Genomic DNA, 72089 nt, shown 5'->3' with positions numbered 1-72089 from the left:
CCTTCTCACCAAAAGCTTCAGTATTATTTTTTCTTTGTCAAAGCTGGCGTTTTCTTAGAAGAACAGACTGGGGCAAAGTGTGAGGGGAAACAAAGAAGGAAAGGGGTTATTCAATGTGGAAGAGCTGTCTTCTTTCCTTCCCACATTATTATTAACAAAATCTTCAGTGTCTGCAAGTGCATCTGCTTGCACATGAAAAAAACAGCACATGCATTAGTTCAGTAGTGCTCTTGCTAATTAATGTGAACACTTACACATGTAAATCACATTAACTATCAGTTTGTGCATGCAATTACTTGATTTATGCATGCAAATGTCCATTTGAGGCCAGATCTTAACCTATAGTAAACTGACAGAGCTCCACTGACTTCAGTCAAACTATTCTGATTTATATTTGCTACAGAATTATTCCACAGTATTTTTGCAGCCAATTTTCATTCTTGCTGTATTCTAGATGCAGTTACAGACCTGTTTTATAAAGTTGACCTTTTGCATTGTTACTAAAGGTGTTATCTGACTCTAGTGATGGCCTAGATTTTGCATTTCCTTCAAGTTCTATACACTGAACCTCCTCTTTCTCCCTATGAGCTCTGCCTCGTCTATAAATCTTATTATGACCTACAACCTGCAGCCTGAAAGGAAAGGACATCAGCAATTAACCTTTTCAAAATGATGGCATGTTAATGTAAGGGCTTTGGGTGGTCCTATATATCAGACTGACTTTTAGTTACTGATCAATTGAAGATCAATTGTGGGATACAATGAGAAACTAGATAGCCTGCTGGTCTGTTAGTAGGTGGGTAAGGCTGATTCCAAGGCTGGAGTTGAGGGAAGATAACTGCAAAATGAAGATCTGGAAAAGGCTTCATTGTTCAAATATTTCTTCAACTTAAACTTCACTATAACAGTGAGCAGGCTACTTTGATGCAGCTGTTGATTCCAACTGAGAATACTTTAATTTTGTCGATACAGTCCATACTACACTTGTTCAAGGAATGCTGTGGCCCAAATGACTTCAACATGATCTGAAAAAGAAGGTTTTAGATACAACTCTAATGCCTTCTAAGAGTTTAAAGAAATAATTTCAAAACATTTACTAAAAACTTTTCAGAGCTCATGAAACTTGGAATCTCTGTTTTCTTGATGTTAGAAAAGATTGGTCTGACCCAAAAGAATATAGAGATTCTCCATTACCTCCACTGGATGGAGGAACAGACCTCTTAAACAGAAATTGGTCATAAACTAACCATAATGTGATTTAAGCTCTTCTTCCAGAACCAGCTCTAGAAATTAATCTGGTTATGGCAGATACTGCTGGACAGTAGATACACAGGAATACTTCTCCAACTTCAACCATTCATCGTTCTGTGTTTGCAGCCTACATTGCTGCCCTGGCCACGTTTGTAAGCACAGTCATTCCCACCCAAGGAAGTGCATGCCACCGGTGTGCTATGAACACCTTGTAAATGGCTTTCAGTAAAGTGTCCCTAAAATAATCTGCTGTACCTCGCACTGAGAATGGCCAGAACTGAGCTCACAGAATAACCATGAGTGCTGAGATACAAGATGAGGAGGCATATGGATGATTGTGGAAGAAAATTGTTGCTGTCAGCCAGGTTTCCTTGACTGGTCTTAGCTGATGGACCAGACAGAATTAAGGATGCAAGGAGTAACATGGAAAGCAGGCAGTGACAGGAGTCTCAGAGAGATGTGGACGACAAAGTTCAGGACATGGAGCCAGCAAGGTGTGGAAACACCTGCTTTCTCAAACAAGAGAGAGACTTGTGGCTGTGATATTGGGGAATCCTGAGAAAAAATAGGAATCTATGCATGTTGCAGTGAGAATTTTCAGGAGCAACATGCAGACAAGGCCTGTGGAATAATCATCTTGACCTTCTAAAAGATCTGATGGGGAGGCAATTTTAACATCCAAAGGTGACTAAATATATCTTTCTGCTCCCTGGCAAAAGAAACAGCTATTTTGTCCATGAGCTCTGCTTCTTAAAATTACTACTTGATTTACAGCTGTTAAGTCATTTTAAGGACCTGATTAATCATTTGCTCTTGGCAGGAAGAGTTATGACTGCTGAAAATAAGAAACAATGTCTTGTGTCCTAATCAGTGAAATGGGGATGGTAGCTAAAGAAGAGAGGTTCTTGCAAACTTTCTGTGCGCATATATGCATGGTGTGTGTTGGAGATAAACTTATGAATAATTACTACAACATGTTTGGTTAGTCGAGCCAATTATTAAAACAAAGCTGAATTCTGTTCCCACTGCATTTTAGTGCCATGATTGGTCAGGGAAATTGTGTGAGAAGATCCTGTTTAGTTGTGGATATACTTAGCAAGCTCTCCTCAAAGACTGATAAATGTACCAGGAGACAGGCAATTAGAAAATGCTTCAAGTATTAATTCTTTGTAGGTTGTTCCTGTAGAAGCTGAAACAATAAAATTGAACTGGACAAGAGTAAAATGTGAATCAATCTATTTCCTATTTTTTTAATAAAGTTTTGTGTTCATTAATGTGCCTAACAACAACCCATCTAAGTAAGGCTTTAAATACTACAGGCCTGAACATTATTTGTAGAATTTATTCCACTTTTCTATAATTAAATCCTTGCAAGAAAATAAGTGTGTACATACATCTGTAGGAACTCTGCTGTTTTTGCATGCTGTATATATATTGTTGCAGTAGCCTATAAGAATAAAGTATTACATGTAAATAGTAAAGTGATTGGATCAAGACAGTTGCACAGTCAAATGCTTCCTCACCTCTCATGCCATGATCTCTTGGCTGTGAATGTTAAGTGAACAGAAACTATAGAAACTGTTTCTTTGACAAGCTGTTCTGTTCAACCTAGGAATTACCTGCAAGATTTAGGTGATTAGTGATGTATCACCAATGTAATGGAAAAGACAGTGGGTTCATTCTGAGTCCCCTAATTATAATTTTTTATTGAAAAAATAAAATAAAAAATAAAAAAGAATAGTGATTTAGTAACTCACTAAAGAGTACTATAGTTGGTGAATTTTATACAGTTCTTAGCCACAGTCCTGAAGATGGAATAGAGAAAGGAGAAAAACACTATATAAACAAATATCTCCAGACTGACAATGAAGACTCAGTATAAAATTTTCCAAAGCAGTTATGTTTTAAGCTCTGTAGAAATCATTGGGATTTAATGTGCATTTTGAAAGAACACCATCATTGTAGCAATATGGACTTTGTTAGTTCCCACTGCAACCGTGGAAATAAATTTGTGTTGAAGACGCAGTCTAACCTCACTATAACAAATCACCACTGTACTAGGATAAATATTTATGAAATCAAACTGTTCACTGTAATAGGGTTTGGCTGTTTGCTGTATTAGAAAAATGGAGAAACTTGCAATTTGAATTAAACATTTATATATAGTACTTTTATGGAAATTGTTTTCCACAGATCAATATTTAAATGAAATCTTAAAAAGGAAGCACAAACTAAATTAAAATGGAAGTGAAAAGGACTTTTCCAGACAACATGTATTGGGGATGGTTTTAGGTTTATATTAACTCGACTTTTTTTTCTAACAGACTGATCAATAAATTAAATTAACTCTTGCTGATAGGAGTTTTAAGGTAGGATGTTCTGATGAAGTTAGGATATACATTTTGGAAACAGATTATATTCACATAGAGTATTTCCACAGAAAAAAATATTGAAATAAGAAATCATATGTAGCATTGTTTAAAATACATGGTCATTATAGGTTTGCTTAGATCTGACAGAAAGTTTTCCACTATATATTAATATATCTAAGTCTGACTTGTGGTTATCTACCCTGAATACATGTATTTAAAATACACATAGGTTTACATATAGGTGCCTATTTCAGCCACACAGAGAAAAACTGTTTATGCACTTTCTTTTCCTTTTTTTAATATACTTGTATGATTTATTGACTTTGTCTTTAGTTGTCCAATGCAAGCCCCTCTTACTGATGGTTTTCAAATTCTGGCTACTGCTCACCAGTCTTCCTTATTGTATAAGTGCTATTCTATAAGTACCTGGCTATTCTGGTGGACAACATGGTGGACATGATGTGTGGTATGCCCTTGCAACAAAGAAGGGCAAGAGAACAGGGGTCTGTTGGTGAAGGAGTACAGGCAGCAGGTGGAAGAAGGAGATTATTCTCCTCTATTCAGAAACTGAGACCACTGTGTCTAATTCTGCGCTTTGTGCTACAGTAAAGACACTGACATACTGAAGTGAATCCAGCAGAAGTCTATGAAGATAAAGAAGGCTTTGGAGCACACTGTGTTTGAGAAACTACTGAGATACTGAGAGAATGGGTTTGTTCAGTTTGGAGAAAAGAACTATAACAACTGATGTCTGCAATTAGGTAACAGGAAGATACAGAGAAGATGGAACCAGGTTCTTCTCAGAGGTGCACAGCAAAAGAATGAGGAACAAAATACATTAGCTATAGAAAGGAAATTATGGCCAAATATTAGGAGTATATTCTTTACAGTGGGGTGGCCAAGCATTAGCACAGGCTGCCCAGAGAGTCTGTGGGTTTGCCATCCCTGGGGCTATTCAGGACTTACCTGTACAAGACCCTGGGCAACCTGACCTAGCTTCACAGTTAGCTCTGCTTTGAGAAGGTTTTGGATCAGAATCACAGAACAGATAAGGCTGGGGCTATGAGTTTATTTCTGTCCATAAACACTTCAATTTGAATTAGGGGCTGATAGAAAAAGACATAACAAAGTAAACACAAGAATTGAGAGTCAGAGGCTTGACAGATTCACCTGTAGGAGTACATGAAATAAGCAAAAGCCTCATAGGCTCCTGAAACATAACAAAATGTACTCCTGGGAAAATTTATTCACAATTAAATGCACTGTGAATGCTCAATTAATAATTCTATATGCTTTGTAAATTCCTAGCTTTGCAAAGTGTTAGGGATCACTATACCATGGAGAAACTATGTCAAGAACAACTGTTTTGAGTAGTGGGCCTCAGTCATTCTTTCTGCAAATCGAGTACAACCACATTCAGGACCACTTGAGAAACCAAAATCATCACAGTTTTAAATTGGGGCATTAAAGATCAGAGAAGTGAAAGCAATAACATTTAATAAAAGATTAGTTTAAGAAACAGTACTAGCTGATTTTTCCCTGTGGTGTGGATAATCAAAGACTGACAAAACTACTGCCCAGGTTACTTAAATGAATTACTTTTTGTAATTAAATTCTGGGGAGAAAAATAACTTCTTTGCTTATTATTACAGTTTCAGTAAGCATGAGGGACCAAGCACCCTTCAAACTGTGGCCAGTGCTCACAGCCCAATAAACGACCATACATATGTGTTTAGTTTCATTATCTTCAGGCAATACATTTGAGAAACAGAAATAAGAAGATAAAACAATTGAAATTGCAATTGTTTCATATTTTTTTTTTTTAAGGAAAACTGATCTGAATTATGTCTTCAGCACACATAAGAAGAATCAAATAGAAGAATCCTGAAACAACAGAGAACAAGGTAGTTGGCAAGAGTTAGGAAACAGTTCTGAACCATTCTGTAGTACTCCCCCAGGACCACAGATAATAACAAAAGCCACCTTAATAACTGTGCTGAATCAATGACACAAATTTTAGAAAAAGGAAACCATCCTCCTGACCGCTACAGAAATAGTCTTTGATGAATTCTGCAGAAGAAGTGATGTCACTATGAAAGGGGAAGAGATGTGCAGGAGCTATCATTAACTTTCACAGATTCACAGAACCTCATCGGTTGGAAGGGATCTCCGGAGGTCATCCAGTTCAACCTGTGTTCAGAGCTGGCAACTCAGGGCCCCACTGCTTGCATCTTCCACTGACTGCAAGGATGACGATTCCACAGCTCCACTGTTTGACAGATGTTTATCTTCTTAATGCTAGGTATTTTACAATCCAGTGAGACCCCTGCACCTATTTAAAACAATGAAAATAATTAGCTTTTGAAGGGTTGGTTCTTCTTCATCTTATTATTACGGAGCATGGTTTTCCATTTGCTCTATTGGGTTTCAAGCTGTTGACGCTAAATGCATCCTTAGGATCTTCTGTGGTCATTATTTCCTCTAGTATCACCCATTCAAACAAATTCAAAGAACACAAGATAAGAAAATAATTCAATCACAAATGTATTGTGCTGGTCACGGTGGCTATGAAAAAGAGTAGATTCTGGTTGTAGTTTCACATAAGTAATCTGGTATTCTGTTTTAGATTTATTCATCTGACCAAATTAGCTACATTTCTCAAATCTGTTTCTATGTAAGGTTGTAAACATTTCCTCTAGTCATTAGGAAATCTACAGACAAGTCTACTGTATGAAAAAAGGATGAAAATTTTATTTCAAGTCCAATGAAAACTGTACTTGTTTTCCCTCAGACACGTTAATTCTGTGCATTTTTGAAAGGTTCCTGCAACCATCCGTTGACTACAATGATGGATGTAATTAGTCAGCATCTCTTCAAATGGCAAAGTTTGCAAGCAAACAATAGATTCCTACAAACACTGACAACTTTCAATTCAATTTCTTCGAATGCTTTGGCAAATTCTTGAGGAAACATGTTTGGTGGTTGTAATTTGTGGGTATAGCTTTGTCAGTGTCTACAATTCAACAAAGTTAAAGTCAAATAGGCCAAGATTTCACCTTTAAGATTTTTCAGTCATTTCCTTGTGAGTGTTTCTAGTTCCAGCTACCTCCTCCCAACACAAATAGCTAAATTTGATAAATCTAGATTATACGCCTGAAAGACATGTATATCTTTTTAAGACATTTTCCAGAACATAACTTTTAAACTGTGCTTTAGTAACCCTGGAAATCCAGTCCCACTACTTTTACTATCCATTTCAACTTGGTTGTGCTAAGCAGGAGTGTCTCAAGGAATACTGTTACAAATGGTATGTGCACTGAAATATGATAGGTCCATACTTTGTCTCTCTTATGGTGCTGTCAGCACTTTTCTACCTGTCAGTGTTGACAATTGCTTACTCCTGGTTAGATGTCATGGTGAAGAACCTGCCCATACCTGGCATCTCTCTGCCTTTCCAGTGCTTTCATTTGTAGTTTTCATTTTGCTGATGGAGGTAGACCAGCATGGGAAGAATGGTCCAAGCTCTTGATATATCTGTACAAAAAAGGTGCTGGCTGGCATTGTTGGGGATTTTTCTGTTGTCCTATTGTTTGTTGTTTTTTTCTTTTTTTTCGGTTAGTTTGGCTCCAACAGCACAGGTAAGCCCCAGAGTTACAGCCTAAACTACTACTTTTTCATTTAAATCTCACTCTGAACTGTGGAAACCTTCACCCACATTTCTACCTGAGAATACAGGCACACTTACTGCCAGGAGATTGTAGAAGAGCAATAGAGAAAGCTGTATCCTTATTCAGAGGTGAGTTGATTTTAGAGATGTCTTGGTGCTTGGCAGCACTGTCAGCACAGCAGCAAAGGGTTTTCCCACCAGAGGCCACAGTCTGGCTCTTAGGTCACTTGGAGCTTCTGCATCTATACTTAAATGTCACTTTAAAGCATATGCTAGATTATGCGTGAGTCACGAAGTACACTGTCTTTTACAGATCATCTGAGACATTCACGAATAAGCAAACTCCTACGATGCATAAAAGATATCAGCATTTGTAAAATTGTTGATTAACAAATACATCTACGCATGGTCATATTTCCATCTCTCACAACTAAAACTACCCGCAGTGGGGATTTGATCTGTGAGATATCATCCTGCATACTGTGATTATACAAATAATAATAGCAGTAAAAATAAAAAGTACCTGTGAGGTTAGAAGTGAATAATGTGGCTCCTTCTTCTCTGTCAGCTCTGTGTGTGTTCCCATTTCAACCACTGTGCCATCCACAATGCCCACTATTACATCTGCAGTCAGAGTGGTAGAAAACTGACAAGCAATAATAATAGTAGTTTGACCTTGCCTGGCCTGTAAACAAAATACCAAACTGTAATTCATGTCCCCTGTTGTGTGGTGGTTTAGAGTAATTCCTCTAATTTGTCATATTGATACTGCTGTTATATCCCATTGATCTCATTTGCTGAACATCCATATAATCTGTGATTCTCTCACAAGTGACTTAACTACAACCTGTTCCTTTCTCTGGCGGGCTGGAGTCGTAACCTACTTTCTGGTTTGGCTTGTGTTGTTTTGCTGCTTCTGCTTTTCTTGGAGTTGTTTTTGTTTTTTTTTTTTTTTCTTTTTTTTTTTTTTTTTAGAAAAAATGCTATTGAAAAGCTCAGCCATGAAGAACAAATCTGCGAGCATTTCCATAGAGAATGGCTCACTGGTCGAGGACAAGTTTCAGTTTAGCTCCAAGGGTCCCTAAAATTCTAACAGCATGACACCAGTTATTTGCCACTGGTAAACATTTCTCAGCATTATCTGGCTGAAAGCAATGCGTTTGCCTTAAATAGGAAGCTTTGGGCCTCCATTGCCACACAAGAAACATACAGTTTATTATTTGGTAATTTATGGAGGAATGCTACTCACATCACCTAAGTGCAGATGCCAATTTTCCAGCAATAAGCAAACATACCTGCAGCCTGCCCATATAACCAAAGAAGAGAGACAGAAGCTTCTTCCAAAGAGCCTCTGACTCAGCTTCCTTCTGAGTGAACTGTTGCTAGTTAAACACTCAGAGCAGTTTAGGTGTCTGGAGTGCCACAGTGAGGGCTCATCCACTCAGGTGGCCATTGCGTGGTGCCAGCCCCTAGCTAGGTGAGCCAAGTGGAAATCATGTTTCAGTGGTGGTGAGGCAGAAGATAGGAGAACATTGCCACAGAAAAACAGTGGCCATATTTTTGCTATGAATGGGGAAACAATCCTCCTCATTACAAATCTATAATGGAAAAAGATAGCTGTCACCTGTGTCTTCTCCCTGAATTTAAATTAAATGCATGATTTGAGAAGGGAGAAAGGGTTATGTCAATGACAAAGCACTTACTTTCCCTAATCTAATGTGAACTAGCATCTCACTTTCTTTGTCTAGAGCATCTAGTGTTATCTAGTAAAAGAATTAGAAGACTGCACCCTAAAGCTCAGTCAACTACCATTTCAGGTTTCTGACTCCTGATTTCTGTGGATTTCCCCTTTCAACCACAATGGTAGCACTTCTCAAAGAGAAGAGTGCAAGATCTGTCATTTTTTGCACTGTGAAAAAATACTTTTTAATAGAACCTGACTGCGCATAGAAATAAATTGAAACTTCCCCTTTGATTTCTGTAGAGTTCAAACTGCAGAGAAATAGGATCTAAAAGTAATGTGTTCTTGCTACATGACATTTCCTCCTAGAAACTGAGTACCAGTTCAAATCCATCCTAATTCAGAGTATTTGCCCACTGGCAGAACTCGATACACGTGAGCAGGAGCCTGGCAACAGCGGAGACATTTATGAGCCTCAAGTTGTACTTGCGTGAATCATCTTGCTGAAACGGTGCTGTGCTTACAAGAACACCGGTTTTGAAAGCTGCAATTTCCATTTTCGACACAAGGTGGCTGCAGAAAATCAGTATTTGGTTTAAGTTGCGCTCCCTCCCCCTCTGTTTCCCCTCCCCCATCCCTGTGCTTTGCTGGTTTTGCAGAGGGGCAGTTGTGACCCACTGAGGACTGGCATATAAAGCCCCCCACATGCCCCACTCCAACGTCAGTCTAACCTTTCAACTGCATTTACTTTGACTCAGATGCCTTGTATAATAGCTTTAGTTTTTGTTCTTTGTACTCATTACCCTGTTGATCCCTATTTCTCTATTTTCCATGTGTTTCTTCATCCCTTGGTTTTCATTTCAGTGAATTTAGAGATAAATTTTAGACATACACTGTTTTACAGATAAGTACAAAAAAAATATACACCACATACATTAAAAAAAACCAGTTTCTCATAGAATCACAGAATTGATGTCCTGAGTTGGAAGGGACCCACAAGGATCATCAAGTTCAACCTGTTCCTGTATATGACTACCCCACAGTTCACACCATGTGTCTCAGGGCGTTGACCAGTCTCTTCTTGAACACAGTCAGGCTTTGGGCCGTGACTCATCTCTGGGCCGCCCGGTCCAGTGCTCCACTACCTTCCAGGTGGAGATCTGCAGAAAACATCACACCCCCTATCAGAGTGCAAAATTGCATTTTATGGCCTGTCATCTCTGAATCAGACTGACATATAGGGTAATCTGACATCAACTTAATGAATCATAAGGTAATGGTTTGTCTGCTTTAGGTGGATGTGCAAACATGCCTGCAAACATGCCATGCCTGGGTAACAACTAGAAAGTAATTAAATACATACATATACATACATGCGTGTGTCAAGTGGTCACAGAGCTGAACAACTGTCTCATGCATTTTTCATGGAAGAGTGCGTGGCACTGGAGTTTAGGCTTGACTGCATTTTGTCATGTTACAGATTGATCTGTAGAGAATATGCATGACTTAATGTCTTCATATCTATTAATGGCTTCAACTCTATTAACTCTTTTTATACTTAATCCCACCTACATAAGAATTACCTTAAATGGCAACATTTTCCATTCTTGCATTTAGCCCTTCTGAAGGCATCTTTATCTTCCCTGCACTGATTTACAAAGGGAGCTTAGAGGATTAGCTTAGGCTATACATCAAACATCTAGATGTTTAAAACAATGTAAACAAGGTAAATAATAACAATGTAAACAAGGTAAAAAAATGACAGCATGAAATATAAAGATGATTAAATTTTAAACTTAGAATGCTTTAGAGGCTGAAGTGTTAGAAACTGATGAATAGATTGTTTTCAGTGTTACTAATCTTCTGTGGAGAATCAATGTTAATTACAAAAAGACAACAACAAGGTATTTCGGCTTAACATGAGTAATTATTATTGCATCAAGTTTTATAGAAAACTTGCCGTGTCCTGTAGCCTGCACAGAGATAATTTTTTAGCTGGCCACATTGCAAACATCACTATTTCGTCTATAATCTTGTGAGAATTGCAAATCAAGCTTCAATTATCTCTGTGTATTTAAAATGCTCAACTCTACCCAGCAGAATGCTGTCAGAGGAAAGGCAACCTGAGCTTTGGTTAGGCTTTAGTAATGATGTGATGTTTACATGAGTCAGTATTTTGTGACAAATACTCTGAGAGCACTCTCCTCTTCTGCTATTGGGATGTCCCTATAGAGCTTATGAAGTTCTTTGTTTAGGTATTTGAAACCAGAAATTAAATTTTCCATGAAGTCACATGTTGCATATGTTCCCCAGTGAAATAAATATCTCACAAGTCATATTTTTGGCTTTAACGGATCTAGAAAGTGAATTTTACTGTCACTTCTCACACACGTTTCAAGCCATTTCAGTTCTGCTAACACCATATTTATACCAGACAGGAAAAGATACGTTTTGATATGGCTAAGATTGCTTTTCTTTTCTGTCATACTTCAATTCTGCCTGACACATGACTGAAGTAAGGACAGTTAAAGGTAGAGTGTGAGTGGTGCTGATGGGGCCCTTCCGTAAGCTCATTTAAACTGGGGAGTGAATAATTGGAATGGAATAAATCTAGCTACAACTTCAGGAAAGAGAACACTAATACCATTAGCTGGTCTCAGTATCAACTCTGAAGATTTATTCTGAAAATGTTAGTCAGTGCTTTTCAGATAGCTGAGATACTGAAGAAAACAAGTCACTCAGAACAAGATAATAAACCTACTTACCACCAACATCCATATTATCCTTGAAAATTTGTGTGTTACTGTTGTTGTTCTTCTGCCCCATCATCATGCCTATAGACTGTTTATCCTGCAAAAATATAGTAATGCTGAGATTATTATTTACTGGAAAATCTTATGATTAGTAAAAAAAATGTTTTCTGTTGGTGTGGCAGCTATAAGAAATCATTAAAAATTACAACTTTACATATAATATCATATGAGCTCTTGTATTATACCAGTTTTGACATCCTTGTTGCTTGTAGTGTCCCTACTCCCAGCTACGCTTGGATTAAAAGGAATGATTGTTGAAGACCAATGGATGGGGAAATCTGTCACAGAAACAGATGAAAAATAGGTTTAGAATATTTCACCCGGGAGAGACTGGAAAGGGTATGATTTCTATATAGGGTACACAGACGAGATTGGAAAAGCCTTCATATGTCTCTGTGAAAGAGTAATATCATAATTTCACTATCTAGGAACAAAATAACTGTCCTTCTGGAATGCAAGAAGAATGTATAATCTATTTCCCAAAATTGTTACAAACCTTATGACCAATATACTTACCTACACTGTACAGAACTGCACATGTCCTTTTACCTCTGTTTATCTATTTAAAACATCAAAGACAGAAGAATTCACAAAACTGGGTGCAAGTTCCCTGTTTTGGGATTCACTTCCTTTATTGTCTGCTCAGAAAGGAGAAATACTATGAATGAGTCATCTGACACGAAAGACACTTTCTACAGCACTCCTACAAAGACAAACATTTCTTCTGTACCAAAAAACTACAAGCATGATCCTCTCCATATACAGGCAGTGGAACACGCAGCTTCAGAGGATTTTCCAAAGGCGTCCGGAATTGCCTGAGGGTGTGCAGAAGCTGCACAGCAAATAGCAGCTACGGATAATTTCTAGAGAAATATTAGTTCAACTGTAACCAATTTCCTGCCCTTTGCTGTGGGAGACTATTTTGCATGACCCTATTTTTAACTTGGGTTATTATTCCTTTACCACATTGTGATAGCTACTGGAGTACTGTTTTCAGTTTATTACAGCAAACATTAACTTGGAAAAATTGACTTATTCAGACAGTACATTAAGGCAGAAATAATACTTCTGCCCTTTATTTTAGAAGTAAGAATCATACCAAAAGATATATAGAAAGTTCTGGTTCAAAACATTATGAAATTAAGGTCTCTGGGACCTGTAAGAGAAACAAAGAACAAGACCATCTGCCTGCCAGCTTCTGTGGAAGACGTAGCCTGTTGTGCTAATCGGTTCAGGAACTCCCAGCCTAAAGTCATCCAGCCAAGCTGCTGACTTTGTGCATGGTGGACAAGGGGGCAGTTGTCATAATTACATTCTGCCCTGAGTCTTCACTGATCGCAGTTGTCAAGAGTCCCATGAGCGCCACTGAAGCCCTCCTGTGACATTGTAAGTTTGAGAGTTGAAGTATCCTCTGAAACCAACCTCTTGAGACCTCTCACACCTTCAGATCTGCAGTTTCTTACCTCTGTGTTTTGCCTCTGGAAGAAAGTAAAACCACGACACAACTATACAACATTGTTTTAAAAAGAAAATTTATCCAAACCAGGCTAAAAGGTGGGGTGATACCCCAGGCAATACATCTATATGAATGCCAGTAGCAACCATAGCTTTCACAAACAGCTTCCCCGACTGGTGACAAGAACAACCAGAAGTAGGAGAGAGAGAATGAGCAGCAGCATGAAACAGCAGCAAGCAATATAGAGTAAGAAAAACTGGTACACCTATTTGCTTTCAATTATAATTCAGGGAAGTGGGAATGGAATGAAATCTCTAAGGAAGCAATTGAAAAGTGGTTGAAGATGATACTTCTAAAAATGTGTGAGCGTAACTAATCCATTAATTTAACTGTTTAAATACTGCAGAACCATAACAACAGACCAAAGATTTTAGTTTTGAAAAACTTGACTGAACCAATTTTAGAATGATTGACAACACATAGTTAGCAATAGATGGCATATGTTTTTAAAATGGCAAGACAAACAAAACCCTTTGCCAGCCATCACAGTCCATTCTTCCACTGAGTTCACTACTCATCATGTTAACTGAAGAAGTTTAATATGAATTTTATTCAGTTGGATTGAATAAATAGTGAAGTCAGTTGAGATGTATTGCTCAGGGACTGAATATGGAGGAAACCTGAAAAGTTCTTCTATAGAGGAGTAAAAGCTACCAGGAATTAAACAGCCTTAGGGCAAATACTGATCTCTAAAAAGATTTTATAAGTGAGCATAGAACCTGTGAGATGGGAAAAATACTTTTATCACCAAATTTAGTGGTATTTTAGATGTCAGGATCATAAGGATGAAGTGAGAACAACCTCAAATCAAGTAAAATGAGATGCTGCAAAAAATTAAGGCTAATATCAAGTAGTTCTCAAGACACATGGATAGAAAATGAAAGAAGTAGCAGGGCCATAGTACATAATTGCTTCCACCATTACTGCATAATGTAAGCACGACCTAAACTACTAAGTCAATACCTTGTCTCAGCTTTGCAGGAAGCTGATGATGTCATGTATGCGGGAAAGGCAGAATGACAAAGGGAGCAGACAGCATGGAAATGGAAATGACCACAGTCAGGGAGCTCGTGGGCTCAGCTCAAATAATCCTTGTTCCGGAAAGGAAATGGCATCTGCAGCTCTGCCCGGAGACAGCCAGTCTGAGACATTCTGGATGCATCAGAGGCATGTCGCATGCTTTACTTGGCAGAAAACAGATATTATGAATAAATTTGGATGTGAAGAAACTGATTAGAAATGACTCTGTCATCTTCTATACTTGTGTGAACAGTTTAGGAGATCTTAAATTTATTTTATTGAATCAACAGAACATAAGGAGGAATCACAGAAATGTGTAATTTGTATTCAACTTTATAATTTGTAATTTAATTTAATAAACTCTTCCCACATCAGCAAAAACTGAATTTTAAATCACCAAGTTAAATATAAATAACTTTTCAATACATAACTGAGGACTTGTTAAAAGTTTCTGGTGCAGATTTTCCCTATTACCCCAGGGATGAATATGACCGGCAAATCCAGAAAATAATTTATTAAATGGTGCAATACAAGGTAACAGGTTCCTCCCCACTAGCATATTTACAAGACTTCTCGGGATCAAATCTGTAACTCTTTTAATTCAGATAGTGTATTATAGCATATGAAGTTTGTGCTGGTGATTCATACCACTACTGTTGCATAAAAGCCAGAAGCTCAGACCAGAAATTATTATTTCATTGGTGCTTTTACATTGTATTAGAGCACTTCTAGGACTGTTAATTTTTAAATTGCACACATATAAATACATCATTGTAACTGACACAACACACATGAGGTGCAGAGCACACAATCTGATTTGCAAAGATTGAGCCCTGGTTACATTAACAGTCTTCTGAAAAATGCTTCTATTTGACAGATATCTTTCCCTTCACTTTCCTTTCTATTTACTTATACTCAGCAGATTTGGTATAACGTATAGGTTTTATGAATACTATCTAAGGTTAATAAGTTTTGTATGACTTTCTTTAGGTTCTTCCAGCTAAGAGAGTTTCTGTCTCCTCTTGTTTTAAGTGGCAGTGATGAGAGCTGGCTTTGTGCAAAATGCTGCTTTCTGTATTCACAGAGGAAGCATATAGATGTCTGAGGTGCAAATACCAGCTGTAACGGCCCTGCAACCTGCAACCTTGTTCCATTCAAAGCAGTAGAAGACAGCTTTCATCTGAATTTTCTGATTAATTTCTTTTGCAACTGAATCTTTATCCTCTGCTGCGGGAGAAGCTGCCAGCAAAAAAAGATATACAAGAGACAAGAAAACTGAGAGAAAAAGAAAAACTCCGCTTTTCCCCAAATACACTAATTATAGGCAACTCAAGACTGATGTCTACCAATTTTATGGGGATTAATGATACCTTACACAGAGCAAAGTCTTCCAGAGAGGGCAAAATTCTGTAAATTAATAAAAAAATGTTTTGAAGTGATGGACCTACTTACACACTTCTGTATATTTCCAATAAAGTAAATACTACAACACATTTATAAAATATTTATATAACATATATTTATAGAACATTTAATACGTTAAATGTATTAAATGCATCAATGAATATGAAATATACTTACACACTGTGTATGTATTATAAAATCAATATTTTCTTCATATTATATATATATATATATATGTCTTCCTTCAGAAAGAATAGAGAAATTTTGGTTGGCAGATGGTATTTTCTTCATGCATTAGTAAATTCCTTGCTTTTAGACTGGAACTTCTTTATAAAGAGAACTGAGATAATTTTTTCCATGTTGTGTAATTGCATGCTTATAGATGCACTTTAGGCTTATGAACATTATTTTCTTTTAGTATTTTCCTTTAACACACCAACAAACTATATTTCTTTTCTGAATGTATTCAACCCAGATCCTTCCTTTCCTGAAGATTAATACTCTTGACTCAAACAGCATTTGAAAATTCTGGCAACTCTCCAATCAATATGTTGAAAGGATTTTCTTATTAACATCTGATCTGTGTTTCTTGGCAAGATGTTTGGCCCTGAGCATATAATCAATAATTTCCCAAAATATAAGTTCAGTGGGATAACTTCTCAATTTTATACAGAAGCTTTTCTGGATTCACGTTTCTTTCCCCCACGTCTGAGTGAATTTACAAGAAAATACTGATGTAAACAAACATTCCCTTACTGCTAAGAGCAAATTTAAGCCATAAAAATTAGCTTCCTACTTCAACAAAAAATTTTAGATGATGGGGAAAATGTGTTTGAGGACAGCATGGAGCTTGGAGCAGGAAGATGTTTTTTCTGAAACAATACAATAATTTATTATTAAATGACAGGCTTTTTCTCTCCAGAACTATGAAAGTTGCTGTATTTGGATTGTGGAAAGATCTGCTGTATTTTGAAATAGTCTTTTTATTTAGTACATTTCTTCTGCAATTTAGTTTGATCTTCGCAAAACACATGGGTGAGCATTGCTAGAGGGGGAGCTTGTGTTTCAGTCCTATCAAAGCACATTCTTTGCAGAACATATTGGAAGAAGTTAAGGAACTAAAAAACCCAACCGGAACCAAATCTGAAAAGCAAACAACTGGATGTCTGCCTCTCCTTGCAATAATGTTGTCCATCTTCAAGCCATGACTGTACATGCCAGCTCCCCAAATTCAGCAGGTGTGTCAGTATCTGTCCAGACTTCATTTTAGCAACATAACCACAGATACGGACTTCTTCCCAAGTCCAAGGTCAAACTAGATTTGTTACCTCAGGAAAAGACACCAAGCTAAGTTTGAAGCAAAGTAGAAAACCTGTTGAATTACCCTTTTATTGTGGCAGTTTGATTTGATTTTTCTTCCTCCCACCCATTTGTTTCCATGTTAATATTACTTTAACAATTCTCTCACTGGCTGGTACCTCTAATCTGCATGCAGGTGACCAGATGCTTTGATTGATGGCTTTCCATGTACTACTGTGCTGGCCCGCTTTATCAAGAAAGGACATAGGTATAACAAAGAAGTCAGGGAGGAGACACAGAGTGTTTTTCTGAACCTCAGCAAACTGTCTCTGCAGCCAGAGAGTTGCAGAGACTTAAAAAAAACACCCAAGATTATCTGCAGAATCAATGAAGAAAATATTGCAATTTGATGGGCATTTTATACAGAAATACAAGTCATCTGTAATGTATCCTTCTTACTCTGGCTTCTTGCCTTTATGATGTTTGATCATATAAGTATCATTCTAGCTTCTAAAACAGTGTCTCAGTTTATAATCAGGATCAAGTACCTCCAGTTTGGAGATACTTTTCAAACCTGAATGTCTGGATTCACAAATACAACCAATATATGAGATTTGTAGAAAACAGAAAAAAGTAATATTATAGTTTTAAAAATTTAAAATAAAAAAAAAAAGAAAAAAAAAGAGGAGGGAATGAAGCTTTGTCAAAACATCTGTGAATGTGCTTTCCCTTGTCTTCAGCTTCGGCTTCAGGGACTCCTTAGTGAGAATGACACGTAGCAGGATGATTACTCATGGAAAGAGGGACAATCCTGTAACCCTGGGAGTATTATCATGTGCTGCATACGTAAGACTGTTCACCCAGGATAGTTCTGATGACACAGTTTTACTGACCCAACCACTCACTGGGGATTTTCTTACATTGCTCTGTAAGAAAGCTACTTTCTGATACTGGAGGCAGCATTTGTCTCTGCTTGTGCTCTATTTTCTTCGTCATTAGCAGTGAATCAGCTACCACTTCTCCCTGGGCAACAGCAATGACTGTGACAGTGACGGAAATCCAGTCTCCTCACAGTCCCTTCCTTTGCTTTTGTTACACAAGATTTCATAATGTTCATGATGTGTGATCTCACTCAGCTTAGGTTACTCCTGTGGTGTAAGTTTTGTCACATTGGAATGGGGTGGGTTTGGCAAATCAAGTGATCTGAAAACACTAACCCAGTACTTCCAAATCTGAAGCTTGAAGATCACTGTAGTTCCCTAGGGCTGGACGCACAGCCACAAGGACTTTAGAGACAAAAAGAAGAAACAGGTTTACTTGCAGTCTTGCTTCGAACTGTCTGTGCCTTGGAGAACCACTGGGTTCCCAAGAGAGAATACATTTTTGTAGTGAAGTCTTTGCCTTCTCTTCCTGCAACCCAATATGTCACAAGACAACGTTTTTGCTACACATGAAGGTTTACAAAAGCAGACTTTCTTAAAACTCAAAAACACACCAAAAAAAGGGAATCTACTGTGAGTGTGATTTGCAGAAGCATGAACTATCTGCAGTTTATACTGTGCAAAGAGAATAGGCTGTTCATAGTTGAGACTAAATTTATATGTGTTGTAATGGCAAGTTATCCAAGAAGCTCTTTACCGAGCAGCCCCATCAGCTTGCAGGGCCTGTGCCTGTAAGCAGCAAAGTGCTCTTGCAACAGTGTGCGATGCACACTGAAGGCATTGCTAATGCAGCTAAAAATATTGCAGGAGAATAAACAAGCAGGGATCTGCACGACTTTTATGAGTCAATAGATGTCACTGTTGCATGTCTTATGCAGCTTTATAGTTTCAGCAAATGCTGTCTGACCTAGCTGTGGTGGGAAAGTCTGTGTATGTGTCCTATTTAGTCTCACAGACTCTTGTCTACGTTTTTTTATATATATGCCTGTCTGTATGACAAAGAACAAGTAAACTGGGGCATCCATTGGCTAGTGTTTCATCAGTGAGATTGTTAAAAATAAGTTTTATCTGTCACATAACAACAAAGTAGACCTTTACCATTGATTCGTTTGAATTTGCAGGTCTGGCAATTAGCAATATCATCTGCAATACAGTTGATAATCAGACTTCACAGAGATAACAGAGGTGAAAACGAGGAGCTGCAGAGCCACACAGAGCAGTCCACAGCAGTTCCAATGCTTCAGTTGGCGCTGAGATAATATCTGCTCACGTGCTGTGTTGTTGTGGGCACATGTAACAGAGAGCAGGACTTGGCACAGCTTTTTGGCAGCCCCTGTGTCTGACTCATGCTCCAAGAGAAATGCCAGAATACTCCTCTGCTAGAGCACCGGGAAAAGGGACCCCTTCTGTGCCGAACACATCAGCTGGAGACTCCGTTCCACAGGGAGAAGAATATTTCAGGGGGTTTTCTTCTCTCACAAGGGGTTTCCTTCCCCTTACTTGCCACATCATCCTGGCCATCTCCTTTCATGCTGCAGCCTCCTCTCATGCTCTTGCATCTCTGGTAATGTAGCAGGAGAATCACAGAAATTGTTACTATAATTAATGTGCCAGTGCAGATTTCTGCCTGCCTGTGCTCTCATTCTTGGCTAATGACTCAGCCACTCTTTTATTGCCCCTTATGGCAATCAACGTGCATCAGTGCCTTTACCCCAAATGGTAATGTTTTTATTAAGCACATTGAGTATAACCCTTGCTTGGTGATGCCAGGTAGAACACAAGAGGTTTTGATCCTGCCAGTGTAACCAGAAAATCCAAAGAGGTTTTTTGGACTACTGAATTTCCTGCATCTCATTAGACTGTCCAGCGCACATCTGTAACAGCTCACAACCAGGTCTGTCAGCACATGGCTCATTAAAAAGCCATGGCTGCCAGCTTCTTTTGGCCTAAATCCTTCCCTTCACAGCATAATACAAATACTGGTCTGTGTACTGAATACCTTTGTGGGAGCTTGTGGGGAACAAAAGCAATCTCTTATCAGACGGTTCAGTTCTCTGTGGGTGTCAGTGTGTGCTGATGTGCCTCCGCTCTCCTCAAGAGTGGGGGAAGTGGAAAATCCTTACAGATGAGACTGTGACCTGAGGAATTTGCCTTGTGAACTACGCAGAAGGGCCCAACTGATGAGAAGGTTTTGGTTCGTCCTCCTGCATTTTTTTTTCTTTTCCTCTCATTCCCCAATTATGTCATATCATATGCAACTTGCAAAGTGTATGCTAAAAAAAAAGGGGATATAATATATGAGAATTTAAGTAAGGGATATTATTTCCAATTCCCCTTTACTTTGTCCTAATTAAAAAACCATTTCTGGTAAATTATTAGAATTTAGTTTGTGGAGCATGTGAGCTGCTACACTTAGGTCAAAAGCCAGAATATCTCAAGCTGTCCTGAAACCTTTGTAGTCCCAAGAACAAAAGCTGGAGATACAGGCTGAGTATCATCACCTTGCCCCACTAATACGACTCTTCCTCAAGAATCTCAGATATTTCCTGAATTGGGGATCCAGAGAATTTCTCACGAAAACATTGCTCAAGACCTATTTTGGCTAAAAACATATTGATTTATAGTGACTTAAAAATATTTCACTGTCTGTTGAAGCACTAAAAGGCACTGAGAGTTTTGTGGGCATATGGGAAGGAGAAAGAGTGGCTTTTTATTTAGTAGTAGGAAGTTTGTGTGTGGGTTGCTGGTTTTTTTTTTTTTTTTTAACAGTAAAAATGTTAAGATCAGTTAACCAAAACAAATACGGATGAAAACAGGTGACACCTCTACTTTCTTCTCCAGACCAAATTTGTGCCATGAGTGAGAATGTCAGCAGGGTCAGACTTGCTCAAAAGGCCCAAAGAGGGCACTGACAGCAGCCCTGAACCCCAGCTTTGTCCCTTGGGAGAAGGTGGTGGAAGGGGTATCCCACCTGTGACGCATGCTTCAGAGGAGTCCCCTGGGGTGGTGCAGGTGCAGGTGCAGGTGCAGGGGGTCACAGCCATCCTTATCACGCTGAAATCCTCATCACACCAAAATGAGTGTTTGTGGAGTGAGCTCTGGGAGAGACATCGCGAGGATGTGCAGCAGTTGTCAGCTTCCATGGCCAGAGGCTGGGGTAGCCCTGGGAAAAGCATAGGGGAGCAGAAGCTGTGGCTTCCTGTCATTGTCCTACCTTTCCTCTTCCACACATCTGGCTCCATCAATTTTCCATAAATCTTTCTTTCCAGTCCTCTCTCAGCAGCCTGGTGAGTGTAGGCGGGGTAACCATCAGGGTGCCAGGCGCTCTGCAGCTCAGCTGGATGAGAAGGGCTCTGCAAGGTGCACAAGCTCTTCTTGCTGCCAACTTCAGATGCTGTGGATCCAGCCCAGCCTCCCCAGTGCAAAAGGGGCTTTTCAAGCCTTTCCTCCCCAGCCCAGGTTATCAAATCAAATCAATTTTCCCAGCTGAGGCAGGCACAGCTAGGGACAGAGCAGTCTCATTCGGGGTGTCAGAAGGGCTATGTGATGTGCTGCAGAGCACAACCAGAACATGAACAACTCAAGTTTTTCAATTAATCTGGTTTCCTCTCCTCAGACTCCCTTCCCCATCAGGTTCCCCTTGTCACAGGAGTTACCTTACAGAGTTGCATCTCTAGTTTGTTAGAAACAGGACTGGGTAATCAGCTTTGGATATATATTTTATTTAGCAAAAAGCACAGCAGAGGTTAGCTAAAACTATTCACAGATAATGATGGAAAATGGTTTTAGCCATAAGAAGTTTCTGAGAGAATTGAAGCTCTTCATCTCAGCATTTCCAGAACAAAAACCCAAAAATCCTGTGGAAATTGTTTCTAATCAAGATTTTTTTTAAAAAGAAACAAAACTTACAGTTTCTGCTTGAACAAAATGTTCAGAATATTTGACTTAGCTGAAATAATTTTTTAGTGAATGCATTTTCTCACTGCCTTCCCCCAGAACAATTTGGGGGAGAATGTCTTTGCAATAGCTTTGCAATTGCAATTTTCTAGAGAACTTGCTATGGCAGAATTAACGGTGTCAGGTAAGACCCTGAACCAGTTTTGGAAACCTTCTGATACACATGCCAGCACTGATCGTGGCATATCTAGCAAAGTAACTGGTCCTGTAGACATAGCTCACCACCCTGTTGTCTTCTCAAGGCTCTCCTGATATGGTCTCGGGGGGCTGTGACAGACCCTCATGCTTCGAATCCTGAGACTGGGTGGACAGATTACTTATCTCAGCTGTCACTGGATGGAGAAAATCCCCTGTCTTGTGATCTGAGCATAATGAGGCTTCTTAGAAAAATATGACCTTTTGAAATCTCTACTACTAATCACCCGGAGAACAACCATATGGGACAGAAATCCTCTGTCTGTTGTTAGTTTCCTGTAGCATCATTACTCACCACTTCTGGAGTCTGACCCTTTTCATGTGTAGGACTTCTTTGTTTAAGACACTTGATTATTGTGTTTCATGTGCTTGAAAGAATTCAGGCAGGACTGAAGCTGAATGGTGCTGGTCATTTCATAAACAACTTGGGGAAATACCTCCCCCTCACTTGACAGATTTGCCATTTAATCTGAAGCAAGATAGGACAAGTGAATGTGATCAGATGAAAAAGGGAAGGACACATGAAAGATGTATGGTTAATGTCCTTGTAGAACATAATTTACTGCTTGAACTTCATGAAATATTTCAAGAAAACACACATATCTGACTACCATTCAATTCAACCTTAAATAATTTCCAAGTTTTTTTGAAGGTTAAAATAGTGCAGAGTCCTGAGGAGAGATTTGGAGACGTTTCTGCTTGTGTGTATTCATCTAACCATGCATATCAAGTGTTTAAGATTTGGGTTTTTTTTTCCTGTTTTATTTTTTCCTAGACAGCTCTCATTTGGGGACAGGATTCACTCTGCCTTGTCAGACAGAAAGTGGTACATTTTAGAGGTAATTGTCTAAACTGTAAATATGGTAACAAGTATAGCAAAGCCCTTTCTGACTTTGATTTGTCATCAAACTGGGGTTACATGCATTACCTGCATCTCAGTACATAAGTCCTCAAATATTTCCATTCTAACAGTTCATCTGACCATCCATATTTCCCTTTCCAGTAAATGAAGCCTTTTTTTTTGCACCTCCTTTTCCAGGGAAATGCTGTCTCCAGAAGTACAGTCTCACCAAGTGGGCCCTTGCTAGTCTTAGTGAAGGACAGAGCTACCAGGGTGGTTTAGTTTCAACTCTGTGGCAGCGGTTGCAGCTGAGACATTGAATAATATATGGGGCAATCTGAGAAGAAATGAGGGAGGGTGAAGGAAATTCCATCAGACTTTGAAGAAAACAAATAGAACTACTAATGTAAAAAAAGTATATATATTATGCAGTAGTTTTTAACAATATGCTGCTAGTCACAAATCACACATAATCAAATAACACGACCTGTTATATGCAACACCAAGAAACATTTATCATTGCCTGTTTTCCCATGCTTGTGCTTTTTCTTTTTTTTTTTTATTTATTAAAAAAAAACCTGAGACTCATCTTAAATATGACTTGTGTTAGCACAAGTTTATTATAAACACATGTGAATGTTTATGTGAATTTGCCAGTCCTGGTGCCATCATGATTGAGTGTACTTAACAGGAAAGAGGATAAAATACATTTTTAGATGTACTATACTCCCCATAACGATGAAAACAAGCTGAAGAAGTCATGGCAAGTGCTGAACTTTAATGAGATGCATTTTAAGTGTCACGCACATCATATCGTTCTTTACCGGTACTTAGCAGTAACTATGTAATGGAGACTAGGATAGGATGTTTCTCCTATTGGTTTGATGTAGTTTTTAAGGATACTCAGTGAGGGTGTGTTGGCCCAAGGTGGGTGGCACTTCTGGGGTCTTTCTGTGCTGAGCATTTTCTGAGCATTGACTGGGGTTCAGAGAAGCAGCAGGGCACTACTGTCCCTGTGTTTTTCTGAGACGATGTGCAACTGTGGGATGGCTGGGGGAAGAATGAAAATAGGAAGCCTTCACAGGAAAGCTATGTTTTCTAGAAGAAAGCAAGCCTCTGGCAAAGCATGAAGATGAGGAGGGGTTTAATTTTGCTGTTAAGAAATGTTTTCAGATAAATTGGTTTAGGTTGTGTAGCTTTTCATAATACCATCTCCCGTGGAAGTCAGGGGGCAGCTTCTGGGGTCTGGACAGAGCTGCTGCTGCTTTCAAAGCCTGAGCTGTCTGGGCTTTTCAAGTGCTAGGAGTTTAATTACTTTCCCAGGCGGTATGGCTAAAAGGCCTAAACATAAAAGCTAACAAAGGTTTATCTATTGCAAATGGAATAAATATGCGTGAGTAACTAACATCATGTGGGCAAGTGCAGTATGTGAGTCAAGAGTGATGGCTTAAGTGTCTGACTAAGCTGAAAAGACAGATTGCATCATCAAACTTGATGACTGTCAGAAGAAAAAGCTGTTTTTTACTCTGCAAGATTGAACAAAAATGCTGAAAGCAAATGGAATTTTCCCATGATTCATTTCAATTTTTGCCTGGATTCTTTCCAAACTTATCACCATGAAGAAATCTCTGATGTATTTAAATGTATACAAATATGTATTTTATAAATACAAAACTATATATCCATTTAAGTATACTCATATGTATCGCGAAGTTCATGCTTTTCTCTTTTCTGTAAATGGGGCAGATTAGCCATTTTAGCTCAGAAAAAGCACATACACAACTCTTTATTTGTGAGAAACAATTAAGTGATAGATGCAAAGATTATTTAACGATAGTGGATGCAGACAACTTAATCAGAATCAATATACATTATCACACTGTGCAATTACATGTATAAGTGTAAAATAATTACAGCAAGGTGTTAAGATATACTACAAAAAAAAAAAAAAAGAGAGAGAGAAAGAAAACATTAAAACATAACAATGGAAAAGTTTCAAAAGGATTAGCATGAATTAATGGAAAAAGTTGCTCTAGGTCTCCAAGTACTTGTGAAATAAGAAATTGAAGAAAATAGTCATGTGAGTTTTTATTGGGATCTGTATTTATTGCAACTAGAACTACATTACTGAATATTGAAAAATGAATTGCATTACAGATGACTTTTCACATTGCTCTAGCATCATAAAAGCGGTCCATTAAAATTTCATTTTCATATTCACTGTTGCTGATACGCACCTCATTTACTGTAGACAAAACACATACTGGATTTTTAACCAAGACCATTAGTGCTGTATGAAGTGATAGTTGCTTGGTTGAGTTCCCTCTGAAGCAACACACACACTACATTGCCAGGTGTATGTTCATACAAATAGCAGATGTGAAAATGGGAACTCCACTGACCATTTTTAGTGTGGTTTCATAAAAACCAGGCTATGTAAGGATTGTTAGAGACACCATTTATTTTGATCCCTGAAAATGTTCAATTTTTTTAAAAAATTCCCCTCACACCATCCAAGAGGGAAAAAAAAATCCAGATTCTGCTAATTCACTCATTATTACGAGGCATTTTGGATGCTTCTCCAATCTGTAAATTTCCATCTTACATATTCAGGAGAAATAATTCCTGTTTCCTGAACCTTTGGTCTTCACGCCAACCTTCTGGAACTGTTAAAACCTAGATGAAGAAACTTCACCTTCCTATGCTGCAGAGGCCCTTCCTCTTCCTCAAAGAAGTCTGCAAGTGTGCTCCCTAGTGCTGTTCTGGTCAGGACCTCCAACATTATTTGCAGAACTGATAAGATAACATAGCAATTTCTTGAAGAAAGACCAGATATTAAGAGGGGACCTCCCTTCACCTAATGCAAATGTATAATCTGAATGAAAACTGAGACTCATTCAGATTTATAGTAAGAAATAGGCACTTCCCTGGTGTAGTTCACTGTATGCTCAGACATTTGGAAACAGATGACTCATATCTTAAAGTGGTTTAAAGTGCTTTAGGACTGATTGCTTCAGCCCTAAATCTCTGTAGTAAAGTAGTAAGTGTTGCATGGTTGTGCCCATTTGCCCCTTGGTTCCCTCTTGGTAGAATACCATGTGTGTTCTCTGGTAATGCTGTCCGTGGTGGATTGAATACTGAGGGTGTCCTTTAGCAATCAGGGGTGAACCTGACTGATTATTTCCACAAAAACAGGCAATTCAAGTCATTCTTTCAGATCTCAAGGACCATACCGAAAGAATCTAGTCTAGTGGTGATTAACTGCGAGATGGTTTTCCTTTGGACTACATAGGAGGTGGGAGTAGTCACAGACAACATTCATGATGATTTTTAAAAAAATGAGGGTGTTACTCCTATGGAAACAGCAGAGCAAGAAAATACATAATGGTCAATTCAAACAAGTCCACAAAATCTATTTGTCGAGCTAACACACCTTTCTGTGAAAGCATTCAATAAAATAAAGAATGGCATCTTCAGGAGAGTTACAGGAAGGCTTAGCAAGTTTGCTTTGGAGCATGTGATACTGATGTTGTTGGACAGGCTGGGAATAACTCGAGCAGATGTGCGAGCTTCCCTAAGGGCACAGCAAATTATTATTTCCAGATGAAAAGACATGCCTCAAAAATAGTTTCTGGTCATAACTGCTGATGAGCCAGGTAGGAAATAAATGCTAAAATGAGAAGATGACTGCTAGGGTCTCAGGTAGATAAGAGCTGCCTGCGGTCTAGATGACAAAGCACAGCACAGAGACAGATGGAAGCAATCCAGTGTAAATGATTCACTTACTGAGAGCAATGACCAGTCTTCTGCTGAGAAATTTTTGTTAATTTTAGAAAGTAATCCTTTTGCATCACTATTGCTTTTGGCACTTCCCCACTCATCTCTGTCTGTCTTTATGCATTAGATCACATGGTGCAGCATCTGCTGTGTGTGCTGGGGAAGGTGCTTGAGGAAGAAACACAGCCCAGACAACTGGAAGAGAACAGCCAGAGAGAGCTATAACCCTGGAAAACGTCAGGGTGATGGGCAATCTGTGGTAAGGCTTATCTGTAGGTCAGCTGGAGGCTGATAAAGAATAGCGAGACAACTGTATTCTTCCACCTTTGTATGGAAAATTATCAGTCCTTTACAAGCATCCAAGGATCAGGGCTTTAAAAATAAACCCCTCAAGGATATTTTACAAGAAGAAACTACATATGTTCTGGTTATGGCCTTGTTGCCTATATTTTAGAAACACCGTAGTGTCTCAGACATGCAGAAGATGTGTTTTATGGAAGTTTGTCCTATATGCAGCAGTATGGATACATGAGAAGAGGTCAAGTAATATACTGACTCAGCCGCTGTCTCGGCCAGTTCATGTGCAGTTTGGATATAGCTTTAGTGACTGCCAAACCATGTTTCTCCAGTATAATCCAAGTCCATTTGCAAACAGAAGAGCTTGGAAATACCTTTGAAAAGCTGTCACTTTATTTCCTTCTTCAGCAAAACACAACCACGGCTCCAGAAAAAAATGTGTGAACTCTTCTGCTTTTGGTTGTTCCTCCTTAGAAAAATGAGTTCTTTGGGTAGACTGCCTCTGGTAGCAGGTAGCAAGTGAGCCTTAAATGCAGACAGAGCTGGAGTATTTCTGTACCAAAATGCTTCTTCATGGAAGAGGAAGCACAAAACTCATCCAAAGAAGATATTAAACCCTTGAAATCCCAATTCCATCGGCACTAGGTTATCAACTGTCCTACTGGTATCTATTTTGTAGGATCTCAGATCTAGCAGATCAATATCATCAATATCTGTTCCCCCCCCCCCCCCCCCCGCCCCGTGCCCTCTTTATTTATTTCTTTTTTAACGGTGTTACAGGGGCAGCTGTTTTCCTACAGCAGAAACAGTCCAGGAGAGCAGTTTCACTTCAAACCCTCCAGCAATGTCAGGTGAACGGACCTTAACGATCCTGCATGTTTTCTTAACAATTCCCTTCCTAATTAGCTGAAAAAAAAGGACCATTAACATTTAAATAGGCCCGCTCCCAAGTCTGACAGGAATTTTCCCAAAGCTCAGTATGACAAGAGCCCTTCGAGCTCCCTCAGCCAGACACATTCCCACTTCCAAACACATAAGTGAAAAGTCAGTGGTGCAATGTGTGTTGATGGCAGCCAGGAAAGGACAGGTCGGTTATTGCCTGCCACAGATTGTTTAGCAGAATTTTGCAAACTCTCCAAATTTTAATTAAACTTCTAAATCTAATCCAGGTTAAAAAAAAAAAAAAAAGACACATTGATTTAGTATTTCAGCTGACGCTAAATTGTTCTTTTCTTCCCACTTCTCAAAAAAATCCAGATCATTTCTAAAAGTACAAGGGTGGTGAACTTAAATTTTAAGGAAAGTTTTCCTTCTTGCCACACAACCAGCATTATTAAATACCTTCTTCATGAGCACACATACTTTACAGGTTTTAGATGAATATAAATTGAAATTGTATAAGCTGCAGAGGAAAGTAGACATCTGGGAAAAAACATGTGATGATAAACATTATATTCATTTAATGTAGTACAGACAGCATTATTCCCAAATTGCTGTCAGGTATTTCAGACTGAAATAACACATCCAGGAATGGGAAACATCCACACCCACTGGGACTGGTACACTCCAATGATCACACAAACAAAAGGACAATGAACAATTTGGGCTCATAAGGATAATCAGGTCCTGTGCCCTCTAGTTCACATGTCAACTACTTATCTCATCTCTGGGGCTTCAGTCTGCATTAGTATTAACATTTTAACTAGACTAATGATTACAAAGTTGTAATCAGTTTTAACAGCTGCATGTGATACTACAGTGGGCTCAAGTCGTTAAGACACTCTCAGTTCTTTCTCCAAACTGCCTTTATGAATGCTTTCACTGAAGTCTTCACTCAGTTTTTTTGGGACATCATACCTTAATAATTCCCTTGGAGGCTTAGATTGGTGCTGGCACAAAGCAAGTGTATGGGCTAAGTGCTTCTCATCTAGTCATGAAAAAGCCCTTTGGTGTTCCATGACAAACATGGGCTGATGCATTTCCTTCACCACTGTCTTCTTGGCATTCATCTTAGGGGTGAGGTCCCCAGTGACATTAGCAGTGACTCACAATGTTGTGGCATGTTTGGAGAACACAAGCTCCTCTTGGGCAGGGATAAGGGAAGTCTTTTAGCTCTGGCACTCAGGGTAGATGGCAGCACAGGACAGAGAAAAATGGGGCTGATGAATCCTCTGCTCTTAAGATGTGTCTTCATAGGCTTTTCTGTCAGGACTAATTCTTTTGATCTCTATATCAGTCTAGGGTCTGGTGCTGAAAAGATGCTTCTAAGATGCATTTGTCTCTGAATTTAGATCTGCTTTTAATCAGAGCCAGCCTGCAAGCTGCATGGGCACGTCCAGCTGGGAAGGTGACTTGGATGGTCCGAAATAAATCACCAGAGTTTGTTATTAGTGCCTACAAGCTGAGCGTATTAATCTATTTATAGCTCATGGAGTCAGTAAAGTCATCCTGCTCAGTCTGTCTTTTAGCAGGCATGCAGTAGTGTGTTTTTTTGTCATTCTCACAGGTGGCTGGCATTTTGCTTTATTTCCTTGCTCATCATCTCTTTTGTGTTGGGTAGGACTTTTTTTTGCCCAGTGTTTTTCTTATATCTGTAGCTGATCTTTTAAACAAGGCTGTGAGATGTGTGGCTTTTAGTATGTTTGTAGTGAGATAAATCAGTAAAGTATGTTCTTATGTTACATAACATCTCACTTGTGAACTTGAATAAAACAATGCTATTTACTTCAATCGTGGCTTTTATTTCCCGTTTATAATCCTGTGAGAACAGAGCGTGTCCTGAGGCACATCTGTCTGGTACTGCTCTTTCCCCATTTAGCTGCTAGACCTCAGAGCAGTGCACACACAATCCCTCCATCACGACATCGGCACCTGCTTTTTCTGGCTCCAGCCAAAATCCACACCTACCTTTCCACAGGGAACAATCCTTGACGTACATAGCTGGAACTGAGCCTGTCCAGCTATTGCAGCATGACAATGCTCTATGTAAACAAGGGTGAGGAACATGCCAAAAGGGATGCAAGTGTAGTCACTTTTCTTGTCACAGAGCAACCCACAGGTCAATTTTAGGGACCACAAGGTCCAAAACCAACTTTTATTAGACCAGCAAGGCACAGGGTTTTAGCACTCCGAATGTGACTTAAATACAGGTTCGGATATCAGTGGAGGAAATTATTGAGAGGGGCAGCCACTAATACAACAGGAGGTCCACAGAGTGCATGCACGTGGCTTCACCAAAACAGTGCCCGAGCCGTCCCCGAGTCCCGGAGGAGTACACACTAGCCTAAGCACGGTGTGGGATTATTTTTATAGAGATACACGTACTCGCAGTGAGTACGGAAAGTGTGCACTCGCGATGTCGCGAGAGTAAATTTATAATACGCTCGCAGTCCTGCGAGAGTTATTTTACACGTGCAAATGTGCACGGAATCCTACACGTGCTTATGTGGAAGCACGGGAGGAAAATATACTCGCGATTGTGCGAGGGGCTCTCGGCGGCCACTCGCGATTGTGCGAGGAAATAAAGTACTTGTGCAAGTGTGCACGGAAAGAAAATATACTCGCAATCCTGCGAGAAGTTTTACTTACACCGTGGCGGCGAGGCAAGTGGAGTCTCCATCCCGGGGAGGGGGACTCTCGTGGCGGCAGTGGCTAAGCTCGTGCTCCAAGAGACCCGCGGCAATGGGCGGAGTCTCGACGAGAGTCCCGTTTTGTTATCTGATCAGACCTGACTGTAGGCATTGTATAAGCTTCTCTGCACCCCCCACACTGAGTGTGGGTGCCCCTGAAGCCCTCAAACATCCCCCACACTGGGCGCGGCCCAGTGTGCCTTGGCACTCCCTTCTTCTAATGTCCCAGGAGCCAGGGTGCTCTGGGCCAGACAAAAGAAGCTGTTAGCCTCAAATAGCAGAGGAAGAGAGAGAAGTGCCGTGCTGCAAAGGAGGGGGATTGCCATCTGCCACACCATGGTAGGTAATGTTAACCTCTGAAAGAGCAAATGAGGGGAAACACAAGTCATAGAACTTATTTTTCTAGGCTGACCATGCTACAGCTCTTTCAGCACCTTCCAGGTCAAATGGTGCATATTTCCTCACCCCTTTTGCCCCTGTGCTAGTAAATAATTCCAAGCTGTTGGGAAGGATGCACATTTTGGATTCATCTTCATTATCTTCATGGATGTGAATACAGTGTTTTCCACAGATGCTCCATTAACCAGCCCCAGATGTTAGGTGATTCATTATGTTACAGAGCCTTAGCTTAGCAACCATCTCTATTTAAATCAATTTCCCATTTTTACTTTGTCTTAATTGTTACTTCAATAGATTGTAATGAATTGTAATATTATAAAGATATATTATTCACCACAACTGTAATGAAAACCATATATACATCTAACCCAAAAGTACAAAATAACTCTTTCTTTCCCCGAAAGATTTCTGGATTAAAATGGAAGATATTTTATTTTAAAAACTGAGAATCACACTGTGCTGCTTGTAATTTTAACTCCAGTGCAGAAATAAAACAGGGAAAAGGAATTAATCGAAGCCTACATTGGATAATTTGGAATGTAATCAGGGCAGCGTCTCCTGCAGTATCTGCCTATCATGAGAAAGTGAAGAGGTCGTGCAAAAGGGGTGGCTGAATGAGTGATAACTTCTCTTGTAAAAATCCCTGAGAAAAAACTGTGAGGGAGAGCAACTGTATTTATTTTGGCAAAGCTGAGACCAGAATTTGTTTTCTTTTGTGTGTTTTATTCCCCTCATGGATCCTGATGCCGGAAAACAATTGAAATGAGCGAAGGAGATAGTCATTACTGTAAGTTTCGTCTGCTACAATTGAGCAGAGTTATCTGGAAGTTATAAAGTACTTCAAGCCGTAAATCCTAACCCAAAGCCACGTGCAAAGCCTTGGAAAATTAAAATGCTGCCATTGGGTTTATCCAGCCAAAGAGAAAAAAAACAGCTGCTGAGTCACTCTGACTACACAGCACATATTCTTCAACTGTTGAAGGATGTATTGCAGCACCCTGAGGAATAACCAATTATTAAAGCACATGTGTAAACAAGTTTTGCCAACACTTCAAACAGTGTTTAAAATTATTCATAGAGTCACTTAGGTTGGAAAAGACCCTTAAGATCATCAGATCCAACTAATAACCTAACACTACCAAGTCCACCACTAAACTATGTCTCTAAGCACTATATTAATTCAAAATAAAGGACTCATATTGAAAATCACTTTTATTTTTATTTTTTTGAAGAAAAGTTATTCATATGGCTGACATGAGTCCACTCCAAAAGACGCCATTCTAACTGTCCTGCAGGACTTTTGAAATTACCCTGATGAATGCAAAGACTGATTAAAATCTGTTAGGTCAGCAATAAAAAAATACTAAATAAAATAATGATATATTTTATGTCACTTTATCTGTATATGGAAAGCTTGTACCTATTACAATTATTGTCTGAAATAGAATATTGGATCTCCAAGAAATGTGTGAAGCACAGTAATATTAGAAATGTAGCAAAAGTGGGGAAAAAGCCCAACAAGCCCTCACATGTAACCTGTTATCTCTAAATTTAATACAAATGCCTTTATCTGGAACCTCAGCAGTCAGTAAGAATGACAGTCATCTTTAATTAAGATGACTTTATGGCTGCATCTGGCTGGTGAAGAAATTCAAGGGGCAAGCACAAGCACCATCCCAGTGCTTATCCATGGTGCTTAACCACTGTCATACTCTGGTACTGCCTTGATCTATGGCACATGATATGGGCCAGGGTTTGGGGGAACAGCAAGAACAGGGTGACCCACTTCAGCCATGGTGTGGATGAGACTACTTCAGGTCTCGTTCCCTCCAAATCATACAACCCCCACTACTACCCAGCAGATTCAGGCCCTGGGAGTCCACCGTGCACCTTCCATAACCCACCCACAGGCATGCACTGCTCATCCCCATGGGTGTGTGAGGCAAAGGCTACACTGGCTACAGCAACCAGGCTGCAACGCACAGTCCCTGCTCCATCAGCACAGACACAGCCAACATTAATTCTCTGTAAGCTTCTTGTGTCTTCCCAGAAAATAAAAAAGTAAAAAAATGTGCAAACAGTGCTAATTAGAGACTTGTGCATTTACAAGGGCATAGTATTGTCCTTCCTTTGCCAGTAACTGGCTGTGGGTGCCCTGCTCAATCACCCTGCCGTTCTGGATCACTGCAATGATGTCTGCAGTCTGTACGGTTGTCAGGCGGTGAGCAATAACGATGCAAGTTCGACCTTGCCGGGCATTATCCAGAGCTTTCTGGACGATCTGCACACAGATATCATGAAAATGCTGTTAGCAACTGGAAAACCTTCATTTGTCATAGGAACCACATTTGATTTCTTACTCTTTGTTATCACCTGAATATATTTCCCATAGACATACAAGGCAGAGCATGCATGAGACCCTCACTCAACAGGGTTGCTCACTGAGGTCAGTGAGACTGATCAAACAAACATGAGACATTGAGAAGTGGGTTCTTGGGGATCCAGTTTGGGTCAGAACACAAATTTTATATTTAGCATCAAATACAGCTAAAAGTATCAGCTCCTCATGATGTTTTCTACTTAAAATCTTGGGGTTTTCTATTTGTTTATTTAGCAGATATGCACAGCTTCCTAGTGTCATTCAGTTCAGAGCTTGCAGCTGGAAAAGCTACTGTGATACACCCACCCTGTTGTTTCACGGCTGAGCATTTACAACATGTTTGCCTTCATTTTATTTTACAGAAAGCAACTAGCCAAGTACAAAACATATATATTTCATACAATAATCATTACTCACCTTTTCACTTTCTGTGTCAAGAGCAGAAGTAGCTTCATCAAGAAGCAAAACAGCAGGATTACGAACCAGAGCACGGGCAATTGCTATTCTTTGTTTTTGACCTCCAGAAAGTTGTGTTCCTTTCTCACCCACTCGGGTATTATATTTCTGAATGTTAAAAATTAAAACGAATAAAATAAAAATAAAAAGAAAAAAATAAAAAGAAAAAATAAAAGGAAGACCTGTGAATACTGTTAGAGAAGAAAGATTTGAAAAGTAAAGTTTTATGTGTGGCTATAAAAACTAGGTATTTCCACCTTGAAAAGAAAGAATAGTGCAAGTGGTTTTAATAAAGCTAAGGTTTTATAAACACCTCTAGTATAAACAGTTATATATACAGCTTTATAGCCACACATATTTATACCTGGTCTGAAAATTTGCTTCCCTAATGACCAGAATAGGTGTTCAATGGTGCCACCAGCAATACAGTGATAAGTTGTCCACAAACACCTGCCCAGGAGCATATGATTTTAAGATTAACTAGAGATTTAGTGCTTCATGACATATACATGAAGAACTTGATCCTGCATTACTAGTTAATAAAGAATCCCAAATGTCATTAGTAGTAATGAAGATGAAATAATTTTCAGCATCATTGCATCCTCTTCAAGTTACACAGAACTACAGTGAAAAGAAACTATCAAAATATTTTGCCTTGTTAGAACCAAAATCTTGGCAAGCATGAAGGTCAAGGGCTGTGTCATTCTCTCATTCTCTTTTGATTTATTGCCCCTTCATATTTGTTAAGAAACACTCTGGGTGCATGCACATCCAATGAGAAATAGAGCATTTAGTTTTACTGAATTATTTCAGAGAAAAAAGAAGCTTTCTAAGAGTAATTTGAGAAGCTTTTGCTGTCAAATAAAAAAAGAAAAAAAACCAAAAAAATTGTGAGGACTTATTTGTACATAAAGTGTCCTCTTATTTCTCTCCCCCCATATTCTATTTTGTCTACCCCTATATTCATTGGAATATCAGTGCTTTTTTTTGAATAAACCAAGGAGGATTTTAAGCTTGAAACACACCAACACTTTTAAACATAAATTCTATGTTTTTTCCTACTGAGGGAAACAAAAATGTTTATTTTTTAATTCATTTACATGAGTGTTACCTAGATTTCTCTATATCATTCCAAATCTCTAATATCACTGTGAATAGAAGGTCACTATCTCTTACCTCTGGCAGTTTTTCAATGAAGGAATGAATGTTAGCTGCTTTAGCTGCTTCTTCAACTTCCTCCTGACTAACCACCCTACTGTTGTCTCCATAGCGAATATTTTCAGCAATGCTGCAGTCAAACAAAATGGGCTCCTGTGACACCAGGCCCAATCTGGACCTCAGCCATTGTAACTGCAAAGATCTGGTATCAAATCCATCTGCCAACTAGAAAAAAGCAACAGGCAAATTATGCCAAGTTGACTACAGAGCTCAACCACAGATACACACTGTAAACAGGAAACATGAATTGTAAGAGGAAGCCTGTTACATGTTAGATTGCCAGTGAAACTAAGCAAATTTTGCATGCAAGATGGAAAAGAACCAGCAGTATAGATGAAATATTTCCTTTCATTGGTTTTTAATTTTGTGTGTGTTTTTGCCTCCATTTCCCAGCAGACAGAAACACAGTGTAGATCGCAGGCTGTTCCTGCAGTCCTTCCAGCCCTACTGACCACAAGAAGCACTGGAAACCTCATGGAAAAGCCTGTCCTGAAGAAGTTGAACGCAGCAATAAATATTCACAGCTCTAGGCCTTTAACTCAATGTTAAAACCTCCAGGGAGGTTTCCTTGGGCTTTCTATACCCATGGATGGGGTCTTCATCATAAAGCTCATTGCAGCCCTCCAATGGTGATGCAATAGCATCCCTGTGGGATTACATTTGTACTACCTGAAGCATGTAGCTATGTCCCTAATGTGTGAATTCATATTAACAAGATGACTTATACACTCGACAAGCAAATGACATGAACACAATGCTCCTGTGTGACCAGGCTGTGAGCAGCTCTGGGGAGGTGATGTAGCGTGACCCCATCATTCTCTTCCCCATTGAGATCAGCGCCCTGAGCCACCACACTGTGCCAACCTGGGTGGCTATGCTGGCATGTGTGTCTAATGCAGGAGGCAGGCAATGACAGGGGTCTTGAGGTTGCCTTCAGCTCCACTGGAGCCACAACCTCAGTAACTCACACCTCTTAAAAAAGACATTTCTCCAGAGGTATTGCTACAATCATTTAAAGCCTCTGAAACTTCGTAAGACAGAGGCTTCTGTAGATTTAATTGTTATTGATAGCCACACAAGTCTATTTTTACCACTTGTCCTTCCAATGGGTCATAAAATCTCTCCAAGAGCTGAATGGATGTGCTTTTGCCACAGCCGCTGCCTCCTACTAACGCCAGAGTCTGTCCTTTGTTAACCTTCACATTGAGTCCTTGCAAAACCTGAACTTCTGGCCTTGTTGGATATACAAAATGGATGTTTCTGAATTCAATGTTGCCTTCAAAATTGCCCTGAAAAGTAACAGAGTTCACATGCTCATATTAGCATTTATTAGCTTTAACTATAATAACATCTGTAAGACTTGATTATTGAAATGAGAGAACTTACAAGAAAGTTTGAGAGGGTGTTTTCAAAACTGCTTTTGAAGTTTTTTTTAAATTACATATTGGATTGAGTGTAGTATCATTATTTATGGGATGATCTGCAGATGTAAATTACTAGATCCTTCTGGAGAAAGAGTTTTATGCCATCTCTCATATTTTTTTTTTTTACTTCACATTTGAAAAGAATATCTTTAGACAAATAAACAACACTAACGTTTTTCCTTTCTGACACATGTAATTGAAGCATTTCTACTCTTGATATAACCTCTGGCATTTGCTTTCCTGACCTCACATTGCAGGTAGCACAATTTGAACAAATGTAACACAAGGTCAAGATCAGCTAATTAGATATCAGCACTAAATTCTTTAAGAGGTAATTTACAGGCTGTAGGACAAGCTGTGTTTTAAACAGCAATTATAGTTGTTAATTAGCCATTCTAGCCAGGTCAATTTCTAAACACAAGTGAAAGGAAGGGGGCACACATCAAGGCTATTATCTCTCCTATCGTTTGGGGTAGGAACAAGCCCTATGTCCATACCAGCAGCACCACCAGCACAGTGTCTCACAGTAGCTGATGATCTAATTTAACGGGCTCAAAGCTTTGCTTTGCAGACGTCACAGGCATCATTGGTATTTTAGTCCAGTCTATATTAGCAATATTTTCATTTAAGTTTTATTTTACCACGTATCTTCTGCCAAATCTTTCAATGTCTGTGCTGGAGGGCCCTGGCTCAAGAAGATATGCAGATGTGCTCACAACTTTAAAGGCCGAAAATCCTGTGTACGAGCTTAATGTTTCCTGAATAGGGTCTACCATCTAAAACCTACACAGGAAGTACATTTTAAACTTCGATGGATGTACAAATGTAATCTTTCCAGATCATGTAAACAGAAAGCATTTCGTGCAGAAATTTGACAAGTGCTGAGGTCAGTATCCTTAATGATAATTTCTTTTTAGAGGTGATTTTTTCGAGTGGGATTTTTTCATTCCTGTTGTCATTTTTTGTTTTTCTTGTTGTTCCCCCTGCCTTCTCCCCTCCCCACCAACTTCAGAGCAAACCAGATTATTCATTAAGGTAGTTTTGACATCACAAGAGCACATTTTTACTTGTAAGAGTTTCCACAGTTGTAGGAGGATGGATTTCAGCAAAACTGTTCTGTCTCTGAAGGAGCTAGTCTCTCTTATCTACCTAAACAGTAGAAAAATCCACTTGTATTTCATTTCTCTTGTAAACCCTTAAAAAGGCAATGCTACTGCGAGTGGAACTGACATTGTTAATGGTTTCCTGGAACCATCTAAGAGGTGGGTCAGAATGAAAAGTAATATTTGTTTTTAGCTCATTCAGAACAAAACTACATTTAAGAGCATACACTTATGACCAAAAACCAAAAAATATGACCCATTAAAAATAACAAGGCAGTACCACTATTTTATATAATGTCTGTCTTTTGTGACATCCTAAAAAACCCAAAAACCCCAAAAAACCTATCTATGAATACAATCTTAAGACAATAAATCATTACTAATTTATTTTGTTTCAAGGTTTTTTTTCTGAAAAAATACCTACCAATTTTTCACCTTCTTCACTATAACTGTCAATTAGAGGTTTTCTGTCCAAAAGTTGAAAGATTCTTTGAGCTGACATTCTAGACTTGCCATAATCTGGTGCCAGGGAAGCAGATTGACCAACATTCATAGCTGCAAATATGACGGAAGAGAAGACTCTAAAAAATATGAGACAAAGCACCAGCACTCATTTCAGGTAGAACAATGAGTTGTTTTCCTCATGTTTAAAGTAAACCCTCAAAATAGATTTTTTAATCATCTTTAGATTATAACATTTCTGGAGCTCCTCACCCCTCAAGATGTCATCCAGCATTAGGAAGTTCTGTTTATTCCTAGAAGTACTTAATATATGAGCAGTGGTGTCACATCACTTCTCTATGCACTACCCTCTGTCTTGAAGGAATGTCAAACAGCAAAGACTTCTCCAGAGTAGGTGTGCTGAGCACAGCCACATGCTTGCTTCTTCACTGCCCAAAGACACACCTTTCCCCAAAACAACCCTTCTGTCCAAACTGCAGTCCCAACCCATGTGAATTCCTGAATTTCTACACCCTGTTACCTCTGTAATCAGATGAAATAATTTGCATGCATTGAAACATTGAAACCACTATCGTGTATTTTTTTTGTTTGTTTACATTTTATAAAGTATACTCACATAAATACATTCTCAAAGTTGGTCAGACAACGGGCGATGAGCCATGCCCCAAATCTGAAGACTGCTGCATTAACAAAGTAGTTTGCACTTTGAGCTACTCCATAGGTAAATCCATATAAAGGAGCTTTTGTCAGAGAATCTCTGATAAAGGAAGAGACTTTCTGTAAATAACTTTTAAAACAGAAACAGCAAACACTGGCTGGGGGATGGCCAGATTTATGAGTTAAAGCTTTCAAGTAATACAACTCAACCCCTGAAAACATAACCAACAAGCTCAGAATATGCGCACACACAGGAGCATCCACTGCCAGACTCTAAAAGCATCCTGCACTGTGGCATGGACCTGCCCTAAGGACAGAAAGTTAGCGAAATGAGATCTTTCACCCTCAGTTGTGTTATCTTAAATCTCTTCCTTTGCTTTATCATATCAGGGCAGGTCACCAGAACACAATAAAACTAAACCAAAACAACAAAAAAGCAGAACCAAACCAACCAACCAACACAACTACCACATGTGAACCGTTTTATTAAGAAAACAAGCAGACTCCAGCCCAGGCTAAGAGCTGCCTGTGGTTTTCCACCAGGTCTTCCCAACCGAGTAGAGACCTCTCATTCTGACTCGGAACAGGGATGTGTTGCTGGGTATCCCTGCAGGGGTTTGGACTAAGCCTCTATTTCTAAATCCATCTTTGTGGAGAAGTTTCGTTTTGTGTAGCTAAACGGAATGCACACTGAATCAGAATCTGGAGTACTCTCTACCCTCATGGTTTAGGATGCTCTCTGAGGAAACAGAAATCTCCTTTCTAGTCTGAGCTGTAAATTAGAGACCTTTGACAGTTCAGGCGAGCATTCTGTCCACAACTTGGAGTATTACCTGGTCACTAGACACTGAATTTTAACACTGTTTTGGCTTAGGACAGGTTATATAATGTATTACTTTCAATTCCTTCTTTTATGTTAGTTACCTTGAAGGAGGAAAGAAATGAATTGGATTTTGGACTATTTTGTTTAAGTAAAATGGAGTTAGAAAAATCTGGCATCCCTTATGATTCAAATGTGTTTTAATGGAAACAAGACAGTGAGATGTAGAAGGTCAAACAAGGGAAACATATGAAGTTCATTTCAAGGTTTCGAAGTCATATGAGGGTAATAAAGCTGGTTTATGTTATAAAGGCTGTGGTATGAGAGTTAACTGTCAGTTTCTGCATTAACTAGTATCAATCCAGTATACGGGAGATATATATATATGTATCTCACCTATATTCTAGGCATATACAAGCAAATACAGTATTCTGTAACACATAAGCAGAGAGTGCAGTTTATAAAGTTTTGCATATTGACAAGGCTAATCCTGTAAATATTCTTTCACTCTGCATTTAAGAATGTGTATTAAAATATACCAAGTGAACACATTTTAAAACTATGTACATGGTTATTGATATCCTTCTCAATTTTGTGGGTATTGGATAGTTTTCAATAAACATATTTACAATAAATCTGAAAGACTAAAATGTACAAAGAAAGAATTATTAAAGAAAAAAGTCTCACCTATATGGACCATTCAAACTTGCAACATATCTTTCATAAAATAGTTCTTCCTTGGCCAGCGAAGCTACAGTTCTTATGTTTCCAACTGATTCTGTTGAAATCTAAATTGGGAGATAAATAAGAGATAATCCCTTACAATTTCAATCTACAACATACCTCCTAAATGCTGTCTCTTATCTAGCATTTATTATTTTAGATCAGAAAGTGTTTGCTTAGGAGAGGAGATTGGGGTCTTGTTACCAGGTGAAGGAAAGCCCAGAGCAATGAGATTATTCACCCCACAGTCACAAGGCAATGGGAGGCTGAAGCCAACAATGTATTCGAGTTCAGAACCTTGGGACCACATGCAGGAAGCATCAGCAGCCCCTGCCCTAACCCACGGGTTGTGATTCCGATTAGTTAAACCTTATCCAATAAAATAGGAACAAACCCCAATCATCTGGGCACAGCTGGCACTTTCGCATAGACTATTCTGTCTCCTGGAAAAGCACTATCAGGTGAATGAAGACAGTAGCCTGAAACCCTTCTGCACACTATGGTTTATATTTCATAGTGGAATAAAAAAGCAGCAATGTCAGGGCTCTGTGGCTCAGCCCTGCAATGCCTCTGGATGCAGCATAGAGCAGTGAAGAGTGGCGCTGCTCACCCCAGGCACAAGGCGCAGCACTGCCAGGGCTGCTGCTGTTACAACAGTCCCTGCCCAGAAATTCACTGTGGAGACTTTCAAATGCATTTTTATAGTCTAATTTACAGATGTTCTGTGTTATCTATGTTTTGCTTTTCTTGGGGATATTATAAACATTCCCTTCACCCCCCACCCTGTCCTGTCCTCTCCTCTCCCCCCTTCACTTATCTTCAATAACTGAGTCAGCTGTAATACAGCTACAGTGTTGTCCTTAAAAGTGATCTCACACCATAACCATGTACTTAAAACTGGAGAACTTACTCTTCCAGCCTCTTCCAAAGCTTTTTGATCCTTGGCAGCATGACCAGACACAGCGCTAACACTCGCAGCATTTGTAGCAATAACGAAAGGAATGCAGGCCAGGATAAGCAAAGTCAACTGCCAGCCGTATATGAAAGCAATAATGATGGCAGTCAGAAGGGTACAGACAGTCATAGTCATCAGTCCAAGTCGACTTCCAGTTGCCTAAGAAAACCCCAGAAACCCCCAAATATCCATAATTAGATTTTCTCTTTGTTACTTATATCACCACTTGAAATTGCTACACAGTCAAGGCCAGTGGTACAGCTAGAAAAATGAAACCACACGTGATCATGTGTGTGGACATTATGCACCTATTTACATAACTGTTCCTAGATGCTTCTCTTACCTGCCAGCATTCAAGCTTTCAAGAGAGGTTAAAGGAGTCTAAACAGCTGGTCATGGCAGTTGTTTAATGAAATACATATCCGGGACTTACTCTACCTGAGGAACAAGAGACTGTGGCCACTGTCACAGTAGAGCACGTTGGCGGGTGAGTGCCCAGCATTAGGCTAGAGGAGCTTCTAACAACAGTCATCCATTGACCCAGCCCACTAGCGGTGGTGGAAACTACTCATCTTCAGGTTCTCACACTGCTGCACCTGGGGTTGTGTTCTCAGAAAAAAAAAAACCCTGAATTTGGCCACCCTGCAGAAATGCTTTATCTCAGCAGGGATAACAAGTGGGAAAGATGAACTCATACTGAAGAACTCCTATCTCCCCACAGCTTAAGTAACCTTTTCATCAAGAACTTTTAAAATGAGAGATGATTAGCACTCAGCATCTGTGTGGGCTCTGTTCTGCAGAGAAAAGGTCTGAAAACAACCCTGTGGAAATAGTTCATCTTCCAAAATTCGTCTTGATGGAAAAAAACAAAAATCCTTGGGTGGGAAGAAAAATTCTTCTGTCTTTTGCCAAAGACTCCTGCCCTGAAAAGACTTTTCTTGTTCAATAAAATTTAAAATAGTAATAATTAAACCAATGCCAAGGTGAATTGTTGCCATATGTTCTAGGGGCTGCACATAAAGATGGATTTGGAAACTTCAGCCAGCGCAGCATGAAGCACGGTACTTATTTACTGACACTCTGTAGTGCTCCAGAGAACACAATAGCTTTGGAGGGCAATCCATGCCCTTAACTGGCTTTTGTAGTTAGCGGACCTTGTGCATCCCTCCTATATCCTGTCCTGATAGGGTGATATAGTTTAATGCCACTGAAACAAACTGGAACTTTTAAAAATGAAAATGACTACGTTCTGTCAAAGACTATTTTCTCACTACTAGCTCATAAGGAAGGAGGACAGGAAAGAGAAACAAAAGTCTACCAAGACTGAAAAACCTAGAGATTAAAGGGTTTTTGATGCACAAATTTGAAGGACAGAAAGACATTAAAACAGAACACTTTTCCCTACAAGCCTTGCAGTGATTCCCTCTTCCCACCTTTTTTTTTTTTTTTTTTTTTTTTTCAGGTAGAAGGGAAGAAACAGAGCCATTTGGCAGATCATCAGGGACTACTGATGAGGTGAGCAGTAGGAGGAATTACGCAGAATTTGACATATTCTCCTGCCAGTGGCCATCTGTCCCATAACAGCACCTTGAATCATTCTCTCCCTTGGTCATCATGCTCCCTGATGTACTTTATTAATGCTGGGCCATCTCTTACCGTTTGGCCTGCTTGCGTGTGAAGCATATTTGGTGGGAACAGGAAGAAGAGTTATCTTCATTAAGTTCAGCAAAGATTTGTATCATGTGCAGACGCAACTTCTTCATGGTACTCAGATGACACCCATCACAGAGTGTAAAAACCCAGGGTCTACTGATTCTGGTCCCCAGCACATACAGATTTCACTTTGCATGGTAAAATGGTTTACAGTTATTATATACTTAGCTTTAAGATTTGAAGGGAGGGAAATGAAAGTTACATGAACATCTGCTTGATTTTTTTCATAGTTCTCATAAATTATCAGCTGGGAAACCATTTTCAAGGTGTCAACAGCATGCTGTGTGTATATATTTATATATATATTTTATATATACATATAAATACATCTGCCAGTCTGTGGGGCAGATTTACTGCCTTGTGTTCTGAAATAATATCAGTATCCTTTGGAAACTACAATTAGTGTTTGTTAGGAAAAACAAACAAACAAACAAACAAGAATCAGCATACCCCTTTGACTTGGGAAGCATCTGTGGCAAGCCGAGTCAGCAGAACACCAACAGCGTTTTTCTGATCATCATACCATGCAATCTCCTGCAAGAAAAGACATTGTTATTAATTTTTCTTTAAAAAAAATTACATGTCCTTACCATATTTCAGATTTATTGGTATTATTAATAAAGTGAAGAAACATTTCCTGCTCAGGTAGCATACAGGGAAATGGAAGCACAAATCATGATGTCTAACTGTAATATTCCTCCTCTGCAGTCAGCATTTTCTGAGTAAACTAAAAGAAAAAGCCTTAAAAGTACAATCCTGTTGTGAACATCTAACTGATCACAATAAAAGTGTTATTAGCTGTAATGTTCTTCTGAACATGCCTATTTAGAAACTTGTATTATAAGCCCCTTTCAATCAGTCCTTCCTCGGGCCTAAAGAAGTTAACTATTCTCTTTTTATGTTACCTGTTTCAGTAACTATAGAAAAGCAATTGTTTATCTATATTTGTACATACAGAAAGGAAACGAGGCCCTTTTACCACCAAAGGCTGTGGCAGTTTTTTTTCTAGTCACTAATTTTTCCCTGTCCTAGTCCCTTTCAAATGTTTCTATGAACAAAGAGCTTCTTGATCCCAAATGTGTGTGTGAGGTGACAAGTTATGCATTTTCAGAACTCCCGTGCAAGTGACATGAAATTGCACAAATTAACAGGAAGCGTTTAATACAAGTAACTTTATTCTTCTCATAGGTAATGAGGCAATAGGGCAATTTGAATTTTTTGCAGTAAAAAATTATCAGATTGTCTGCTTGCTATGGATTGTAGTATGTAGCTTTAAACTTAAAGAACTAAACAGACTAGACTTAAACCTATATCTTACATATTTGCACCATGACCACTCAAGCCAGGGGAGATTAAACATTTTTGGTCATCCTTGCACACACAGACAGCTGCAAACTGTGCTCACATGAATGTGTCAGAAGTGTGCACATTTGCAACGACACTCATTCAAAATTAGACTATTTGCAGTAGCAACACTGAGCTAAACTGTACACAGGACAGGAGACTTTTGGAAAAAGTTGTACTTTTTTCTAAGCTAGTAGTAGAAGAGACATGTTTTAGTTTTCTTTTCTACAGACCACACAACTGAAACCCAATGTGTACCTTGTAATAGTCTGCAAAAGCCATCTGGCTCTCATGATAGACTAGCTGCATAATTCATACCTGCTGAAGTAATGCTTTGAAGGACAAAGAGCGAAGTCTCATTGTTAGTAATTCCCCAGACTTCCCAAACATGAATCCCTGGGGGAGGAAAGAGAGTCACATTTTCTCATCTGATGCTTTAACTCTGTTCATAAAGCCTCAAAACAAAAGCAATGATACCAAAAAGTCTCCTGCAAGCCCCTGTGTACATGTAAGTCTTGGGAAAATTGCCATTCACTTTCCTGGAACCTGAAACTCTATTTTCCCACAGAAATGAAGCAACATGGCACAGAAGGCAGGAGTTTTGCTGTAATGTCTTATTCGTATGTCTCAGCAGCATTAGAAGATAAATCTGCCTATCTGGTCATTGGTCTCCCTACTCCGACTGCTACCAGAGACATTCTCTTACAGCAGTCAAACCAATAGATTTTATGATACGGACATCAATGTGCAGTAAACATTTTCTGCAAATTGCGGAGCAGTCGTGAGAGGACAGCAAATGGCGGAGTTTGATGCTATGAAAAAGAATGTCTGCTATGGAAAGAGTCTATTTTATACTTTGGCAAGAGCCTACAGACTGTCAGTAAGAAACGTCAGTCCTAACTTTGACTTAAGGCCAGACCCTCATCTTTGATTTCAATCATGCTGAATCCACATTGCCTTCAGTGGCTCATTTAAAGCAACAGCAAATACGGACATATGTCTTCAAGTAAACACATCAATAAAACCCACATATCTCAGGAAGAACCCTGGCATTTCTGCATGTTTTTGTAAGCTCTGATTGGTGTTTCGCTTCTCAAACTGCATTGACATGAGTTATACCTGCAACCTGCTGGGGAGTTAAGAACTTCTAACATTTCAGTGTACTGACACTTACTTGGATTATGTATGCTGCTAAGATAATCACTCCAAGTAAAAGAAACATTAAAGAAAGCACCACAGTGTTTTTACTCCTCTTTTCTGGATCTGTTTCTTGAAAAGCCTGTACAAGGGAAAAAAAAAAAAAAGCAAAACACCACGACACACACAAAAAGGAGTACACAGACAAGGAGTGCCAGTTACATAAACCAGTCTTCATTTCAATAAACTTGTCTACTTCAATTTCTCTCAGCAAGTGTCCTGGATTGTGAAATCAGGCTGCAATCAACTTTCTGTTGAGGGCCAGAAAACAGTCCAGCTTTCCATTTAACCTACATCTCCCTAATTCATTCCTCCAGCTCCAGCTATTGTTCCTCCTTTCCTCTGCTAGTCACACACAGTTCCACCAGGTTCTGTCTCTAGTGGGCCACTTCACCAATATTTATCCCTTTTTCCTTGGATCCACTCATATGAACGAATCCCACCCAGAGTCTTACATAGGGATAACTGGCTGAGCATCAGGGAGACTCAGGACTGCAATGTGTATTTGCAAAAAAAACTTACCCCAATGATTTTTCCAAATACAACAGCAAATGCAGGATGGACTCCACCTGAGATGGCAGCAGCAATCACTCCCAGCAGTACATACAGCCACTCAGGCTTGTTCAGAGCCAGGATTCTTGAGTAAGGCACAGCAGGGAGATTTTCTTCCTACAGGAAAGGGAAGGCTGCAAGTTTTCCTTGGAAACATGAAATTCCCCAGACCATGGGTGTTCATTAGGCTTTGAGTAGTGAGCTGTCTTGGTAAACTACTGAAAGCCGTCTCTGTGCACTCAGAGTGAGCGAATATGCAGGAGATCTGCAGCTTTGCTGTTTCATGTCCCAGAACTTCAACTGCACTGTAAAAGTTTGGAGGCAAAAATGTAACAAAAGGCTAAGTCATCAGGGGAGAAGGACCAGGACAGTTCATTGAAAGTCAGACAGGACTTTCAATGCTCACCATGAATAGCAACTTTAACACTTGAATCTTTATAAAGAACAGAAAGTCTCACTGTTCAGAGCATAGAAAAGATCCCTTTGGTTCAGCTAAATGCTAGTGGGCTGGCAATAATGCTACTGGGTAGAGAGGTCATCTTTCTCTTTTGCAAACTATAGCCTATGCATCATTACCGAAGCATGAAAGAGGCATATGTGATAGTCAGTCTGAACCTCCTTCAAAAGGACCAAAAAATGCCCTGTTCTGCTTTACCAATTCATTCAAGTGTCTATACCTCCACAGGGGGAGTTCTGGAAGAGAAAAAAATGAAAACATTGGAAAGGAGACAAGACATTAAGCAGGAAGAGAAGTTTCTTTTGCTTCCTCATTATTTTATCATATGTTTTGGATGCTGAATGAGGGTGGCTAAGCCTCAATCCTAGAAGTGGGCTGAGGTTTCTTAAATAATTACAACTACCGGATGCTTTGTTTCTTAATTTTTTGTGAATGTGATGAATACTGAAGTCTTGAACATGAATACCCACTACTTCCTCTGAAGTCTTAAGCAGTATTAACAAACAGACAAAAGGTATCTTTTGAAATTGCGTAACTTTTTTGTGATAATAGCAATGGATCCAGCTCCTTTGTGCTATTTGAAATATGTATTAGCTGGACGCTATATTTTAGTGAAAATAAATATTAATAGATACAAATTACACAAAAGCTTCCAGAATAATTTTAAATAATCAGATACTGTATTACAGATGAGATCCTAACTTCCATAGATTTAAAAGGATCCGCGGTTTTACCTCAGAATTTACATTTTATTTCTTCACTTCAAGGGCCTTGAAGTCAGGTAAAAACAACCAAACACCAAAACATGCCAACTCTTCCAATATATTTCATGCAAAAGCATTGCTTTAGTTCAAGCAGTACAAAACAGGAAAAAACAAAATCAAGTTTCTATCGAGCTGCCTACCCAAAGTCCGGTCTGATCCAGAGTCTACTAGAAATGCGGTCCTATTGATTGCCCTTGAACAAGTTTTGCTCAGCTTTGACAAAATACAGTTCTATTTCTAAAACCTGAACTTCCTATATGACTTTTATTTCTATATGACATTTGTCACCTAAAGTCTTTTATCCGAATAAAAATATCCAGAACAGGATGTTTTAAATCATATACTAAGACACAGAGAGAAAGTAATGGCTACTTTACTCAGAAGACACTTCAAAATGTTACGGTTTTGATATTTTTTGTTTGACATAAAGGTAATATGATATTCCAACGTGCATTTAAACTTGGTACGCACAGGCCAGGGATTACATTATCCACCAGTATTTGCAACAGTGAGTACCAAGAGGAAAAGAGTCATGCAAATGAAATCTCACAACTCATTTTAATTAGATAGAATTAAATAACGAGTAACACTGAAATAATATGTTTAATTTTATGAAGCATAACAAATCAACAGCCCAAGCCACCTCCACACTAAGTCAATACTGTTAAAATGAAGTTTTTGGTAAGACATGCATGATTATCCCCATATTCCTGGGGCAAATACTCAGCCTGGTGAGTACTGACTGTAATAGCACTAGAGTAAAGGTTGCATGGCAGCCAGCTCTCTAGAAGTAATTAAAATTATGTGCTTTGTGTTTATGCTTACATATTATCACTAAAATTCTAAACAATAGTTTTAATACCAACCTCCAACTCTTTTTTTTCCTTTTTTCTAGAGGGTTTTTTCTTAGAAGAGCGCCTCTTGCTCTTGTGTCTGCTGGATCTTCTTCGAATGCTGCCTTTTCTGGGGATCACTGATTCTTCAAAATTATCTTGAAGGGTCAGCTCCTCCACAAGTTCATTTATGTTATTTTCCTCATATTCCTCAGCCTCTGTGTCTTCAGTTTCTTCTGATGTCTCACCCTCTTCAAGATTATTGCTAGAACTCTAGTAAGAATTCATGATATACAGTCACAAGACGTTTTGACCAGGGAGAAGGAAGGGTAAAATTTGTTTGTCATGAGTACTGCTGTTTCAATCATCTGATCCCTGTTGCCTATAGGCCACGTATATTTCAGTGTGTAATGACAGTAGACTATTTGGATCTGATTTTTTTTTTTTCTTTAAGCAGTCTATGGAATCTACTTGGAATCTAACAATTTTGTGGTTATGCCATAAATATGTTGTCTATACCTTCTACTCGCGTTTTTGACATATTGGATTACATAAATGTGAAACACTTTTATAGGTAAACCCCCTAGAATTCCAAGCCTGTGTCTGTGCCCAGACTAAAGGGGCTGAGCAGCTGCCAGCTGGACAACATGCAGGACCTACAGACAGAAAATGGCTCCAACATACCAGCATTTCACAACTTTGTGAAGAGAAAATAATTTGCCCTTACCTGTTGTGTTACAAGAGAATAGTAGAGTCCCTTCTGCAACATGAGTTCACTGTGTGTTCCTTGTTCAACCACGACACCTTTCTCAAATCCAGCAATAGTGTCAGCAGTCCTAATGGTAGACAGTCTGTGAGCAACCACGATAGTCGTACGGCCAGTCCGAGCCTTACAGAAATACAAAGGTAATTTATATTAAAACATGCATGGAAACAGCACAGAAAAAAATCAGTTATTTTAGGCATTTATAGTATATATTTTCGAAAAATCTAAATTTTAGAAATAACTCCTTCTTCTGAAAACAAAGACTTTTCCCCTGTTTTCATGTCTCTTGTTTAACAGTCTAAGGACACTTTCACTTGTCTAATTCAGGCAGAGAATACCACATTAATCTTACTAATGCAGGTATTAAAAGCTATAATTAAAGTTACTTGACTTTGTACTAAACTTGAACTGTTTGAGTTAAAGTTGCCCATAAAGTGTTTCCATGTGTATGCACACATGGGAGGGAAACACAGTGAGAATGTAGTTAGATCTTTCTCAAAAGAATGCTAGGATAGCTAATACATAAAGAAATGATATTTTCTTTATATACTGTCGGTGCGTATTTTTGGAAGTACAACATTAGCATGACTTCTGACAAGACTTAGCAGGAAAGCAGAGAGGAACAGAGCACATCTGGGGTCAGACATGCATTTTAGCTACTCCATAAAGCTCTCTCCCAGTCTTTTGAAATAAGCTACATCCCAAATTGTCAGCTAATATGTTCTCCACAGGGGCCTGCTGGGATTTGGCAGCAAGAACCGCCGAAGCCTGCGGGTTCCATGCTCCATCCCTCTCCAGCTCCCACACGCAGACCACTGGCGCACACAGTCCTCATGCAGCAAGTGAGCACAGGCCAGCTTGCGGCTGCTGGAGGGAACAACCTCCCACCTCCCTGGCGCCTGGAGAAGATGGTGGCCTGAAGGCGGGGGGAGGAACCCAAGGAGATGTCCCGCAACAAATATATTCTACAATTACAGAACCTGCAGTGTGTCAAGGTGGCCAAAAAGGCCAACAGCAGCCTGGCATGTGTCAAGAACAGTGTGGCCAGAAGGACTAGGGAAGTGATGGTCCCCTTGTACTTGACACTGGTGAGGCCCCACCTCAAATCATGTGTTCAGTTTTGGGCCCCTCACTACAAGAAAGACATTGAGGTGCTGGAGAGAATTCAGAGAACTGCAACAAAGCTGGCGAGGAATCTAGAGAACAAGTCTTATGAGGAATGACTGATGGTACTGTGGCTGAGGAGGTTGAGGGGGAGACCTTATCACCCTCTACACCTATCTGAAAGGAGGTTGTAATATGGAGGGTGTCGGTCTCTTTTCCCCAGTAGCAAGGAATAAGACAAGAGGAAATGGCCTCAAGTTGTGTCAGGGGAGGTTTAGACTGGATACTATGAAAAATTTATTTGTGCAAAGGGTTATCAGGCATTAGAACAGGCTGCCCAGGGAAGTGGTAGAGTCACCATTCCTGAAGGTGTTTAAAAGACGTTCTTCGGGACATGGTTTAGTGCCAGAGTTATGTTATGATTGGACTCTGTGATTGTGAGCAGGATCTCGTCCAACCAAAATCAGTGATTCTAAGTTACTTGCTACAGAAGTTGTACATCATATGGGCAAAGGAACAGGCATGGAGAAGACAAGGACAGTTTCAGTAGACGAATAATCCCATGGAGATTTGAATTCTTTCCCTATACCTGCCACCAAGTTTTCATGGGTCTGATGGCAATCACTCAAAGCCTGTCACAGGAGATCTATCTTGCTGCTGTTTTCATGTACCCTAATGTGCAAAGCCCTCATGACTGCAGCTGGGAGCTGCAAGCAGAGCAAGCAAAATGCTTTAAAAGATGCAAAGATATCTGACAAACATCTGCATATGACTGCTCAGAAACAGCGTGCATTTGTGAAGTTATTATCTCTGCTCGTCAGCTGTATAAATAAATGATATTAACACCACTTTTTCCACTCAGGGGTGCTGAGAATAAATTTATAAATCCCATTTGGAGACTAAATTAATGGACACCAAAAAGCTGTGAAAATAAAAATAAGCTACAATTCAGGGCTCATTTTGGTGTGTTCTGGGAACATGTTGAAGAATGACTCCTTAACAGAGTGATCTCCCTTCATGTTATACACTAAATGAAGCAAAAAGCTTCTGGAAAAGGTTAGTATTTGACCATGGAATTAAAGAAGGTACAGAAGAGGGATAAATTAAACATTAAAAGATTGCTACTTGAGCTATAAGTTCACAGCTATACTACTATACACTAATTTGATTAGATTAATAGTATTGTTATACACATGGATGCAAAAATAATATCAGTACAGTTGTGTGAATTTAGCCAACAGCTACTTTTTACCTCAGATTTAAACTGACTGGCAATGAAGGTGGTAAATTCTGTGTTTCTCTTGAGCCATGCTTGTAACTCATCTCTTTGTTCATAACTACTGAAATGAAAGGCAGGATTTTTTGCTTAATTATTAGACAAATGAAACAATATTCCAGCCCAGCTATGAACTTGTTTTTTAATCAAAACCTCCAGGCTTCACTATGTCCTAGTAGAAACTGCTGACAAAGGAGGGCTGCAAGGAAGGGACCGTGAGTTGGTGGGACAGAGGCTTAGGTACAAGCTCAGGCAGCTCTCCTTTGCAGTAGTGCACACCCCAGAGCTGTGAGGTTGATAAAAAGCATGAGGGGAACAGACACTCAGTATTTGTAACTGGCTCTGCTTTTGTTCCGTGATTTGCATTTAGTCTCTGTAGAGAAAGAAAATGGTTAAATCCCAAGAGCTTCCAGAACGTTATCAAGCAACTATTCAATGAAGAATAAATACTAGGAATATTATATTACATTACATTATATTATATATTTCTGTTATTCTACTTGAAAAAGATCATTCAGTCCTCATACCTTGCCTTGATAAGAGGCATATTTCACCAGCAAATAAATAAGTGTGATTTGAGGAAAGGAGCTCAAGAGATCTGAGTTACAGTTGCACATGACTGTGTCTTGGTAATTAGTAATAAGTTTAAAAAAACCCCTCAAATAAACATGATTACTAAGCAATTTTTCTGATTGTTTGAATTCCTGGTTAAGACCCTGAAACTGAAGCATCAATCCAAATTTTATTTTCCAGTGTTCATTATTCCAATAGAAACTTGCAGTGGAAACCATATGTTAATTTTTCTTAAGTGCTGTTGCATTCTTTTATGGTAGCTTCAATAACATGACTCCTACCTTATCAAGAGCTGCTTGCACTATGGATTCACTCTGAGTATCTAGTGCAGATGTAGCTTCATCCAGCAGAAGAATCTTGGGATTTTTTGCCAGGGCACGGGCAATAGCTATTCGCTGCTTCTGTCCACCACTCAGCTGAGCCCCTCTTTCCCCTACCATTGTGTTAAATTTCTGAGGAAACAGAAAACAAAATAGAAGTTGTGAATTGACTCAAATGAACTCCTTGCTTCTCTGTGCAGTCATAAAGACTCAGCTCCTAGACTAGAGGTAGCTTTCTCTGTCTGACATGAGCATGGGCAGAGCAAACATGCAATGATACCCAGCCATCTAGCCCTTGGCCAAGCCCTCCTACCCCGTCACATACTTTACATGTCTAACTCAAAACTTAGCATTTTTTAAAGTCTTAATCTTTACTGCTTGCTCAAATAGCGCTCCAAACCCTGGGCTTTCTCAAGGCAAGCCCATAAAATGAATCTCTGCATTTGCTGAGGACTGCCTACCTTTCCAGTAGGTCTGGGATCATAGGGACCTGCCAGGACCTCTAATGTTTCCTCCTCTGAACCCGAGACACCCACTTTGGAGCCATTACTCAGGTCCTACTGACTGTGTCACTCACTCAAAAGTGGCAAGTCTCAAAGTCTACTGTAAATTTTTTTTTTTTCTTTTCTTTATATAGCTGTTTAAGAGTACATATAATCAAATGACTCTTCCTGGGAAGAAGGAACCTTGGAAGAGCCTGACACATTAGAAACAGCACATGCTTGAGAGATGGGTACCTCTCTGAGGTAATATTACCTCTCTGAGGTAACAGAATTTGAAATTGGTTCTCAGATAGGAACTTTTTCCACATCTTTTTAACTGCAGGACCAAAAGGAAGGTCATACCACCCATTCCTGAGGATATGTTTTGAATGACTGATCTCACTTCCTGCTCCCACCCTAAAAGGAGCAAGGCACCTACTGCCAGGATAGAGCTCAAAGCTGTGAACTTCAGGAAGAAGGAGAGCTCAAGCTCCCAGCTGCTAAAAATGGCCTTGGTTCAGGGTGTACTTATTTAGTTATGCTTCCAATTTCCTATTGAATATGCAGGCAGCTCCTGACAAAGGTCTTTTAAAGAGAAGATGCTGAAATCCAAAATCCAACTCTTCCCATGCCTCCTGAGATGGGTAGGGCTGATAATACAGCTGTGAAGCTTCCCTTCTCCTGAGTTAAGGCACTCGCATTTTTTCCAGACTTAGGCACAAATCCTCTGAGGGCAGCCAAACAAAGACAATATCTAGTCCAGAAAGTCCCTGAACTGAAAGCTGCTGGAGGCTGTAAGAGTATTTTGGGAAGTTATACTACAACTTGAATTCCCATGCTATCCCTCTCAGAAACAGGACACCAGCCTAACTGGACCTTTCGTTCTTACACTCAAAAGAAGTTAATGAACTCACATCAGGCAGTTTAGATATAAAGTCAAAAGCATTGGCTTCCTTGGCTGCTTGCTCAATTTCAGCATCAGAAATGTCTTCTCGGCCATAGCGAATGTTCTCGGCTATTGTTGTTGCAAACAAAACAGGCTCCTGGCTCACAATACCAATATTTTCTCGTAGCCACTTTACATTAAGTGCCCGAATATCCTGACCATCTAAGGTAATCTGAAAGGAAAAGCATATGTCAAAGTTGAAAAAATGCTTTCTGTTCATAAGAAATTAATTATTTACTGTTATGTGACTTAAGCATCAGCTACAAGAAAAAAATAAAAAAATGTTGTCTTTAGCAGAAAACTATGTTGGGGGAGAAGTTACAACTGAAGATATCATGGGGTTATTTGGTTTGTTGTTGTTGTTCTTTTTTTCCTCCCTCCTTCCCAATAACCACACTGTCCAAGCTGGCTTAAGTTTTTGATCTTCTGAACATAGTTTTTACCTTTTTCTTATGCCCTTGTGTCAGTTTGCTGCCCTCACGGGAGTGGCTGCACAATTGCCTCTGTGCCTGTGCTTTATGCCAGATTAAATAAATAATCCAAGTTGACTAAATGGGTAGGGAAAATTATTTTTAACCTAGATCATTTGCAATATGGTCCTATGAACACTAACATCAGCACAGGGTAGGAACAGCAAACTGATACATGGGGGCAAGAATAAACAGACACAGAAACACTAAGTTTAAGAAAAACTGTGTTGATAACAGCAGCCTTGATACATTATACAGTAATAGTTCAGTATTTAATATTTGAAAAGTTTACCTAGTTCCAACTAGCAGTGACAACTGCTATGCAGAATTCTTAAACTATTAGGTATAAGGAAAATTATGTTATTTTTAAATTTTTTTTTTTTTTTTTTTTTCCTTCCCCTTTGGAAGTTTCATTTAGCATTTACTGACTGGATCAAGTGTTTAGTGGTAGAGCAGACATACAATATATAACAATGGAAAATTTGCTGTGTGTTAGCAGATAGAGAAAAATGAGCCAAGAAAACAACCATTTAAAATAGGAAAGCTCTCTCTAGGTTTTAGTTTATATTTAATGAAAAGGAAGCAAAATACAGCAGAGCACTGTTTGCTTAAAAAGTTTACTGAACCTGAAAAGCCAACTGTAGATGAAAATAATTTTAAATTCAGATTGTGCTCTTATTCAAAGATTTGTGGTATTTACCATACTGGCATAGTACTGCAAGAAGGAGGAGAGTAATGAAGTCAAGTAAACAGAAAAAGATAGTTAATTTGAAATTTAATCTGTGGAAATGCTGACCCATGAAGACATATGCTCAAATTCAATTAAAAAAAAAAAAAAAATCAAGGTTCTGTCAATATGGGAATCTTGTGCTCATCCTAATAGCTCTCAGTTTTTTATAGTTCACTTGCAGGTACTCACTTCTCCCTGGACAGGATCATAGAATCTCTGCAGCAACTGAACAGTAGTGCTTTTTCCACAACCACTGGCACCAACTAAAGCAATGGTCTTCCCAGCTTGAACTTTCAAATTTAGACCTCTGAGGATCTGAGGAAGGGGGAAAAAAAAAAAAGAAAAAAAAAAAAAGGTTATCTTAGTTTGACAAGCTGAATTGGAGAAGTCTATCTAGGTAACTGTAGCAATAATCAAGGCAGTAGTAAGGAACGCAGTCTGAAGGTACGGCAATATCAGTAATTTAATTGTACCTGGGAATATTCTGGGGCATTGATATGATAGAGCCTGCATCTATGCTTGTGAAGGGTATTAACCTTCAAAACAGGATGGCTACTTACAACCTGCCTTTTGGGAATGGTCCCTGGATCCTTCTGGCTACCAAATCGAGCCTGGGAATTATCTGAGAAGACTGACAACTGGAACAGGCCAAGTTCATGCCAAGAAACATTTTAAGAGTTCTCTTGCATAGACCATTGCATTCCAGTGCCTGGGAAAATTCCAAAGCACACTGAAATCAACTAATATAGACACAGCCACAGTACTCCAAACTTCATAGCTCATTTTCTCCAATTTGTGTGATCTAGTAGCAAGCTTGGAGTCTTAGGTTCTCCTGCTGTCCTTTGTTTTACAGTGCTTAGACAGTGGCATAACACTTAGTTACGAGCCTTACAGAAAAATATTTCTAAGGTGCTAACCATTATTGCTGAGAAACAAGCATGTTTTCTTCTTGTTTTAAAATATAAATGGCTATTTTAAGAAGGTAACTGCTGGGAAGTCCTTCATAAATCCCAATCCATATTTTTAACAGCCTCAACAACCTGAGGAGCAGCTACAAATTTAAGATATCCGTGTTGCAATTTTCACGTTGAGGAACGTTTTACCTCAAAAGATGTCCATGTCATATATGAATAATGCTGTGCAGTTGCCAAAATATTTGGCTGCTATGGGAACTCTTCTTGTTTATACCAGGCTGATTTATAATTTTGCCTACACGTGTTTTTGCAATGAGAGATTAAAATAGTTGCAATATTGCTCTCCTCTCCCTGTGTTGCATCCAGCAGGGTTTCTATCTCCAAGAAGCTGATATTCTGGTGCCTGCATTATCAAACAAGAACTATATTCTTGAAACTTTCTCCAGATGCAAGTAGTCACAACCACCTAATAGGCTATTTCTAACTCACTTTCATCAGGTAAGGTGTTGTCAAGATTAAAGCTGACAATAACCAGGCTCCTTAGACCTCTTTGATTTGGTTTAGCCTGGAAAGGGGAGATTACACCGTGTTGCATCAATTGCTTGAGACATTTTAGATAAATTCTACACATCTACTGATTCCTTTTGGCCCTATAAAGTAACATTGACACTCTTAGTAGGGAGAGATGCTGACTCAGATTTGGGAAGGACAACAAAATGTTCCTTATTTCCCTGCCATTTGTGTTGCAGACCTATAATCCAGCATTTTTAGGAAGGATGAAGACTCTTCCCTGTCACTTCTGACTTCTGAGCCAAGAGCGAAAGAAGGTGCATTGCCCTAACTTCAGTCAGGCAGAAGACCCATCTCCGGGTCTGCCCTTCAGCAGTTTCAGTGTCCTGGAAATAGATGTGATATATGATGGGACAGAACTCAGACGACTGAGGTGGGAAGAGACAGCTGAAGAAATTGGCACAGTGACATGAACGTCCCCATTCTCACCCCTTAATTAGCATGTCCAGCTTTTAACTTTTGACATTTGAAATCTGTATTTCTACATTTTCTTCCTTAAGTAACAATAGCAGTGAATCCCTTTTCCTTTCACTTTCTTGATTTCTTCAAGAGATTATAAACTGTTGAATATGTTAGAGAGGTCAAGCCAACTTTATCACCACAAAAGCAGATCACCCTGACTGATGTACATAGCACTGCACCCTACAGTTACTTGGGGAAGTTCAGCTGGCAAGAAACAGGGACATCTGGTTATTGAACCGCAACTTCAATGTCTGCCCAAAATAACATTTGACTTCCAAATGTATAGTTAGAATGATATGTTTCAATTCACTTGATGGCATATTGCTGTAAAGCCTATCTCACGGGTCATTTTTCACATGGGATATCACAGCAGCTCAGAACAAGCAAAGGGCTGGAAAGAGCAACTTCCTGGTTTAACTGTGTAAGGTCTGGAAGTTTTAATGAGAGATCTTGAAAAATCTGAAGTGGTTTATCAATGCTCTTGTTCACACAAATTCAGACTAGGAGCAACACATTCTGATTAGCTTTGTCCAGCAGAGGAGAACGGTGAGTAGGTAGCCAGTGCCAGTAGAGCTAGGTCTTTGTCTTTGGACATTATTCTTATCCTAATAGTGCACAGTCTCCCAAGATAGGAATGCATTTTGCATTCAGCAACAAAAACAAGATTAGAGAAATAACATTGACATGGGCTTCAGAATTTCAGTAGAGTAGATTAATCTGAAATGAACACTTACTTTAACATCAGGTCTGGATGGGTAACTGAAATGGATGTTTCTGAATTCAATTTCTCCTATGAGCTTGTCTGGTTTGTAGCCTTCCTTAGAACTGCTATCTATAAGCCGTTTCTAGAGAGAAGTTTTAAAAATATATTTCTGGTTATTACACTTTTGGACCTGCTATTTCAGCTGGATATATTGTTCTCTTCTTTATTTTCTTAGCTGCTTAAGTAGGCTGAAGTACACTGTTGTAGAGCTGCTGGTTTTTATTCACAAGATGCTGTATGCAGGGGAACATCTAACTGTGAATTCTGCTTTGAAAATATAGCACATTTTCAAATGCAACAAAACGCACAGCAGAAAATCTGTAATTGCAGAAATTAGCTGTACTACACTGCAGCCAAAACATGGCCCTCAGTTATCTACATAGGAGGGCTTTATACTCGCATCAAGAATGATGTAGCCATTTCTGTATGAACTTTCTAATCCTACTTGTTTAAAATATTTTATATACAGATATCCAGTTGCTGCATAACACGGAAAGATCAAGATAACAATGTGGAAACCCTTTTTCATGGAAACATCCACACTGCAGCTTTATATTACCATAGCTTTCAATAGCACTATTAATGCCCTCTTCACCAGCTCTTCCCTTCCCCAAAAATCCTAGCTCAGCTGGAACATTACAGAGGTATTTTTTAAAAAAAATACTATAGTGCCTTACTATAATATTTTCCATCTGTAGTTGCAAGTCGAATATAGAGAAAGACTTCATCCATAAATCTCAGATACACACACCAGGTTTTCCAGCATTCATTGTAAAAAATAAGGGGGTAGGTTTTTTTAAATAGGAATGGAAATATTATGGGTTTCAACAGTAGGCATCTATAGAGTTTATGGTCTAGGGACTTTCGAGTGGTTTTATTACATCTCTTGAGGAAAAAAGGAAATCTTAAATCTTGTTAAAAGGATTTTCTACTTAGATACTTACCTTGTCGATAATCTGATATATTTCATAGGCAGCCCCACGTGCCTTAGCAACACTCTCCAGGTTGGGAGCTGCCTGGCCCAGGGAGAAGGCTCCGACAATCACAGAGAAGAACACCTGCAAGAGACAGATAGAGCCATCATAGTTAACAGTGATTAAAGTCACCAGTACCCGGCTGTTAAATCCCTGACTCTTTCTGGTGCAGCCTTTCCAGGAACATTAAACAAAAAAGCAAAAAGTGCGTTTCACACTTGCTCCTGTCCATTTCCCATTCTCCTGGGGTGAATGGTAACTACAAACACATACTTTTGTGACATAAATTTTTTTTTATGCTCTTGCATTTTCTGTCATCTAAAAATAGAATAAATATTTTTCTCTGTTGCTTCCCAGATATGCCCAAAGCTAAGAGGCTTGAAAGAGGCTTCTGAACTGAAATCCCACCTGTAGGACCAACACACAAGTAACTTGATGTGCTGTGAGGAACCACACTGAGGAGTCAGGACATTAGAAGTCACTTCAGTGTGAAAGTTAAGCATGTGGCCAAACTTTTGAAGGCAAGAAGATAGCTAAATACCTTAAAACCACTATCGACTTCGACATATAGTTAAATGCTTACAAGTAATCAACAACAAAATGCAGAGAAGACATTGTGGCTAAATGAGATGTTGAGGACTTCCCTATACACATTCAGCACACCAGTGGGGTTCATTTAATCCTAACGCCTAGCTAGAATTTTGTTGGCAGTCCGGGTTACTTGTCTTTGCTCCCTAATCATCAGCTCTATGTTGCTCACCCTGCCCCACAATAGGGTCCAAGACAAATGAGAAAATGACTTGTCTGCAGGTACTTTTGCCTCTATGTTGATTAGAGTGGGAATTTCAGGTACCCTGTTCAAACCTGTGATATCAAAATCTGGGTAAGAGGAATGCCTTCCTTTCAGTTCTTTTATATAAAATGAATCTCTCACAGCTTATTTAGCAAGAACTTGGCAGAAAATAGAAATAATTATATGCACTGCTTGCATAACTATTTTCTTGAAATTACAGAGCATTTTTCAAAGCAGCATTTCTGTACTTACAATTAACACGTTACCAATGTCATAGTTTTCTTTCTCCTCAACAGTGAGCTTAGTTCCATACCAAAATGCAAGCGCATAAGATCCAAAGATAAGAAATTGTGAAACACCCAGAGATGTATTTGTGGTAATGGATTTTTTCACTCCAACACTTCTAGCCATGTCTAAGTTAGCATCATATCTGGAAGTGGATAAGGCAGCCATTAGTTTAATAGGTACCACATACCATTCTGACTGATATTTCCCAGTGTCCTTTTTATTTTTTTTATTTGAAAGATTTTCTGCCATAAAAGTAATTAAAGTCCCAGAAAGAGAAAGTGAATACAGGTGTGGGTGGTGGGTTTTTTTGGTGTGTGTTTTTTTGATGGAGGACTAGCGTGGATATAATTCCTTGAATAAATCCGCTCTGACATATGCTGACAACACTCTCATACTGCTATGGAAGGCATATTTAGGAAACAATTGAGTAGCATGACTTCATTATTATGATGGAAGTCAAGATACCACTCTTGAGCCATTTATTTGCATTAGTCCTGAAAAGAAATATTGAAAAAGTTTTATCAGTATTACCCATCAAAGTTAAGATTTAGTCTTCCACATTTAAAAAAGGCATTATGGATGAAGGCGGGTAAGTGAACAGAAGCCAGAGCTCCCTCTGACACCAGTATTGTTTCATTACTGGCCATAACGGGAAGTCAGGAATCTTTCCCTTAAGTTAGTTTACTAATATGGCAATACAGCAATCAAGTGGACACAGGAAACCACTATAAAGACTGACAAGTTCAGGGAGAGAATTATTTATTCTAAGGACAGTTCATATTTTTCTTTCATAGTTTCCAGCTAGTAGCTTTCACTTACTCAAGCTCAAAATGGAAATCATAGCCTAGGAATAGTCTATCTTTTTACTTGTCAGCAACACGCTCAGCACCTTGCACTTTTTTCTTAATACATATTTTCTACACAAACATCCCTGCGGTAGGAAGACATGGAATTCAGTCAGCTGTGAAGGAATCTTAATGCAATGGGCATTAATTTTGTTCATGTAAATTGTTCACATGCTACCAATATTGTATTTGTTACTCAAACATATTTAAATGTTTTGGCTTGGTCGTGTTCTTAAAATCAAGCCCTACTTTCGAGTCAGCAGTGTTGCAGGTTCTCCATGGAAATGAGAACTGTATTTAAGCACTGTAACAAGTACACATGATCACTTGGCTACAGAAGAAAAGCCAAGTCACTGCCAGAAACAGAAGATGACTGAAGGTCCATTGCAAGTATAAACATTTTTAGTCAGTGAAAGATTGTTTTTCCTAACTCTGAGGCCATCATTCAAAGCACTGTGTAGGAGTCACAATCCACAGTTTTCAAAATGTCCTTGTCAGTCCCTGATAGCAGTTTTTCCCTAGAGGATGTTCCTATGAAAGGCAACAGTTCTGTGGGGTTTTTTTTTACATTAAATGGAGGTGAAGATGTGGAAGAGGCTGACTGGTCAACCGTAGAAGAAAGAAAACTGGTCTTACCTGGGTGTCAGTTATTTCACCTCTAGACCTCAACCTCCCCTTCCTCCAAAAATAATTTGAAGCAGCTCCTACCATTGGATTTTCAGACACTTGTAGTTGCGGGGATCAGGAGAAAGATGGGGGGAGAAGGGAAAACTGATCTAGGCAATTTTAGGGCTTTTTTGCCTTTACTGTGTAAACAGAAAGGGTCTTAACATTGTTGCAACTTAAGAGCAAAACCCAGTAAGCAGAATATAGTGCTGCAAGATAGTCAGAGCTCAGCCCTTGGAAGCAAACAAATGCAGGAGCAGGCTATAAGACCCTGAGCTACGGCTAACATTACGTTAGAAAATTCACACAAGATCAGGGCAAACATATGATCTGAAAAGGATAGAAGACATCCATGGATTAGGTCTTCCAGTTTTCCCTTCCCAACTGCATGGTATTGTCGATGCCCTGTATTTTTATACTGAATGTTACTGGTTATGATATGTGAATAAATTTGTGGTCAGTGATATCCACCTCACCTTTTACATGTGACTACCACCAACACTGGATTAGGTCAACTACTAGTGTTATGTGCAAATCATTAAAGTAATAAAAGCCAGTGATGTGATTTTAATTAATTTTACTGTTATCCAGTGAAGCTTAAACGTAAGCTCATTAATCAAAACTCAGAACAGCAGCACACATGTTCTAGGGGTTAAGCAATTAATCACATGCTTTGCTGCATTTGACTAGTAGGTAAAGACAACCTTTCCACCACTTTCACGTTAGATTCAACTCCGGATCTGAATCAGGGGAGAAATTTGAGTCTATATTGCTGTGATAACACCAAATAGCCTTTATTCACTACTAGATGTATCTACACATCTTTAATTTCAAGTGACCTGTTCACTAATAAAAGGATAAAGTGACACTAAGGAGAATCCCATTCCCCTACCCCTCCAAACAAAAAGAAAAATCAAACAAAAAACCCAACCTACAGCCAAACTTATTTTCTATATTTTATATATAATTATTATTTCAAAAACTTACTTTGCTAATGCTTTCTGCTGTCCATTGAAAGCCACAACAGTCCTGATCGCTGTCAAAATTTCTTCTGCCACAGCTCCAGCTTTGGCATAAGCAGACAACTCTTTAGCAGTAAGGGATGCCAGGAGCTGGTAAGTTGAAAAACAGATGTTATTGCAGCCTACCAAAAGGGCTTGCACACTGTACTGATTAATAGGAATGATCAGTGGTCAAGGCACAAGATGAGGTTTTAGGAAAGAGGGGGTGTCAGCTCCTCTCTGTGCCCCAAATTTCCCCTAAATCCAGATCACTCTCTCAGTGTGTCCTCATTAAAGTGAAAGACTACGCAAGCATCAGATGATATTCATGATGACCTACCTTCCTCCCAAGCTGAGGGCAGCCTAAGGACCACACTGTGATGTGTGTGGAGTCAGGGAGGTGTGCTGTAGCTGCTCTGAGGGGTGCCTGAGGTGTCTAGAAACTAGAGTACCAGAAGACTTTGAAGTAAGCAAGGTAGTTGCTACAGCTTCTAATGTTCTTCTTCCTGGATTATTTTAAATACTACAAGTAGCAAAACACCCCCCAGTATTATATGTAAGTAACCACTCTGGAATAGATGCCATGCTCATTAATGTGGCTACAACAGATCACAGGGGGAAATATTTCCCTATCTGAAAGGGAAACCTCTCTAGACATTTCACAGTAGCTGTATGTGTCTCCTAGGGTCTACTCTGTACACAGAATGAAACTTGGTAAATTTTTTGCAATAGAGGTGATATCACATGTATGTGGATGGAAAGAGTTTAAAAAGTATTTTTGTTAAGAGAGAAGAATAAGGGTCACAAGCTTCTGCCTGGACTTCTCCAGTGCTCTTCATTATGAAACTGCTGTGCAAGGAAAACGCTCTGATGCAGATCAGATCACAAGGGACAAGGACAGAGTAGGTGTACCAAAAGAATATGACATACAATTGTGTGCTCGGGAGCCCAGAGAAAATCTACAGGAGGATCAGAAATCATAACGTAAGCATAGGGCCAACCTCCCAACTTAGAAACCACATGAGGTTTCTCCCATACCCTCCCCCTTTCCTGTGCGTAAGAGTTGTCATGTTTTTCTGGTTTGATTTTTTTATTGATCCCCACTCACTTACAGTTGACCAAACTGCTGCTGACACAGCAAGCAGAGGGCTGACTGACAAAATCACCAGCGTCAGCTTCCACCCGTGGACGAATCCTATAATAATCCCTGTCAGAAATGTGGAAAAAAACTGTACAAAGATACAGATCTTGTCTCCGATGCCTTCGTGGATGGTGTTGATGTCACTTTAAATAACAATAATAATAAAAAAATATTTGTTAGCTTTGAATGCCTTTCTTTCTACCCCCACCCTGCCCCTGTTTCATGCTGTGTGGCCTAATGTCAGAAGCTTTGCCATTTCCTAACTGGCACAGCAAAATTTCTAACCACAGCTACTGAACGGTACCATTAGTCTCTTATGTGGCCAAAACACAGCAGAAACCTCATATTTTTTAGGACTCTTTCTGTATTTTCCATCATTCTCTGCTGTTTCTCTGCCCTGTCACCAGGAGGAGGAAAAGGAGGAGGAAAAGGAGGAGGAAAAGGAGGAGGAAAAGGAGGAGGAAAAGGAGGAGGAAAAGGAGGAGGAAAAGGAGGAGGAAAAGGAGGAGGAAAAGGAGGAGGAAAAGGAGGAGGAAAAGGAGGAGGAAAAGGAGGAGGAAAAGGAGGAGGAAAAGGAGGAGGAAAAGGAGGAGGAAAAGGAGGAGGAAAAGGAGGAGGAATGTCTGTGTTCATGCATACAGTCCCATTGCATATTGGGGCACACAGTCCTCATCCCTCAGTCTGTTTAAGTCTATGGAAAAGCTTCAAAGAGTTTAATTGACTGGACAGGGTCCAGCCTGAGATATGGCTGGATGTAAATGCAAGCTCATATCCATTCAATAAAGTGTCAGAGCTTTCAGTGTTTGTAAACTAGCTGGAGACAGCAGAGCTGTTTATCTAGTACTGTCTGCCACACACTTAGTGGACATTATAAAGTCAAGGGATTTCACAGTAAACCCTTCTGATTCATGTCACATAAACTGCACAAATAAAGCTGAAAAGAATAATGAATTTCTCCCTCAGAGATGCAATGTTTCATACTTAAAAAAGCAAACAAACAAAACAAAACAAACTCTGTGGGCTATTCCACAGAAGATAAATGGCAGTTTTCTTTTAAACATCATACTGGGCGGGGTGGGGGGGGGAGGTGGGGGTTGCGCAGGGAGGAGAGGTCAAAAATGAACAGGGCCCTCACTCTGTCAGTCTAGTGTTCAAGGCTCCTATCTGGGTAGTATCAAACCAAGCCATCTCCTGATGGAGTACTGCAAAAAAGAACTTCTGCCGGATCCTGGCTGTCTGCCTCGTAGCTGCAATCAAAAACGTCCACACTTGGATCATACTCAGGACCAACACAGCAAATCCAATTCCCACGTAGTAGTAAGCAAACCTGTGATAAGGGAACAAAAGGCTACATGACCCCACTTCATTTTGTGAGAGAAGTTAAGACACACAAAGCAACAATTAGTCTTCATTTACCCCATCAAAGTAAATACTGAAGCCTGCGATATATTATTGGTAAACTGTTTTGAAAAGGCAAACATTTGGCTTCTGCTCAAAGAGATAATACAGTAAAAGAAAACCCCCAAATACTCTGTTAACAGCATAACTGCAAAGACTCTTACTTGGTCATTTCAGCTTCTATATCTATGCTTGGAATTGATGGACAGCTGGAACTATTTACTGAAGTATCTGTGTGGGGAAAAAAGAAGTAGTAATATTTGTGAAAGTATTATATGTTGAAGATAAATCATGGAAATCTAGGGTCATCAGTTTGGGAATGTTTTGTATTTTGCGAATTGGGTTTTGCAAAATACAAAATCATTCGGCAAATATGCATCTATTTTTTTTAAACTTCTAGTAATTACAGCGACTGATAATTGATGATACAGAAGGTGGTCGTGCTCTTTACTATTTTATCGAAGTTGAAGCTCATTCATAAAGAGCACAGCTAGTGCACTGCTTTTTGTCCTGTTCAAGCCATTAAAGACTGATTAAAACAATTTGGCCATTCGGCACAGGATGAATTTTCCTCATTATATACCTGCTCAGATGTGCACCAGTGTGTAGTCTGGAGAAATATCTTAGACCCTGTAGTGAAACATAACTGGTACATAGAGAAGTCTAATTTTAACTTTTTACCTTCTGACACATTTGGTCTTACACCGCTTAGCACAATCATGTCTCCAAAGATAATTATCATAAGCGGCAATCCAGTACCATTTGTAGCAGCTGCGATCAAACCAACCACCATCAAAAGGATGTCTACCCAATCAGCGTAGTGAAACTATGTGAGCATTAAAAGAGAAAAAAAGCAAAAGAATGTTGTTATGCCTGACAGTTCATGTATTTATGACAGTACAGCAGACTTACAGAACATGCTTTATTTCTACCTGCATATTCTAAGGAGCAACAACCCTTCAACTAAAGGAAAACTCGGAGCATGAGAAGAGTTTTGTAGTAGGTCACATACATCTTTAAATCAGCATTCAGTAGGGCTGCTAAGGAAATAGTGACAGGACACATTTTTCTTCCTCAACTCAGCAGGAAAAAAAACAAAAAAACAAACATAAAAACCAAACAAAAAACCAAAGTGCATATCCTACATGTTTCTAAGGGATGATCTTGTCTGTACAATATATTACATTTTGTGTTCTCGTAAGTTACACATTTACTAAGATAATGCCCTTGAAATGTAAACAAGAGTGAGTTATCAACCAGCACCTGGGTTATTTCTACCAGTAGAGAATATTTGCAGCAGAGAATGTATCTTAAGGCTTGTCTATCCTTGAATGTCTGTTTGGCTTAAACAAGGATGTGAATTTAAACTGTAACAGCTATTCCCAGATGTGGTTAATCTGAAATCAGATATGAAACCTGAATGCCCTAACCCTCTCCCAAAGTGTAAATGGACATGGAATAAGCCAGAAAATCATAAAACCTTTCTAATTCCAGAATAAGTAAGTCCTTGTGTAAGAGTTATTTGGGAATAGCTGTTGTACAGAAAACTGACAGAAAATTGTACCACTCATTCTCTCAGACAGCAGAACCCTCAGATGTCAAACACAGGATAAATCCTTTATAAATAGAGCCAAAGCAAGGGCCTATGCTGCATACATGTCCTAGATCAGCCTCAGCAGGGGTGAGCTTCATCCTCTTCCAGCACTAAGGTTGAACCGCTCTAAGTGCTACCGGTCCACTGAGGTGGGAATTTAATCTAAAAGGCCAAATTTTACAGAGGTCTAGCATCAATAGGTGTCAGGCATCTTCTCCGGTTTTTGATTTCTTATTAATTGCAATTCATAAAAAACACAATTAACAATCATAAATAAAGAAAAAGAAAAATAAAGCCAACCATCAAACGGGACACTAACCAGTTCAAAAATGCCAACCGCCTTCTTGTCAATCTTCTCATTTTCCTTCCTAGAGAAAAATATAGAAGACTAATTAAGGTTTTTCTAGTAAACCCATATTAAACCAACCACCACCACATATTCAGTACACCAGTGGCCAATGTGCTAAGTTCAAAGAATACCTACTTATTTTTCTTGGGCTTTAACTGGTCACTTTCTTCAAGATTTTCATCGTGTTGAAAAGAAGGGTTGTCATATCCCTTGCTTGCAGATTCTGTGAAATAAAAATCAGACATTAACATAACAACCCATATTTTGCACCAGTTTCTTGCAACTTTCACTGCTGATTCTTTTGTATTTTGCACTGTGATACTGTGATTTGAAACTTAGTTTTTCCCATGTTCTTGGACCAGTTTTTCCTGAAACTTCTTTTCTCTTCAGTCGACCTCCTCCTCTCCAGACAAAAGCTTCCAGCTCCATTTCTAAGATGGAAACAAACTTTGTTTTTATAATTAAAATATGTATTAATACAGAAACACTATCAAAGCAAGAATTAAGCAATGATTCTGCAAAGACCTACACAATGGAGTGCAAGACAGGAGAAGTCCTATTGAAATCAGTGGAATTGCTTACAGTGAAGGTTATAATGAGTGTAGGTAGCACAGAATAGGTGCAAGTTAACTGAAGAATCATGTCTTTGCCTGTGATAACCATCCTCATTATTTCTTTGTATTGCAGTAGTTGCCACACAACCCACCTCCTATGTCTTAGGGGTTTTAGCAATCTATACAAAAGAGTAATCCTATCCCAGAAAGTTTATGATTCTAAATGCTTAAAATGGAACATAAGCAGAGAAAGAAAATGATGGGCAATCATAGTAGGGTGCCAGTTGTGAATTGCATGGGGACAAAAGGGCAACACACACCAGCCATCCCCAGTTTACATTTACCTTCACTTTACATGCTGACTCACTATGAATAGAATTTTTCAGATGCTCTTTTTGGTGACAGTTGGTCTATGAAGACCGGTTTAAACAATCGTTTGAATGCAATATTGCTCTTTCACCTTACTGAGCTTATCTTTGGAGCATTTTCATGCTCAGGCAAGGACCCACCTATATAGCTTTACCTGTGTAAATGAATTTTATTGAACTTGGTAGAATGACTCATGCACAAACCTTTTCTGGGTGGTGGCTTTAATTCATGGTGAAATCATTGTGGTTTTTCTTATAAAACCACTATGGCAATCAGGAAAGTCTTATAATGTCCCTCAGATTTGAAGCTGTGGAATACATTCCTCAAACACACATGCTTTTCATACATGCTGCTTACCTGCATTGGAGAGGTCCTTTTCTGTGGGATTTTCAAGATAGTCCTTCATTGTTTTTCTTTATTGTATGCTTGTGAGATAAATTCACATTAATCAAAATATACATTAAAAAAAAGCGCAACAAAATATTTAGAAATAGTAGATATTTAAAGAGTTCACATTAAAATATTTGTGGGCTTTTCCACAAGTCATTATATTTTGATCTCAACGTTGTCCTACTTCAATATAAAGACAAAGTGAAATGCATAACAGCATGATAAAGAACTAACTTTAATGAGATATTAAGAACAGTGAAAAGTATTACAATGGAACCTAAATCAGCAGGCTATTTTAGTAGCCTTTTAGGCTAAATCTGTAGATCACTCGTATACAAAGTATTGTGGATGATTTATTACAGAAAACAGGATTTCCCACATTATCTTGTGTTTGATTAAAACTTACTGAACAGCCACAACACTATTATAAAGACTAAAGATGTATGTAGGCGTTATGGTGTACACCAACTTTAGAGGCAGTAAATGACTAATGTGCCAAGTTTCCCTAGGCTTTTCTTCTTGATGTATCATATGCACAGGTTCAAAAAAGAAAAAAAAGGTGAAAAACCACACATGAACACTAACGATGACAAAAGGCATAATCAACCTGACATTAAAAAAATATAATTATTATTTTTAAACATAATTTTTGATAGATTTCTGGTTGTGTGGTTGATTTCTGCCCCCCCCCTCCCCGCCCCGTGTTATTTCAGCTTACCTTTACAGCCCAGACTGTGCCCATACGTTTAGGTGACTACGGCCGCCCAGGTGCGGTGTCCGGTGCCCCCAGCCCCGCGGCGGCTCCAGCCGCTGGCCTGGCCTGGCCTGGCCTGGCTTGGCTTGGCTCGGCCCGGTCCGGTCCCGTCCCGCCCGGTCCCTGCGGGGCAGCCCGCCCACACCCCGGCCCTGGGCTTTATAGCAGCGGGCGCCCTCTGCCCCTCCTTCTTTCCCTCCCTCCCGCGGCTCGATTTGCAGGTGAAGGTCGGTGCCGCAGCCGGGCAGGAGAAAAGAAGAAAGAGGGACCCGCAAAGAGATTTGGGTCTGTGGGCTCCTGCCCTCAACAACAGCCTGCAGGGTTCCAGCCCTGCGAACCGGTACCAGAGTATCCTGTGAAAAAATTCAGACTTGTGAAAGGTACCTGCAAAGTCATCTCGAATTGGGGGAATTGCTTCACTACATATGGTGAGTTTCAGCCAAGAGTAAAGATGCACTGGTGGATTTGAACTAATAAATACTATCAAAAGAAGTGTTTCAATTTCCCACTTTTAAATGACATTGAGATCAAAGGTAGCTAGATTTGTTATTGTTTTTACAGAAGCTAAGAATCACATTTTGCTCATTTAATTCCCACTTCTTCCCCACAAATTGTGTGGGGTTTTGTTTTGGCAAAAGTAAGACTGTTGTTTTGGATTAGCTCAGAGGGTGGTGAGGATTTTTTTTTTCCTTAGAAAAAAAATCACAAACAAATTAGATTTCCTGCACAACCCTAAAAATAACAGATCTTCAGCTTTGCCACCCATACATGTTGGGATCTGTATAATTTGCTTCTAGTAACGCCTTTATTAAATACTTCAAAAGCATTTATGAAAAATAAGCTCCTAGTTATTTTCTCATCCACTTAAATGCCATTGCCCCAAACCAAGCCCCATACAATTGAACTATTTACTCAGCTGAAGTTATTCTCAAGTAACAAGTTTAGGACTTGGCCTAATTTAAGCTTTCCTTTTCTACCTTCCCTACAGGATTCAGATAATATTATTTTACATATTGGTTATGATGCCCCAAAAGAATCTCAGAAGAAAAGGCATTATTAGGCATCATCATCTTCTGCCCACTGAGACCTTATATGTAAACTCTTACATATCAGACCTATTACTTTTTAAAGTACTTTATCTCATTAGCATTACCCAGGCTTTCTATTACGAACTCAGCATTAAGCCTGCATAAGGCACCTTAGGAGCTGTGTTTTCCATTCTAGAAAATTTATGAAATTTTTTGGCTTCTGTAGCCATAAAGAATCTGCATTTACAGATTTTAGTAGAAGAGAGAGAACAGCAAGCTGAAATACCCCACTGTCCCAGCCCCAAGGCTCACTGTATGCAGTATTTCCTCAAAGGCAACAGGTTTTTTCTTATTCATCTCAATGAGAGCAAGAACAACTCCCCACAATGTCTCAGTTTTTGTTAAAACAGGCAATTAACTGTCATTTTCAGTTAATATATTTTAAACACAGGGACATTCCACTTAGGAAGCAAATACCTGGATTTGATGATAAGAGTGGGGCTGACAGAGCACATCAATAGCAAAGGAAAGAAATGAAGGTAGTATGAACCTAAAAAGCATTCTGGGACCAGCTTCCAGAGCTGCTAGGTACTCACACAACCTACTTGGGATCACTGGCAGCTAGAGAGCATGTGGTACCTCTGAAAAACAGACACTTTCAATTTTCAAAGCTTCATTATCATTCACACACAGTAGCAATAAAGTGTCAATTATGATTCAGATCCATTGCTCTGTGCTCTTCATGCCTGGAAAAAAAAGCATCAGGGATCTCTTGCAGAGAGTCCAAAAAGGGGGTATAAAATGTACAGGACAAGCAACTGACAGTGCAGAAAAGAGAAGCATGGGGTGCTGAGGAGAAAGTTGTTTCCTTCTTTCCCCCCTGTTTCTTCCTTTGTGAGTAATGTTATACTCTGTGAAGGTTAATTAACATCTCCAAAGGGGGTTAAACCAAAACCATAAATAAACAAACTAAAAAAGAAAATGAACAAAAGGAGGAGCAAGAAATAGTGGCCTAGAAAAATATTCCTGATCTAACCAACTGAGAAACATGGACTTGAAGTCTAATTACAAATGACTCCTCTGTGCTTAAATAAGAAATAAACTAGCACAATCTGACATTTTTGCAGAATCAAAAGTTCTGGACTAAAACATGCTCATGTCAAGCACAGAGGACTCCCATCAATAAAAGAAGGCAAAGAAGCAACATAAGTAATGGTAGTTTACAGTAATGCCCTTGTAATTTTGGGGGGAGCATTACAATAAAAGTACCACAATGTGATTTGGAGACGAAATACTATTTCTTCTTTTATATAAAAAAAAAATTGTGTAACTTCAGAAAATACTGCATCTGAGAGTATTCTATTCTATAGAGACAATATTCACCCATGCCTCCATGTGTTTATTCTTCTGTCCAAAAGTGTTTAGTGACTGGAAGAGCAAAATTAAACACAGTCAAGTTTCATTAATTAACATCAACCATAACAGAATCAACTAGAAGATATATTTACTTTAAAAAACCATTAACCATAAGCACAACATTATTAAAAACAAATAAACAAGAAATCCCATTAAAAGACGACAAAGCACAAGCTGGAAATGAGAACTAATTTCCTTAGCAAAGCATTAACACTGAAGAGAATACAATGCATGATATGCAAAATTAGCAGGCACCCAACTTTACTGGATCAGCTCCTCAAGATAACAGCCAAACACAAAAAGATATATTGTATTTTACAAGTGTCATAGCTCTTTACTGGTTTTTAACTTCTGCAGCAGACCAGAAGAGCACCAGCAAGACACCCAATCTACATCCAAAACCCACAAGTGGGGAACCAGGGCCAGTGTTTTACCTGTTACCTTCATCACAGCTGATCACCTACCTTTTCCATGCAGCTGGGTTGTAATTAACAGGGTGGAGCTTTAAAAGACCTTTATCCCTTTATCTTTACTTACTGTTCTTTGATGTTAATGATTTTTTGCATGTATTGTACTTGTTATTCAGCCAGAAAAGACTTACCAGAATCACGTAAAAAAAAAAAAAAAAAAGTCCTCTTTTCTTATTTATTTTATTTATTTTTTAGAAATCAGACCAAAATGGAACATTTACACTATAGGTCATGTAAGCTTTGTGGACTAGTCACCATTAGTTGTAATCAACTCCCACATTTCTATAGCAGCACAGGGATATATGCACTGTACTCAAGCTCAACAGTGGTATTATTAATAACCACTGGTAGTAGCTGTAGTCATGGCACAGTATTTGCAGCCTTAACCTGAGATAGGCTCATATTTTAGTGAGTATAAAAGGAGGGGCTCATTATCCTCCCAACTTCTTCACTGAGTTTACTGACTCACAGGCTATGGACATTGGCCATTTGTGTTACAAACATGGGACTTATGAATATATCCTACATAGTTAAATTTTGTCAATATACAAATGAATAGAAAGATC

The 72089-nt window shown here is 39.2% G+C and overlaps 1 protein-coding gene across 8 annotated transcripts; it reads right to left on the bottom strand.

Annotated features, from left to right (window-relative positions):
* Positions 1–30090: 30090 nt before the first annotated feature.
* On the bottom strand, positions 30091–68750 carry ABCB5 (ATP binding cassette subfamily B member 5). Of its 8 annotated transcripts, XM_065051270.1 has the most exons (29): positions 68574–68746; positions 67823–67890; positions 66678–66765; positions 66513–66561; positions 65281–65425; positions 64764–64830; positions 64337–64528; positions 63173–63344; positions 62047–62171; positions 59513–59690; positions 58438–58551; positions 57465–57575; positions 54974–55099; positions 53553–53756; positions 52118–52288; positions 48845–49006; positions 48151–48390; positions 46034–46180; positions 45489–45593; positions 44633–44710; positions 43421–43504; positions 41213–41416; positions 40267–40367; positions 38719–38859; positions 38065–38221; positions 36205–36402; positions 35072–35278; positions 33857–34003; positions 30091–33340 (listed from the first exon to the last, which is right to left on the bottom strand). In XM_065051270.1, the coding sequence occupies exons 2-29, from the start codon at positions 67869–67871 to the stop codon at positions 33143–33145; spliced, it is 3960 nt and encodes a 1319-aa protein (XP_064907342.1). In that variant the 5' UTR covers positions 67872–67890; positions 68574–68746; the 3' UTR covers positions 30091–33142. The 8 variants fall into 8 exon arrangements, 4 of the variants coding, with proteins under 4 accessions (XP_064907342.1, XP_064907344.1, XP_064907343.1 ...); XM_065051272.1 differs by lacking the exon at positions 36205–36402 and having other exon boundaries at positions 68574–68747; XM_065051271.1 differs by lacking the exon at positions 57465–57575.
* Positions 68751–72089: the final 3339 nt, after the last annotated feature.

This window comes from Columba livia, chromosome 2, assembly GCF_036013475.1.
Source record: "Columba livia isolate bColLiv1 breed racing homer chromosome 2, bColLiv1.pat.W.v2, whole genome shotgun sequence".
Lineage (NCBI taxonomy): Eukaryota > Metazoa > Chordata > Aves > Columbiformes > Columbidae > Columba > Columba livia.
Note: the sequence above shows the minus strand (reverse complement) of the source record. Positions and strands in the feature narration are given on the sequence as shown.

Excerpts from the sequence above, each read along its gene's own strand:
- ABCB5 (XM_065051270.1), bottom strand. The coding sequence starts at position 67,871 with ATGAAGGACTATCTTGAAAATCCCACAGAAAAGGACCTCTCCAATGCA. Across the intron at positions 64,831-65,280 it reads AAGACCAAATGTGTCAGAAG|ATACTTCAGTAAATAGTTCC; the intron begins GTAAAAAGTTAA and ends TTCCCCACACAG. Across the intron at positions 53,757-54,973 it reads ATGATCCTGTCCAGGGAGAA|ATTACCTTAGATGGTCAGGA; the intron begins GTGAGTACCTGC and ends TTTTCCTTTCAG.